Source organism: Oncorhynchus gorbuscha, linkage group LG05 (assembly GCF_021184085.1).
Source record: "Oncorhynchus gorbuscha isolate QuinsamMale2020 ecotype Even-year linkage group LG05, OgorEven_v1.0, whole genome shotgun sequence".
Lineage (NCBI taxonomy): Eukaryota > Metazoa > Chordata > Actinopteri > Salmoniformes > Salmonidae > Oncorhynchus > Oncorhynchus gorbuscha.
Window position 1 is genome coordinate 88,491,824 of NC_060177.1, and position 72,089 is coordinate 88,563,912.

Genomic DNA, 72,089 nt, shown 5'->3' on the forward strand with positions numbered 1-72,089 from the left:
GGAAAGTTTTAAATTCCTCATGTACACATCACCAACAAACTGAAATGGTCCACCCACACACAGTGTGGTGAAGAAGGCGCAACAGCGCCTCTTCAATCTCAGGAGGCTGAAAAAATGTGGTTTGTCACTGAAAACCCTCGCTAACTTTTACAGGTGCACAATTGAGAGCATCCTGTCAGGCTGTTATCACCACCTGGTAGCCAACTACACTGCCCACAACCGCAGGGCTCTCCAGAGGGTGGTGCGGTCTGCACAACGCATCACCTGGGGCAAACTACCTGCCCTCCAGGACACCTACAACACCCGATGTCACAGCAAGGCCATAAAGATCATCAAGGACAACAACCACCCGAGCCACTACTTGTTCACCCCGCTTCCTTCCAGAAGGCGAGGTCAGTACAGGTGCATCAAAGGTGGGACCGAGAGATTGAAAAAAACAGCTTCTATCTCAAGGCCATCAGACTGTTAAACAGCCACCACTAGCACAGAGAGGTGGCTGCCTACCTACAGACTTGATATCATTGGCCACTTTAATAAATGGATCACTAAGTCACTTTAATAATGCCACTTTAATAATGTTTACATATCTCGCATTACTCATCTCCTATGTATATGCTGTATACTGTATCCTTCTATCTATTCTTCACTATCTAATATAATAATAATATATGCCATTTAGCAGACGCTTTTATCCAAAGCAACTTACAGTCATGTGTGCATACATTCCACGTATGGGTGGTCCCGGGAATCGAACCCACTACCCTGGCGTTACAAGCACCATGCTCTACCAACTGAGCTACAGAAGGACCACACTATCTATTGCTTCTCAGCCGCTCTGTCACTGCTCATCCATATATGTTATATTTCTATATTCTCATCCCATTCCTTTAATAGGTTGTGTGTATTAGGTTTTGTTGTGGAATTTGTTAGATATTCGCTTTTTGTTGTGTTAGATACTGCTGCACTGTCGGATCTAGAAGCATAAGCATTTAGCGATAACATCTGCTGACCATGTGTATGTGACCAATACATTTTTGATTTGAGCTATATGCTCTATTGGGTAAATAAATGAAATTTTTGACTGCTCTCCATACTGCGATGGGCTGTCTGTCCCCACCCTGAGCGTTGACGTGTCATCATGCAGAGGCCGTAGAGAAGACAGATTTAGATATTGCATATGATTGAACCGTTCCATTTCACACCATGCGGTTCATATAAATGATTTATTATAATTTACTGGTTTCTCACAGACATTTATAACGGGAAAAGGGAGGGGTTTTGAGCGGTAAATCTCGGTAACCGGGGTTCCCGCATTCAACCCTAATCTTAAACTCCTCTACATTTACTGGATTGTTTGAACAGTGCAGAAAGAGGCCTGTTATTTTTCTTCTCTTCAAGACCAGCAGTCATTTTAGGCACATCTATCTCTCCAGTGTTTAATTGCTAAATTGTAATTACTTCGCCACTTTTTTCAACAAACACATGTATTGCCTTAACTCCCTAAGTCTTGCCTCATTTGCACACACTTTCTATTGTGTTATTGACTGTAATGTTTGTTTATTCCATGTGTAACTCTGTGTTGTTGTTTGTGTCGAACTGCTTTGCTTTATCTTGGCCAGGTCGCAGTTGTAAATGAGAACTTGTTCTCAACTGGCCTACCTGGTTAAATAAATGTGAAATAAAAATATATATATTTAAAAAATGTAGGGGATCTAATTTTAGGCGTTTATTTTACGCCTGCTACGTTAGGTTACACTCGTAACAAGCATAACGAAACTTATATTAGGTTAAACAAGCCATACCAAATACGACACTCTCATGGACCTCCATTCAAGAAACTGCTCACTTGGTGAGCAAAAAAAAAACGTTATCTCTGGAAAAGACAGATTTTGGGCAGTTTGACCTCTTCCTTCTGACTGCAGTCAAAATTGAGTGACATTTGATCACGGTTTTTTCCATTTTTATCTTCATAATAAAACACTTTGGAAGGCGGCCCATTGTATTTTTGGAACTGGTAACACTATTTTAACGCCACTTCGATACCGAAGTGTATTTTGTAGCAGAATAGGAGGATTTACGCAGCAGGTTAGGATAATTAACGTAGCAGGTTATGCGACTGAGGCTAAGGTTAGGAAAGGGGATAGGATTAGCGAAAATGCTCTCCTAACCTGCTTTGAAAATCACGTTGTATCAAAGCGGAGTGAAAGGAGTGGGCGTGTTTGGTAAGGTTGAAGAAACCGACTGCAAACTGGAGGTGCATCTGCTACAGGAAAAAGGCGGATACTGATGTGGTTTTCCAACAGTAAGGCTCGGTGCAACATGGGAGTGTTGCCATTGTTTAGAAACGTAGTTTTTTTGTATTGCCGAAATAAACATGTCTCCAATCCCCAAATCACACATTTAAATATAGGTGTGTATATTGCAATCAATTGGGCAGCAACAGCCTGAAATATCACATTAATTTGTGCATATCCAATTTAATCATGAATATAGTTTCTTCCTGTCTCAGTCATGTATTTGGTCGCGTTTGTCAAACAATAACATTTATATAACGATTGATTGACGAATGCTTCCCACAATGTAGGCGAATTGCTGCAAATTGCAACGGCTGAGGAGCATGTCGACTGCAGTCGAAACTTCATGTCCTTTGATCACGTGGCTGGTGTAAAGTTCATGTAAGAGCAAGTCGGACAGTTTCTATTGGCATAATGCAACAGACTTTGGAATAGGCGGTGACCAACCATGGTCGCCGACTTGATAAAAATGACCCGCTCGAACGCGTCCAGCGTGTCGCTTTTTTTGGAACTGCGAAAGCAATCCGCCCTGTCTCCGCAGTGTATTCTGGGTACCCGCAGTAGATTCAAGATGGCGGCGAGCAGGAGACTGCACAAGGTAAATCTCATGATCGCACTATTTTCATATATCTATCAACATTTAAGCCGAATGGTTTTTATCTAAGTGCTTAGTCATTATTCAACCCAACGCTGCCACGATTTCGTCACGATGCGTATCCGTAACGTTGTGCGTTGAAATTAATGTCCCGCTAAAAGCGAGAAGTCACTCTTGTTTCGTTTACTAAGATAGCTTTCGTTAGCTAGTTAGGTTAGCCAGCTCAAACTATAGGGTGTATTCATTTACCTCTTACATCGGAAACAGTTTGAGAACCAAACATAGCGAACGAAACGGGGAGGGACCTACCTCCGTCTATCCAATAGAAACTCGTTTTTTTCCGTTGCAAAAAACGTTTGGAGCGAATCGTTTCAGTTGCAAAAAAACGTTTGGAGCGAATCGTTTCAGTTGCAAAAAACGTTTTGTAACACACCGTCAGACGGAACGGTTTGCCACAGAATCGGCGTAATTAAAAACACTCCTGATTTAGAAACACCGGTGTATATATATATATATATATATATATAAGCCAAAATTGAGGATCACAGCAGGGAAACGCAGTATGTAATGTTGCTCGCTAATATTTAGAACTGACACCAATCTCCAGGGTACAGAAGGGGAACAATACTTTGGCCACCTAACTAAACCCAATAAAGGCCGTTTCGCTTTACAATGTGACCCGAGTCACAAACACACATCTCATTGTCCCCCCCCAAAAAAATGTTTATAGAGGATTAAGCAAGTCGCACAACTGTTTCACTGTAACGTTTTCAAGTCAGCCCGGTTTATTATCAGTGCGACTTGTGAGCTACAGTCACGTTAACTGCTGTAACCTCAGCTAGTTATCTCGCCAGTCGGATAATGTTAGTACTTTATCCTTTATTAGAAACGAAACCGCGAGTGGTTAGCTAGTAAATAGCATTAACTATCACCGCACGTATGGTTGTGGAAGTACATTTAGTCAAGTGTTGTATTTGATATTTGTTTGTTGTTGTTGTCACTAACAGTAACCATTTTCTGTAGGTCTATAATAGACCTACGCTACTAGATAGATAGTCAGACAGATAGAAAATGTAGAAAATTAACTCATGGTGCAGTTAACTCATGGTGGTCATCGTGAAGGTTTGCTGCAGTAAACGAAACCGAAACGTTTTTCTACACCTAATTAATAATAAACACTCGGTAAACTGAATTGTGTGGGCCAAACAAAACGTGATTTAGTAAAAGCTTTCTGGCTTTCAGGTTTGTTTACGTCAACAAGACATGTCAATGCCATATTTGCTGTCATTCACAGACATTGATGCCTCACAGGCATAATGACTTGAATGACATTTGACTTGTTGTAGTGAATGTGGAGCCACAGTTAATTGGAAGTTCTCCTAACCTCTTCTAAGAGTAGGATTATACATTACACTTTATGTTCCTTCTCCTCATTGGAGGGGGTCACTTTACAGGCCATAATGTTGTATGTCGCTGTCTTTTTAGGAACTTGAAGAGATTCGCAAGTCTGGAATGAAAAACTTCCGAAACATTCAAGTGGATGAATCCAACATACTGACCTGGCAAGGTCTCATTGTCCCTGTAAGTGGTTTTATTCCTTATCATCGTCAATTCATGGCATCACAATTCTCTCGTGAAGGCTTTTAAAGTTCACAGAAGCCCTGTTGTAGTTACGGACCTTATAACATGTATGGAACGTGACACAGTTATACAGGATGCTCCTTGGATATGGTCATGGTCACACTAACTAACCGTGGTTTATTTTCTACACGTTACTCCTCCAGGACAACGCACCTTATGACAAGGGAGCTTTCAGGATCGAATTAATCTTCCCCGCCGAGTACCCCTTCAAGCCCCCCAAGATCACGTTCAAGACGAAGATCTACCACCCCAACATCGACGAGAAGGGACAGGTGTGTCTGCCTGTCATCAGCGCAGAGAACTGGAAGCCGGCCACCAAAACAGACCAAGGTGAGTGAGCCTCAGTCTCCCCATAGTCACTCTGGTGGGAGCGCGCTCAGCCCTCTGGGGGGAGCGCGCTCAGCCCTCTGGGGGGAGCGCGCTCAGCCCTCTGGGGGGAGCGCGCTCAGCCCTCTGGGGGGAGCGCGCTCAGCCCTCTGGGGGGAGCGCGCTCAGCCCTCTGGGGGGAGCGCGCTCAGCCCTCTGGGGGGAGCGCGCTCAGCCCTCTGGGGGGAGCGCGCTCAGCCCTCTGGGGGGAGCGCGCTCAGCCCTCTGGGGGGAGCGCGCTCAGCCCTCTGTTGGGAGAGCTGGAACATTAGCTTAAACTTTTACACAGTATATAACAGTGCTGAATTTTCCTGAAAGTTGACTTGCACATGCATGTCAAGTCAGGACTTAAATACCTCTCATTTGCCTAGAATGTAAATTATGTCTGCAATGCTTATGTTATTATTATTTTATTTTTTTACCTTTATTTAACTTGGCATTTCTTATTTTCAAATTCCCCTTCTAACCACTGGGCTACCTGCCTCCCCTTCTAACCACTGGGCTACCTGCCTCCCCCTTCTAACCACTGGGCTACCTGCCTCCCCCTTCTAACCACTGGGCTACCTGCCTCCCCCTCTAACCACTGGGCTACCTGCCTCCCTCTAACCACTGGGCTACTAACCTCTCCCTTCTAACCACTGGGCTACCTGCCTCCCCTTCTAACCACTGGGCTACCTGCCTCCCCCTTCTAACCACTGGGCTACCTGCCTCCCCCTTCTAACCACTGGGCTACCTGCCTCCCCCTTCTAACCACTGGGCTACCTGCCTCCCCCTTCTAACCACTGGGCTACCTGCCTCCCCCTTCTAACCACTGGGCTACCTAACCACTGGCTGCCTCCCCCCTTCTAACCACTGGCCTCCCCCTCTAACCACTGGCTGCCTCCCCCTCTAACCACTGGGCTACCTGCCCCCCTCTAACCACTGGGCTACCTGCCTCCCCCTCTAACCACTGGGCTACCTGCCTCCCCTTCTAACCACTGGGCTACCTGCCTCCCCCTCTAACCACTGGGCTACCTGCCTCCCCCTCTAACCACTGGGCTACCTGCCTCCCCTTCTAACCACTGGGCTACCTGCCTCCCCCTTCTAACCACTGGGCTACCTGCCTCCCCTTCTAACCACTGGGCTACCTGCCTCCCCTTCTAACCACTGGGCTACCTGCCTACCCCCTTCTAACCACTGGGCTACCTGCCTCCCCTTCTAACCACTGGGCTACCTGCCTCCCCTTCTAACCACTGGGCTACCTGCCTCCCCTTCTAACCACTGGGCTACCTGCCTCCCCCTTCTAACCACTGGGCTACCTGCCTCCCCCTTCTAACCACTGGGCTACCTGCCTCCCCCTTCTAACCACTGGGCTACCTGGGCCTGCCCCCTTCTAACCACTGGGCTACCTGCCTCCCCCTTCTAACCACTGGGCTACCTGCCTCCCCCTTCTAACCACTGGGCTACCTGCCTCCCCTTCTAACCACTGGGCTACCTGCCTCCCCCTTCTAACCACTGGGCTACCTGCCTCCCCCTTCTAACCACTGGGCTACCTGCCTCCCCCTTCTAACCACTGGGCTACCTGCCTCCCCTTCTAACCACTGGGCTACCTGCCTCCCCCTTCTAACCACTGGGCTACCTGCCTCCCCTTCTAACCACTGGGCTACCTGCCTCCCCCTTCTAACCACTGGGCTACCTGCCTGCCCCCCTAACCACCCCTTCTAACCACTGGGCTACCTGCCTCCCCCTTCTAACCACTGGGCTACCTGCCTCCCCTTCTAACCACTGGGCTACCTGCCTCCCCTTCTAACCACTGGGCTACCTGCCTCCCCTCTAACCACTGGGCTACCTGCCTCCCCTTCTAACCACTGGGCTACCTGCCTCCCCTCCCCTTCTAACCACTGGGCTACATGCCTCCCCTTCTAACCACTGGGCTACCTGCCTCCCCCTTCTAACCACTGGGCTACCTGCCTCCCCTTCTAACCACTGGGCTACCTGCCTCCCCCTTCTAACCACTGGGCTACCTGCCTCCCCTTCTATCCACTGGGCTACCTGCCTCCCCCTTCTAACCACTGGGCTACCTGCCTCCCCCTTCTAACCACTGGGCTACCTGCCTCCCCCTTCTAACCACTGGGCTACCTGCCTCCCCCTTCTAACCACTGGGCTACCTGCCTCCCCTTCTAACCACTGGGCTACCTGCCTCCCCTTCTAACCACTGGCTGCCTCCCCTCTAACCACTGGCTGCCTCCCCCTCTAACCACTGGGCTACCTGCCTCCCCCTCTAACCACTGGGCTACCTGCCTCCCCCTCTAACCACTGGGCTACCTGCCTCCCCCTTCTAACCACTGGGCTACCTGCCTCCCCTCTAACCACTGGGCTACCTGCCTCCCCCTCTAACCACTGGGCTACCTGCCTCCCCCTCTAACCACTGGGCTACCTGCCTCCCCTGTAATACCCTGACACTGGAGCAGATGACAGGAAAATAACACTTTCACTAGTCATTTCAGGTTCTCAATGTAACAATTGATTTTGTACTAATGCTTTTGTTTTCCCTGTCTATTCTGCAGTAATTCAGTCCCTGATTGCGTTGGTGAACGACCCCCAGCCAGAGCACCCTCTGAGGGCAGACTTAGCAGAAGAATATTCAAAGGACCGTAAAAAATTCTTTAAGAACGCAGAAGAGTTTACAAAGAAACATGGAGAAAGGAGACCAATGGACTGATTACTTGACCAGTGTGTAGCCCCCTCTCTCTCTCCCTTCCTCACCCCCACAACCAAATGTATGTCTTCTCCTTCCTTCTCTCTGTACCTTCCCCCACTCTCTCCTCCTCATCTCCCCACACATCCTCTCCTCCATTCTTCCCTCACACATACATGTCATCCTAGCAGCCTCACCTCAGCGCATGGCTGCCGACACAGCCTACCCTTTACACAGGACCCTGGATCAGACAGGTTTCTCCTCCTGGTGATAGCTCGAGGCCGTTACTAACTTTCTACTATTTTCTTAAATTAAAATGAAAAAAAAATTTGGTTAGATCACTTCCATGTTAAAGATGGTGAACTAATGAGGTTGGGGAGGGAGTAGAAGGAAATGATTAAAAAAAATCCAATGTTTTAGTTTGGCTGTTTGTTTAAAAAGAGGAAAAACAAGAAATCACAGCTTGAGTATCGTATGCCTCTTGTGGTAGCACTAATTTGTGGAAGGAGATTTTTCTGACAGAGAATGAAAAGTATGTTTCTGCTTTTCTTATTTTCTGTTTCCTGTTCTCTTGTCTCACCTTAGTCTTGTCACACCCCAAAATGAAACGTTATCTAGGTCCTGGAAGTGTGTGCTGAAATGTTATCTAGGTCCTGGAAGTGTGTGCTGAAACGTTATCTAGGTCCTGGAAGTGTGTGCTGAAACGTTATCTAGGCCCTGGAAGTGTGTGCTGAAACGTTATCTAGGCCCTGGAAGTGTGTGCTGAAACGTTATCTAGGTCCTGGAAGTGTGTGCTGAAATGTTATCTAGGTCCTGGAAGTGTGTGCTGAAATGTTATCTAGGTCCTGGAAGTGTGTGCTGAAACGTTATCTAGGCCCTGGAAGTGTGTGCTGAAACGTTATCTAGGCCCTGGAAGTGTGTGCTGAAATGTTTTTCCCTTCTGACTTCCCTGCTTCTGTAGTTGCACTGTTTTCTGTGGAACAAGCCGTTGTCCATCCCCCTCAGTTTGAAGCCAGTCCACTGAACAGACAAAATGCCAACCGATTTAATGAGCCAATATTGTCATCAGTTGTTACAATTACAAGTGTAATTACAAGTGTAATTGACTGGTGATGATTGTCTGTTTTTCTCCCCACTGGTCCAAAATGCCTTTATTTTTAGGTTTGGAAAACGGAAGAATACTCGATGTACTTCAGGTTCCATTATTTTCTGTTTATGAGGATGCCCCTCTTTGCATTGGACATATTTTCTCCATTTGCATTCTGAGACTTCCTTCTGAAATACTTTTGGCTATCTCCCTCTGTGTTTTATAAGGTCAGCTGTGTACTCCATCCACTGCAGTCTGCTCAAGACAAAAGTGTGGAAGTTAAAAACAATAGTTCTGACTCCTCACGTAATTGCTGTAAGTCTGTTATCCAGTCCGCTCATCATCGTCACTCCCACCCGTATTGTCAAACGGCACATACACATTTCAAAATCGGAACCGCCACCTCCTTTCTCTCTACATAAATATAATCTTGTCACCGTGAACCAAATCTTATTTGTCATCACGGAGAGACTAACTCACACCTATATATGTATATCTCAGTGGCTGATATAGCCACTGGAACAGAACACCCCCCCCAGGTCTTAGTGAAGGGTCAGACCTGACTGGGGCAACACCGGGGGACTGAAGTTAAGTCCAAAATGGCACCCTATTCCCTTTATAGGGTTCTGGCCAAATTGTAGGGCACTTATGTGCTGTGTTCATACGCAGTGCGCTATATATAGGGAATAGGGCTCTGGTCTATAGTAGTGTGCTATATAGGGCGCTGGTCTATAGTAGTGCGCTATATAGGGAATAGGGCTCTGGTCTATAGTAGTGCGCTAAATAGGGCGCTGGTCTATAGTAGTGCGCTATATAGGGCGCTGGTCTATAGTAGTGCGCTATATAGGGCGCTGGTCTATAGTAGTGCGCTATATAGGGCTCTGGTCTATAGTAGTGCGCTATATAGGGCGCTGGTCTATAGTAGTGCGCTATATAGGGCGCTGGTCTATAGTAGTGCGCTATATAGGGCGCTGGTCTATAGTAGTGCGCTATATAGGGCGCTGGTCTAAAGTAGTGCGCTATATAGGGAATAGGGCTCTGGTCTAAAGTAGTGCGCTATATAGGGAATAGGGCTCTGGTCTAAAGTAGTGCGCTATATAGGGAATAGGGCTCTGGTCTAAAGTAGTGCGCTATATAGGTAATAGGGCTCTGGTCTAAAGTAGTGCGCTATATAGGGAATAGGGCTCTGGTCTAAAGTAGTGCGCTATATAGGGAATAGGGCTCTGGTCTAAAGTAGTGCGCTATATAGGGAATAGGGCTCTGGTCTAAAGAAGTGCGCTATATAGGGAATAGGGCTCTGGTCTATAGTAGTGCGCTATATAGGGAATAGGGCTCTGGTCTAAAGTAGTGTGCTATATAGGGCTCTGGTCAACAGTAGTGTACTATATAGGGAATAGGGTGCCATTTTTGACACAGACTGATTTACATCAGTGACAGTGGTCCTATGTAACGGGTACCTTACACTGAGCTGTCTGTCTGCCAGTAGGGTGTAACAGGTACCTTACACTGAGCTGTTTGTCTGCCAGTAGGGTGTAACAGGTACCTTACACTGAGCTGTCTGTCTGCCAGTAGGGTGTAACAGCTGTGTGATTCAGTCCAATGTTTCATAATAAAGATGGCTAACCATTTGGTCCCATTGTCTGGCTGCTGTGAACTTGTCCATGTGGTTGGGTGAATGACTGCTGGGAGCTTGTCTGGCTGCTGGGAGCTTGTGGCTGGTTGGCTGGCTGCTGGGAGCTTGTCCATGTGGTTGGGTGAATGACTGCTGGGAGCTTGTCCCCTGTGGCTGGGTGTCTGGCTGCTGGGAGCTTGTCCCCTGTGGCTGGGTGTCTGGCTGCTGGGAGCTTGTCCCCTGTGGCTGGGTGTCTGGCTGCTGGGAGCTTGTCCCCTGTGGCTGGGTGTCTGGCTGCTGGGAGCTTGTCCCCTGTGGCTGGGTGTCTGGCTGCTGGGAGCTTGTCCCCTGTGGCTGGGTGTCTGGCTGCTGGGAGCTTGTCCCCTGTGGCTGGGTGTCTGGCTGCTGGGAGCTTGTCCCCTGTGACTGGGTGAATAAATGTGTTTGGAATGGGATCTTGTCCCTGTGGCTGGGTGTCTAGCTGCTGGGATCTTGTCCCTGTGACTGGGTGAATAAATGTGTTGTGGAATGGGATCTTGTCCCTGTGGCTGGGTGTCTAGCTGCTGGGATCTTGTCCCTGTGGCTGGGTGAATAAATGTGTATTGGAATGGAAACACTTTAACATGTTAGTTTTGGAGGGGCAGTGCAACATTTGTTGTTTAATAAAGTGTGTGTTTTTAAATTAATTTTCAACTGCAGTCCCTGGGCAAGATATACTGTCTGTGAAGGGGAAAGGCTCGATTCAACAATAGGTAAGTGAATGTGTAGGGATTCAGTTCCTTCTAGAAGATGTGAAGGGGAAAGGCTCGATTCAACAATAGGTAAGTGAATGTGTAGGGATTCAGTTCCTTCTAGAAGATGTGAAGGGGAAAGGCTCGATTCAACAATAGGTAAGTGAATGTGTAGGGATTCAGTTCCTTCTAGAAGATGTGAAGGGGAAAGGCTCGATTCAACAATAGGTAAGTGAATGTGTAGGGATTCAGTTCCTTCTAGAAGATGTGAAGGGGAAAGGCTCGATTCAACAATAGGTAAGTGAATGTGTAGGGATTCAGTTCCTTCTAGAAGATGTGAAGGCGGGACAACGTTTGTGGTCAGAGTGACACCACAGAAAGGCACATTTCCATAATAGCCTGGTCTGTATTTCAAATCAGGAAACAATGGACATAGCTGAAAATTATAGCCTACATTCACGTCAGTGGCCTGGCAAGGCGAACTGGGTGGGATAGTGTTCAGGCTTTTTAATTTGGCATCTAGTGAGACAACCTGCCACTAGAGGGCACCATACTCGAGTCACATTTTATTTAATTTTGTGTAAAATAGCAAAAGGAGTAAATACATTTACATTTAAATACACATTGATTAACAATAACTTCGCTATATACACAGGGTACCAGTACTGTGTTGATGTGCCGCTGTACGAGGTAATCGAGGTAGATAACTACAGATAAAATGCCTAGGCAACAAGATAGATAATAAACTGTAACAACAGTGTATGTGATGAGTCATACGTTATTGCAATAAGGGTCAATACCGAATGTTAAATAGTTAACCAATAGCTACTATACTGAACCAAAATATAAATGCAGTTCGTACTGTGTTGGTCCTGTTTCATGAGCTGAAATTAAAGATCCCAGACAATTTTCCATATGCACAAATAGATTATTTCTCTCAACTTTTGTGCACAAATGTCTTAACATTTCTCACTGTTAGTGAGCATTTCTCCTTTTGCCAAGATAATCCATCCACCTGACAGGTGTGGAATATCAAGAAGCTTATTAAACAGCATGATAATTACACAGGTGCACCTTGTGCTGGGGACAAAATGCCACTCTAAAATGTGCCGTTTTTTTCACACACAATGCCACCGATGTCTCAAGTTTTGAGGGAGCGTGCAATTGGCATGCTGACTGCAGAAATATCCACTAGAACTGTTGCCGGAGAATTTCATGTTCATTTCTCTACTATAAGCCGCCTCCAACATTGTTTTAGAGAATTTAGCAGTACGTCCAAACGGCCTCACAACCGCAGACCACGTCTAACCATGCCAGCCCAGGGACCTCTTCACCGGCAGTATCGTCTGAGCCCAGCCACCTTGAACAGCTGGTGAAACAGGAGTATTTATGTCTGTAATAAAGTCCTTTTGTGGGGAAATACTCAGTGGGTGGGGCCTGGCTCCCAAATGGGTGGGCCTATACCCTCCCAGGTCCACCCATGGTTGCGCCCCTGACCAATCATGTGAAAGCCATAGATTAGGACTTAATGAATTTATTTTAAAAATACTGAGTTGTTTATATGAACTGTAATTCAGTCAAATCATTGAAATTGTTGCATGTTGTGTTTATATTTTTGTCCAGTATATTTAGTAGTGTTATGGCTTGGGGGGCAGAAGCTGTTCAGGGTCCTGTTGGTTCCAGATGCTTCGGGACTGCTTGCAGTGCAGTAGCAGAGAGAAAAGGTCTATGAATTGGGTGGCTGGAATATTTGCCCATTTTTAGGGCCTTCCTCTGACACGGCCTGGTATAGAGGTCATAGACTGCAGTGAGCTGGGCCCCAGTGATGTTTTTTAAATTGTATTTTATTTCACCTTTATTTAACCAGGTAGGCCAGTTGAGAACAAGTTCTCATTTGCAACTGCGACCTGGCCAAGATAAAGCAAAGCAGTTGGACAACAAACAACACAAGAGTTACACATGGAAGAAACAAACATACAGTCAATAATACAATTTATAAAAAGAAAAGTCTATATACGGTGAGTGGAAATGAGGAAAGATAAGATGAGTCCATGGTGGCGAAGTAATTAAAATATAGCAATTAAACACTGAAATGGTAGATGTGCAGAAGATGAATGTGCAAGTAGACTGAGGCGTACCCACAATCCTCTAGCGCCTTACGGTCAGATGCCAAGCAGTTGCCATACCAAACAGGTGATGCAGACAGTCGAGATGCTCTCAATGGTTCAGCTGTAGAACTTTGAGGATCTGGAGCCCATGCCGAATCTTTTCAGTCTCCTAAAGGGAGGAGAGGTGTTGTGCCCTCTTCACAATTGTGTTGGTGTGTGTGGACCATGATAATTCCTTAGTGATGTGGACACCGAGGAACTTGAAGTTCTCGACCTGTTCCACTGCAGCCCCGTCGATGTGGATGGGGGACTGCTCAGCCCTCCTTTTCCTGTAGTCCACAATCAGCTCCTTTGTCTTCCTGATGTTGAGGGAGTGGTTGTTGTCCTGGCACCACACTGCCAGGTCTCTCTGTGATGTTACCTACCCTTATCGACTGTGGGCAGCCTGTCAGGAAGTCCAGGATCCAGAGGGAGGTGTTCAGTCCCAGCGTCTTTAGTTTAGTGATGAGCTTTGAGGGCGCTGTCGTCAATGAACAGCATTCTCACATAGGTGTTCATTTTGTCCAGGTGAGAAAGGGCAGCGTGGAGTGGAATAGAGATTACATCATCTGGGGATCTGTTGGGGCGGTATGCAAATTGGATTGGGTCTAGGGTTTCTGGAATAATGGTGTCGATGTGAGCCATGACCAGCCTTTTAAAGGACTTCATGGCTACAGATGTGAGTGCTACAGGGCGGGTAGTCATTTAGACAGGTTACCTTGGTGTTCTTGGACACGGACTGTAAACCTCTCATTGACAACATTTGACTGATGACGTCTCACTAACAACATCTCACTGACAACATCTCACTGAAGATATCTCACTGACAACATCTCACTAACAACATCTCACTAACAACATCTCACTGACAACATCTCACTAACAACATCTCACTAACATCTCACTAACAACATCTCACTGACAACATCTCACTGAAGATATCTCACTAACAACATCTCACAAACAACATCTCACTAACAACATCTCACTAACAACATCTCACTAACAACATCTCACTGAAGACCTCTCAAAACATATTGATACAACAGTACCTAAGACGGGGAGAAGTCTGTCCATAATAAAGTGCTGCTCTGTCTCAACAACACTGTCAACAAGGCAGGTCCTACAGGCCCTAGTTTCTACCTACCTCACAGCCCTATCAACAAGGCAGGTCCTACAGGCCCTAGTTTCTACCTACCTCACAGCCCTATCAACAAGGCAGGTCCTACAGGCCCTAGTTTCTACCTTCCTCACAGCCCTATCAACAAGGCAGGTCCTACAGGCCCTAGTTTCTACCTTCCTAACAGCCCTATCAACAAGGCAGGTCCTACAGGCCCTAGTTTCTACCTACCTCACAGCCCTATCAACAAGGCAGGTCCTACAGGCCCTAGTTTCTACCTACCTCACAGCCCTATCAACAAGGCAGGTCCTACAGGCCCTAGTTTCTACCTTCCTCACAGCCCTATCAACAAGGCAGGTCCTACAGGCCCTAGTTTCTACCTTCCTAACAGCCCTATCAACAAGGCAGGTCCTACAGGCCCTAGTTTCTACCTTCCTCACAGCCCTATCAACAAGGCAGGTCCTACAGGCCCTAGTTTCTACCTACCTCACAGCCCTATCAACAAGGCAGGTCCTACAGGCCCTAGTTTCTACCTACCTCACAGCCCTATCAACAAGGCAGGTCTTACAGGCCCTAGTTTCTACCTTCCTCACAGCCCTATCAACAAGGCAGGTCCTACAGGCCCTAGTTTCTACCTTCCTCACAGCCCTATCAACAAGGCAGGTCCTACAGGCCCTAGTTTCTACCTTCTTAACAACACTATCAACAAGGCAGGTCCTACAGGCCCTAGTTTCTACCTTCTTAACAACACTATCAACAAGGCAGGTCCTACAGGCCCTAGTTTCTACCTTCCTCACAGCCCTATCAACAAGGCAGGTCCTACAGGCCCTAGTTTCTACCTTCTTAACAGCCCTATCAACAAGGCAGGTCCTACAGTCCCTAGTTTCTACCTTCCTCACAGCCCTATCAACAAGGCAGGTCCTACAGGCCCTAGTTTCTACCTTCTTAACAACACTATCAACAAGGCAGGTCCTAGTTTCTAAATTTCTTAACAACACTATCAACAAGGCAGGTCCTACAGGCCCTAGTTTCTACCTTCTTAACAACACTATCAACAAGGCAGGTCCTACAGGCCCTAGTTTCTACCTTCTTAACAACACTATCAACAAGGCAGGTCCTACAGGCCTTAGTTTCTACCTTCTTAACAACACTATCAACAAGGCAGGTCCTACAGTCCCTAGTTTCTACCTTCCTCACAGCCCTATCAACAAGGCAGGTCCTACAGGCCCTAGTTTCTACCTTCCTCACAGCCCTATCAACAAGGCAGGTCCTACAGGCCCTAGTTTCTACCTTCTTAACAACACTATCAACAAGGCAGGTCCTACAGGCTCTAGTTTCTACCTTCTTAACAACACTATCAACAAGGCAGGTCCTACAGGCCCTAGTTTCTACCTTCTTAACAACACTATCAACAAGGCAGGTCCTACAGGCCCTAGTTTCTACCTTCCTCACAGCCCTATCAACAAGGCAGGTCCTACAGGCCCTAGTTTCTACCTTCTTAACAGCCCTATCAACAAGGCAGGTCCTACAGTCCCTAGTTTCTACCTTCCTCACAGCCCTATCAACAAGGCAGGTCCTACAGGCCCTAGTTTCTACCTTCTTAACAACACTATCAACAAGGCAGGTCCTAGTTTCTAAATTTCTTAACAACACTATCAACAAGGCAGGTCCTACAGGCCCTAGTTTCTACCTTCTTAACAACACTATCAACAAGGCAGGTCCTACAGGCCCAGTTTCTACCTTCTTAACAACACTATCAACAAGGCAGGTCCTACAGGCCTTAGTTTCTACCTTCTTAACAACACTATCAACAAGGCAGGTCCTACAGTCCCTAGTTTCTACCTTCCTCACAGCCCTATCAACAAGGCAGGTCCTACAGGCCCTAGTTTCTACCTTCCTCACAGCCCTATCAACAAGGCAGGTCCTACAGGCCCTAGTTTCTACCTTCTTAACAACACTATCAACAAGGCAGGTCCTACAGGCTCTAGTTTCTACCTTCTTAACAACACTATCAACAAGGCAGGTCCTACAGGCCCTAGTTTCTACCTTCCTCACAGCCCTATCAACAAGGCAGGTCCTACAGGCCCTAGTTTCTACCTTCTTAACAGCCCTATCAACAAGGCAGGTCCTACAGTCCCTAGTTTCTACCTTCCTCACAGCCCTATCAACAAGGCAGGTCCTACAGGCCCTAGTTTCTACCTTCTTAACAACACTATCAACAAGGCAGGTCCTAGTTTCTAAATTTCTTAACAACACTATCAACAAGGCAGGTCCTACAGGCCCTAGTTTCTACCTTCTTAACAACACTATCAACAAGGCAGGTCCTACAGGCCCTAGTTTCTACCTTCTTAACAACACTATCAACAAGGCAGGTCCTACAGGCCTTAGTTTCTACCTTCTTAACAACACTATCAACAAGGCAGGTCCTACAGGCCCTAGTTTCTACCTTCCTAACAGCCCTATCAACAAGGCAGGTCCTACAGGTCCTAGTTTCTACCTTCTTAACAACACTATCAACAAGGCAGGTCCTACAGGCCCTAGTTTCTACCTTCTTAACAACACTATCAACAAGGCAGGTCCTACAGGCTCTAGTTTTGTCACACCTGGACTACTGTTCAGTCGTGTGGTCAGGTGCCACAAAGAGGGACTTAGGAAAATTGCAATTGGCTCAGAACAGGGCATCACGGCTGGCCCTTGGATGTACACAGAGAGCTAATATTAATAATATGCATATCAGTCTCTCCTGGCTCAAAGTGGAGGAGAGATTGACTTCATCACTACTGTATGTGAGAGGTATCAACATGTTGAATGCACTGAGCTGTCTGTTTGAACTACTGGCACACAGCTCAGACACCCATACATACCCCACAAAGACATGTCACCAGGGGTCTAATTAAACTACTAGTAAACAGCTCAGACACCCATACATACCCCACAAAGACATGTCACCAGGGGTCTAATTAAACTACTAGTAAACAGCTCAGACACCCATACATACCCCACAAAGACATGTCACCAGGGGTCTAATTAAACTACTAGTAAACAGCTCAGACACCCATACATACCCCACAAAGACATGTCACCAGGGGTCTAATTAAACTACTAGTAAACAGCTCAGACACCCATACATACCCCACAAAGACATGTCACCAGGGGTCTAATTAAACTACTAGTAAACAGCTCAGACACCCATACATACCCCACAAAGACATGTCACCAGGGGTCTAATTAAACTACTAGTAAACAGCTCAGACACCCATACATACCCCACAAAGACATGTCACCAGGGGTCTAATTAAACTACTAGTAAACAGCTCAGACACCCATACATACCCCACAAAGACATGTCACCAGGGGTCTAATTAAACTACTAGTAAACAGCTCAGACACCCATACATACTGTTATGCAGGTGAATGAGGACCCAAAAGCGACTTGGCGAAAACAGAGTCTTTATTCCAGTAAAGGAAATATGCAATACTCCTAGACAAATCGGAGCGGTAAACAAAGCATAAAAAACTAATTCCACTCGTGGTGACGAGGACAGACTGGAGACTCGACCATAAACTGTAGGTTGCCTCGGGAAGGCACCGACCGTAGCAGACTCAGACACCTGCTCACACGCAGCATCTGAGGGAAACACGACACGACAGGGCGAGACAAAGACACAGCACGGTGAACAATATACAAGGATCCGACAGGACAGAAACGGAAGACAAGGGGAGAAATAGGGACTCTAATCAGAGGGCAAGATACGGAACAGGTGTGAAAAGATTAGATGATTGATTAGGGGAATAGGAACAGCTGGGAGCAGGAACGGAACGATAGAGAGAAGAGAGAGGGAGGGAGAGAGAAAAAAGGGAACGAACCTAAAAAGACCAGCAGGGGGAAAACGAACAGAAGGGAAAGCAAAAATGACAAGACAATATAAGACAAAACATGACACATACCCCACAAAGACATGTCACCAGGGGTCTAATTAAACTACTAGTAAACAGCTCAGACACCCATACATACCCCACAAAGACATGTCACCAGGGGTCTAATTAAACTACTAGTAAACAGCTCAGACACCCATACATACCCCACAAAGACATGTCACCAGGGGTCTAATTAAACTACTAGTAAACAGCTCAGACACCCATACATACCCCACAAAGACATGTCACCAGGGGTCTAATTAAACTACTAGTAAACAGCTCAGACACCCATACATACCCCACAAAGACATGTCACCAGGGTCTAATTAAACTACTAGTAAACAGCTCAGACACCCATACATACCCCACAAAGACATGTCACCAGGGGTCTAATTAAACTACTAGTAAACAGCTCAGACACCCATACATACCCCACAAAGACATGTCACCAGGGGTCTAATTAAACTACTAGTAAACAGCTCAGACACCCATACATACCCCACAAAGACATGTCACCAGGGGTCTAATTAAACTACTAGTAAACAGCTCAGACACCCATACATACTGTTATGCAGGTGAATGAGGACCCAAAAGCGACTTGGCGAAAACAGAGTCTTTATTCCAGTAAAGGAAATATGCAATACTCCTAGACAAATCGGGGTAAACAAAGCATAAAAACTAATTCCACTCGTGGTGACGAGGACAGACTGGAGAGACCATAAACTGTAGGTTGCCTCGGGAAGGCACCGACCGACAGACTCAGACACCTGCTCACACGCAGCATCTGAGGGAAACACGACACGACAGGGCGAGACAAAGACACAGCACGGTGAACAATATACAAGGATCCGACAGGACAGAAACGGAAGACAAGGGGAGAAATAGGGACTCTAATCAGAGGGCAAGATACGGAACAGGTGTGAAAAGATTAGATGATTGATTAGGGGAATAGGAACAGCTGGGAGCAGGAACGGAACGATAGAGAGAAGAGAGAGGGAGGGAGAGAGAAAAAAGGGAACGAACCTAAAAAGACCAGCAGGGGGAAAACGAACAGAAGGGAAAGCAAAAATGACAAGACAATATAAGACAAAACATGACACATACCCCACAAAGACATGTCACCAGGGGTCTAATTAAACTACTAGTAAACAGCTCAGACACCCATACATACCCCACAAAGACATGTCACCAGGGGTCTAATTAAACTACTAGTAAACAGCTCAGACACCCATACATACCCCACAAAGACATGTCACCAGGGGTCTAATTAAACTACTAGTAAACAGCTCAGACACCCATACATACCCCACAAAGACATGTCACCAGGGGTCTAATTAAACTACTAGTAAACAGCTCAGACACCCATGCAGACCCCACAAGACATGTCACCAGGGGTCTAATTAAACTACTAGTAAACAGCTCAGACACCCATACATACCCCACAAAGACATGTCACCAGGGGTCTAATTAAACTACTAGTAAACAGCTCAGACACCCATACATACCCCACAAAGACATGTCACCAGGGGTCTAATTAAACTACTAGTAAACAGCTCAGACACCCATACATACCCCACAAGACATGTCACCAGGGGTCTAATTAAACTACTAGTAAACAGCTCAGACACCCATGCAGACCCCACAAGACATGTCACCAGGGGTCTAATTAAACTACTAGTAAACAGCTCAGACACCCATACATACCCCACAAGACATGTCACCAGGGGTCTAATTAAACTACTAGTAAACAGCTCAGACACCCATACATACCCCACAAGACATGTCACCAGGGGTCTAATTAAACTACTAGTAAACAGCTCAGACACCCATACATACCCCACAAGACATGTCACCAGGGGTCTAATTAAACTACTAGTAAACAGCTCAGACACCCATACATACCCCACAAGACATGTCACCAGGGGTCTAATTAAACTACTAGTAAACAGCTCAGACACCCATACATACCCCACAAGACATGTCACCAGGGGTCTAATTAAACTACTAGTAAACAGCTCAGACACCCATACATACCCCACAAGACATGTCACCAGGGGTCTAATTAAACTACTAGTAAACAGCTCAGACACCCATACATACCCCACAAGACATGTCACCAGGGGTCTAATTAAACTACTAGTAAACAGCTCAGACACCCATACATACCCCACAAAGACATGTCACCAGGGGTCTAATTAAACTACTAGTAAACAGCTCAGACACCCATACATACCCCACAAAGACATGTCACCAGGGGTCTAATTAAACTACTAGTAAACAGCTCAGACACCCATACATACCCCACAAAGACATGTCACCAGGGTCTAATTAAACTACTAGTAAACAGCTCAGACACCCATACATACCCCACAAAGACATGTCACCAGGGGTCTAATTAAACTACTAGTAAACAGCTCAGACACCCATACATACCCCACAAGACATGTCACCAGGGGTCTAATTAAACTACTAGTAAACAGCTCAGACACCCATACATACCCCACAAGACATGTCACCAGGGGTCTAATTAAACTACTGGCACACAGCTCAGACACCCATACATACCCCACAAAGACATGTCACCAGGGGTCTAATTAAACTACTAGTAAACAGCTCAGACACCCATACATACCCCACAAGACATGTCACCAGGGGTCTAATTAAACTACTAGTAAACAGCTCAGACACCCATACATACCCCACAAGACATGTCACCAGGGGTCTAATTAAACTACTAGTAAACAGCTCAGACACCCATACATACCCCACAAGACATGTCACCAGGGGTCTAATTAAACTATTAGTAAACAGCTCAGACACCCATACATACCCCACAAGACATGTCACCAGGGGTCTAATTAAACTACTAGTAAACAGCTCAGACACCCATACATACCCCACAAGACATGTCACCAGGGGTCTAATTAAACTACTAGTAAACAGCTCAGACACCCATACATACCCCACAAAGACATGTCACCAGGGGTCTAATTAAACTACTAGTAAACAGCTCAGACACCCATACATACCCCACAAAGACATGTCACCAGGGGTCTAATTAAACTACTAGTAAACAGCTCAGACACCCATACATACCCCACAAAGACATGTCACCAGGGGTCTAATTAAACTACTGGCACACAGCTCAGACACCCATACATACCCCACAAAGACAAAAAAAATACACCTTATGGAACAGCGGGGACTGTGAAGCAACACAAACATAGGAATAGACACGTATACACACACATGATAACATACACACTATACACACGTACACATGGATGTTGTATTGTAGATATGTGGTAGTAGAGTAGTGGCCTGCGGGCTAACACTTAATATGTTGTGAATGTATTGTTTTAAAAATTGTATTCAGTAGACATTTAGTATACTAACGCTCAACACCCCTTGACTGTGGCAGGTGTCAGTAAACAGTCACCAAAACTCTGGATTATAAAACACCTTAACCAGCTCTGGTGAGTAAAATGGTCAGAGTGAGGGGTTCTCTCATTGGTGTCTGGAAGTAGCCAACATTGGCCAGTTAGTTTGGGTGCTTGACTGCCGTTGTGATGTCAGAACACGGATCAACCCTCCTCCTCGGCCAGAGCGTCCAGTGTAGCTCTGAACGCTCAGAGCGAAACTCTCTGAATTTTATGAATGGACAATCTGACAACACTGATTATACGAACGCCCATAGCGCACTGTGACATTCCAGATTTAATTTATGAACACACCCTTAATGTAATTTATCTGTAGTCTATTAAACGTCACAAATGCGCTATGAAAGTAAACCATGTAGCCTACTTTACTACATCTAATTTTGACCAGCTCGGTGGCTTATTTCGCTAATGAGGCGTTAACCAAAAGGGACACATTAGATATGCCCCCGGCTTGGGAAACAATCCACTATCCCCCTGATTCCTCTTCGGACAGTACCCAAAATCATCTCCTGTCACCACCAACTTGACTTTGGGTTGAGGCATTATCGCTGGACGCTGGTGGAAAAGGGGACACAGACAGACAGACAGACAGACAGACAGACAGACAGACAGACAGACAGACAGACAGACAGACAGACAGACAGACAGACAGACAGACAGACAGACAGAGCGATTCAAATTACAGAGCTATTTTGTTCCCTCCGCGCTACAATGTATCGATGTTCAATTCGCCGGTTTTGCGACAATTCAACAGTGGACTCGGTAAACAATGGACCTGATCGGACAGCTCATAGCTTCTGCTCTTTTCCGTCCATAAGAAACAAATGGATTGGTGGAAGACGCAAGGCAGTCCAGGAACAAGGAAGGAGGGTGTGATCGAGCAACGCATCCCCCGAGGCTAGATGCCCTAAGGTTTTTATCAGAAACGGGCGTAGATTAGTTTCACCTTTTTCTTTTCCCGACATGAGTTTGTGGTCTTTACTTTAAAAAATAAAATTAAAAAATCTACGTACATAATTTATATAAATATTGTAGCCGCGAAACGTGATCATCTCCTGAACGTTGTAGATAATAACTCATTTAAAACACTCACAAGAATACAATCTACTTGTTCTTGTTGTCCCCAATTGCCTTACTTCGTGGTAATTCCACCTATATGATTTGAGTCAGCGAATCAGGTCATTTGCATATCCGGATTAGAAAAAACATATTTTGCTTAGCCCCATTGAGCATCTTCTTATTGATCCATAAAAGCATGTCCCGATGTTAGCCGGCTGCCTGCCGATTGGACAGCGAGCTGTCAAACTAACGCACTGGAAGGCAACTGAACTCATTCCGCTCAGACTGGGAAAAAAAACGTCACTATGGTCACTTTCTCAGCCTAATCATATAGAGGCAGTGGCCCTAGCTAATGGCCCTAGCTAATGGCCCTAGCATACCTACAAATGGATGAACATATAAGAAACAGGCCTACAATTGTTCAATTATTGTATCAAATAGGAAAGACTATTGCAAGCGAGCACACTATATTTAAAAACGCGTTGAGTTAAAAAACAACAATCCGCCTCTCTAGCATACATACACATCATACACAATAATAATAAATCATGGAATTCGATCGAAAAAAGTACACAGCTCGTCCGACTGACTCACCGCTGCATAGAAATCCGTAATCTAATTTTATGGATTCACGTGACCTCTATTGGATCAAAATGGTACTTCTATGTGACGTGTTTTAGGATTTATTTCTCTCTTTTTTTCCCCCTTTAGTCAAAGGAAAAACAAAGACTGATCATCACAGAAATAAAACATTCAGAAATTTTAATAATATTTATTTGTTTCTATGTTCTGTGAATGACTTATTTTCTTCTCAATGACATAATGGATGATGCACAATTGGCCAACATTCTAATTCTTTAATTCTATTGTTCCCATTATGCATTTGTCCAATCGCTGAAACAAGTGATTGGACAGGTAGTAAGCCAAGCCTTTTTTGTTTGCAAAAAAAAAAATGACTCGGCCTACATATTCTACATTGAAAGAACATTAGGCCCTTTACAGGCCGTTATAACGTCTGGATTCTGAAGAGGATGGATGAGGTGGGCAGCTCAGACCCTGACAACAGTTTGAAGAGGATGGATGAGGTGGGCAGCTCAGACCCTGACAACAGTCTGATGAGGATGGATGTGGTGGGAAGCTCAGACCCTGACAACAGTCTGATGAGGATGGATGAGCCAGATAGCTCAGACCCTGACAACAGTCTGAAGAGGATGGATGAGCCAGATAGCTCAGACCCTGACAACAGTCTGATGAGGATGGATGATGGGGGAAGCTCAGACCCCGACCACAGTCTGAAGAGGATGGATGAGCCAGATAGCTCAGACCCCGACAACAGTCTGAAGAGGATGGATGAGCCGGGAAGCTCCGACCCCGACAACAGTCTGATGAGGATGGATGAGCCGGGAAGCTCAGACCCCGACCACAATTTGAAGAGGATGGATGATCCGGGAAGCTCAGACCCCGACAACAGTCTGAAGAGGATGGATGAGCCGGGAAGCACAGACCTCGACCACAGTTTGAAGAGGATGGATGAGCCGGGAAGCTCAGACCCCGACCACAGTTTGAAGAGGATGGATGAGCCAGATAGCTCAGACCCCGACAACAGTTTGAAGAGGATGGATGAGCCAGATAGCTCAGACCCCGACAACAGTCTGAAGAGGATGGATGAGCCGGGAAGCTCCGACCCCGACAACAGTCAAGGTTATTCTCTCATATCAGAATGTGACCTCTTCAGAAATCTAAAACTGTTGGACCAGGACCAGGAATGGATGCCGGATGAAGACACAGTTCTGTTCAGCAGAACCTCAGGCCCCTCTTCCCAAGCCCCGTCATCCATTGTCAGTCTCTGCGACCCCATGGCCCAGTACCTGAATGAGGAATTCAAAGCTTTCCTTGAGAGAAGAGGGACCTACAAGGAGCTAGAGATGGTAGTTTCCAAAGTCCTGCTGAAACTTCTCCAGGCCAGAAAAGCAGACGGGGCCCCGCTGTTTATCAGCCCTAAACCTGATCACTCTGCCCTCCATGATCAGAAGAAGACATCAACGTTAGACAAGGAGATGAATGGATCTCCATTGAATGTAACTGCTGCTGGTCCATTGGCGGTTGACGCCTTTCCATCACCCACACCTAAATATGTTGTGATCTCTTCAGTCGAAGGACTTGACCTGGACCCCTCGACCAATCAGTGCACAGGAAACACGAAAGAGGTACCAGAGGAGCAGTCGTCAACCATTCTGAGGATGGAGCAACAGGACTGGCTGAATAAGACTGCCTTTGACACCCATGCCGATGCAAAGGAAAAATACATTAACCCTGAGCTTTTCAACAAAAAGGTAAGTGCGCCCGTGTGTGTGTAGGGATTGACATTTAAACTAGAATCGACAATTGAAACAATATCCCCCCGCGTGTGTCTGTTTTTTTTTTTTTTTTTTAAAGCTGAGGGACGGGCCTGGAGAAATGTAACCACTCTAATTCATAGATAGAGCTATGGATGCAAGGACTGACCATCTATGATATCAACATTATACCATTTCTGGAGGTAATATAGTGTTTGTTTAGATTTACATCGTTTACAAACATTGGAGTAATACAAGCTTATATGTTGGGTTCTGATGGGGACTGTTGAATTAAACTCCCGAAGTATTTAGAAGTTCTATTCATCAAGAGTATATGGGTCATTCCATATCCGCGAATTGAATGCCTTCGCGTCCCTTTGTTAGTGTTATGAGAAATTTTGCACAAATATTGCATTTTTAAACACCTGCTATATTAAATGAAGTACCATTTAATTTAGACCAGATGGAAAATTCAATAAATCAGATTTTGTTTTATATATGAATAAAGACTTGCTAGAGCCAAAATTCATCATTTTAAAATGTCCATCCTCTGTGACTTTTACTATTTAACCTACTTAACCCCAACGTTTATTGAAGCCATAGCTTTTTTGTTGCTTTGACAAAGTCATTTGTGAAAATGATAATTTATTGCATGTGATTTCTGTTTAATGTTAATTTTAAAAACACAATATGTCCCTAATATTTAGGTCAACCTTGTTAATGAAACTGAACTCTCGTTTTAATAGGGTGAAACTATTCCTTTTTTTTTAATCTAAAGAAACAATGAACATCTAATAGTGAAATCATAGTGTAAAATCCGGTGTGCTGAATTTCCTGTGCTTGCAGAAAGTAAAAATTTGGTGAAATAAAACGTTTTTTTCACAAATTACACTACTCAAAATGCACCTAATTTGGTTGAATGACCCATAATTAATGTAAATGTCCAGAGTGAAAGACAGATTAATGTGTAGTAGTTATGGCAGTTGGGCAAGTTGAGCCTTCTTTGAACTATGTTGAAACTGATAACAACCAAAATACAAATAATTCCTTCCTTTTCTTGCAAATGATCATTAAAAAAAATATTTTTAAAATAATGTACTTTTCAGACCTTCATGTCAATCCCAATCAGGTGTGTGTGTGTGTGTGTATGTGGTGCATTCCAGCCCTAATCTAACACACCTGATTCTAACTAATCATTTGCGCCTTAGAACCGGGATTGGCTGAATCAGGTGCTTGTATAGGGCTGGATCAGAAGCTGGCACATCCAGTAGCTCTCCAGGAGGACGGTTGCTGACTCCTGATTTAAACTGGACTGTGTAGTTAGGATACATAATAGATCATGGATTTCTCCTCCTATTTTCACAGAAGCTTGGCCAGACCCCTCATCACAGGTACACAGGCCGTCTCCCTACAGTGAGCAGCGGCTCCCGGGGTTCGGACTCTACCACTACGACTCTGAGGGGAATCCTCCAGGCCGCCCTGTCCAGCCTTAACAGACAGACCAGGAGGGAGATATACCTCTCCCAGAAACTGGGAAGGATCGTCATCCCTTTCTCTGGGACACGATAGGTCGGCCCAAGAAATGAAATGTCCCATGAAGTCATTCTACTTAAGGACAGATTCTGGGACATGTAATAAATAGTAACCTGACTCCAAATAGTGCCTTTTAATTCATAGGTTTACAGAAAGGACTGTGTGTGTGTGTGTGTATATACTGTATAAGGGCCATATGTTGATCAATTTGAGATCACAATCGTCTGAAGTAGGGTTTCTCTCCGTACCTTCTTTTCTTGTCTCCTCCTCTCCTTAATATCATTGACCTAAAAGCACAGAGCAGGTGAAAGTATAATTTATTTTTACATGTCCAGCTTTATATAGTGCATATGGAGGAAAGAGAAGTCATTGAATGATATGGTTGGCCAATGGGGTCTGTGTACAATGGCCACATAAAAATACTCTTTTTTTAAAAACATATAAACCCAAGTAATATCAAGGGGTCTTTGATTACCTACTAAATAAAACATTTTATTTTTATGTAAACATTTGATTTGTCACATGCTTGTGTAACGGATGTGAAACGGCTAGCTTAGTTAGCGGTGTGCGCTAAATAGCGTTTCAATCGGTTACGTCACTTGCTCTGAGACCTTGAAGTAGTAGTTCCCCTTGCTCTGCAAGGGCCGCGGCTTTTGTGGAGCGATGGGTAACGACGCTTCTTGGGTGACTGTTGTTGATGTGTGCAGAAGGTCCCTGGTTCGCGCCCGGGTATGGGCGAGGGGACGGTTTAAAATTATACTGTTACACTTGGTAAACAACAGACGTAGACTAAATGCTTACTTCTGGGTCAGTTTCCAACAAGGCAGACTTAGATAAAAACATAGAAATAGTGACATGAGGAATAAACACACACTGAATAACAAATAACAATAACATGGCTATATACAGGGACTACCAGTACCGAGTCGATGCGCAGGGGTACGAGATAATAACATGGCTATATACAGAGAGTACCAGTACCTAGTTAATGTGCAGGGGTACGAGGTAATAACATGGCTATATACAGGGAGTACCAGTACCTAGTTAATGTGCAGGGGTACGAGGTAATAACATGGCTATATACAGGGAGTACCAGTACCTAGTTAATGTGCAGGGGTACGAGGTAATAACATGGCTATATACAGGGAGTACCAGTACCTAGTTAATGTGCAGGGGTACGAGGTAATAACATGGCTATATACAGAGAGTACCAGTACCTAGTTAATGTGCAGGGGTACGAGGTAATAACATGGCTATATACAGAGAGTACCAGTACCTAGTTAATGTGCAGGGGTACGAGGTAATAACATGGCTATATACAGGGAGTACCAGTACCTAGTTAATGTGCAGGGGTACGAGGTAATAACATGGCTATATACAGGGAGTACCAGTACCTAGTTAATGTGCAGGGGTACGAGGTAATAACATGGCTATATACAGGGAGTACCAGTACCTAGTTAATGTGCAGGGGTACGAGATAATAACATGGCTATATACAGGGAGTACCAGTACCTAGTTAATGTGCAGGGGTACGAGGTAATAACATGGCTATATACAGAGAGTACCAGTACCGAGTCGATGCGCAGGGGTACGAGATAATAACATGGCTATATACAGGGAGTACCAGTACCTAGTTAATGTGCAGGGGTACGAGGTAATAACATGGCTATATACAGGGAGTACCAGTACCTAGTTAATGTGCAGGGGTACGAGGTAATAACATGGCTATATACAGGGAGTACCAGTACCTAGTTAATGTGCAGGGGTACGAGGTAATAACATGGCTATATACAGGGAGTACCAGTACCAAGTTAATGTGCAGGGGTACGAGGTAATTGAGGTAACTATGTACAGTACATATAGGTAGCAGTCTAGTGTGGGTGCACAGAGTCAGTGAAAGCAGCCTTGTTTAGCAGTCCCATGGCTTGGGGGTAAGAAGCTGTTGAGGGTCCTGTTGGTTCCAAACCTGGTGCACCGGTACCGCTTGCCGTTCGGTAGCAGAGAGAACCATCTATGGCTTGAGCGCTAGAGTCTTTAACAACATGACAATCGTGTGTTGTTTTTCTCTGACAAAAGGCAATATTGTGTTGTATCCTCAGTAGTTTTCTAACAATCTTTTCATTTCCGCCTTCCAAACGTATTATCAATATACGTGACGTCACAAGTACTTCAACCAATCACAGAACAGCGTGTGTTATCCTTTACTTCCGTGTTCAAGGACTTGTCAAGCTCTGATTGGTTTACATCAGCATTAATGTTTGAAAGTGCCTGTCCTCTAGCTTCACATCCTCTCGCTCTCGGTTATGTCCGCATAGACACAAACATGGGATTAATTCACGCTCTCCGCGGCTTCATCAAATCGTTGTTGGTCGTTCTTTTGTGGTCCAAATGCCAGGGACGGGAGTCCGAGTTCAACTATGTCACCTGCGGTTCACTTGTGAAATTGCTGAACACGAGACACAACGTTCGGCTGCACTCCCATGATGTCAAATACGGCTCGGGTAAGCCATCATCATAAACCTTCATCCCAAAGTTCAGTTAGGCGATTGACCAAGAATCAATGTCGTTAAATCAGGATATTGGTGTGTTTCAGTCAATGAACACCTACATCAAGCCCAACCTATAGCAAGCAATAAACTGGTTGGTCCACATATCATAACTACGGGTCAAAAGGAGAGATTTAAGCCGAATGTATAAAGCGTTTAAATGATTATATAATAACCATACACTCTCTGTTAGTCTCTATGACTGCTATTTATGTGCAGTCGACCTAGATTAGTCGAGAATCGAGCTCGCTACGGTGTCTCAATCAAGTGGAACACAATCGAGTGGGAACACTGTTGCTACAATGGATCCTATCAATCCAACGTATAATATTTTTATAGCAACACAATTAAGCAGGTGCTTATGTTCAAGTGTGGCTATTGGATACATTTCTTCTTTCTTTTTTTAATCACTGATCGAGACATAGATGGTAGTAGGAGGTCGAGCCTAGTGTAGTTTACAGCTAAATGTAAGCTTCGCTGTTCATGCAAATCTTGCCATCCCCAGAGAGGTGTCAGTTGCACCGGACACGGGTGTACTGTAGTCTAATACACAACAGAACCCAAAGGAGGAGGGATTTAACTGTAACACTGTACACTATTACAGGTGTAGCCAGCCATTTCGTGTCATTGAGTGGAATTAAAACTGACTTCAATTATTCAAACCAAGTGCTGCTTTTGTGTTCTTGAGGCGACACATTTAAGGCTTTGAAGCTCTACTTGACTGTTCCCTGGACAGGTAGGCTAGATGGAAGCTTTATACTATACAAGACACACCACTACCCTGTAGTCTTCTATATGAACTGATACCTCTCTGGGGGGGGGGTATAATTTGTGGAACTTGTATAGCGGCAGAATAAGATACTGGGAAGGGCATGGGCTATTTCATTACGTTTTTCACTCCCAACGTTTATTCTGAAAAATGTCCTAACTCTGGTAGCCTATAGACAAACATTATGAGTAAGCTACGCGGTGAGTTGATGCCTTTTCGTCAGCTAGGTGAATTGGTCGTGCTACTTTTGTATGCTGTTGTTTTGTTGGCAACCTTGTACTTTACAAAGTTTTTGTAACAGATTTCTGTTGGAATGTTCCACAAATGATTACCCACCACCTCTCTGGCTAGGAAGAGGGGAATGAAGACCAGATGGCGGTTGAGGTAAAGCTGTTGACTCCTTGTTAAACTGTAGGAAGTGGGCAGCAGTCTGTGACGGGTGTGGAGAGTGCAGATGACGCCAACAGTTACTGGAGGATTCGGGGGAAGCCCAACGGGACCTGCCAACGCGGCGTGCCCATCCAGTGTGGGCAGGCCATCCGCATCACGCACATGACCACGGGACGTAACCTCCACACACACCACTTCAGCTCGCCGCTGTCCAACAACCAGGTAAGAGCGGAAGTGCACACACACACACACACACACACACACACCTAGGTGGCTGCTGTCAATAGTCAGGTAATACAACACACACGCTATTTTAGCTAGTCACCGTCCTGTAACCAGGTCTCACACACACACGTAAGAGACCACGTAGGCATAAACACACAGACACGCCACTAACCCTCAATGCTGTCCGTCAACCTTTTAGGAGGTGAGTGCGTTCGGCGAGAACGGCGAGGGGGATGACCTGGACGTGTGGAAGGTGCAGTGTGACGGCTCCATCTGGGAGCGGGACGAGGCGGTGCGCTTCAAACACGTCGGCACCGCCGCCTTCCTGACCGTGACGGGTGAGCAGTACGGCAACCCCATCCGCGGGCAGAGGGAGGTGCACGGCATGGGCACTGCCAACCAGAACAACTACTGGAAGGCTATGGAGGGTGTCTTTATTCAGCCCAGCCAGGAGCCGCTGAGACACAATCACGAAGAGTTCTGATGACGTCATCAACACTGCACCACGGCGAGCTCTGATGACATCATCAGACATCACACAATATCACACCTAGGTTACATCTGAAATTAACCCTATTCCCTATTCCAAAATATACACTGAGTGTACAAAACATTATTAATAACTTCCTAATATTGACTTGCAACCCCACCTACTATCATACCCTGTTCAAAGCCACTGAAATATTTTGTCTTGTCCGTTCACCCTCTGAATGGCACACTTAGGGGGTGTGGTTGTGAGATGTACATGTCTATGGCTGCGATGAAAACATGTGGGTCGCAGCAGGTGTGATGTCATTGATGTTTGTTGAAATGTGTTTACTTTGTTTATGTATGGCTGTTATTGTAAATAAATAAAAAAGACTTGTACACACAGATACACAATCCATGTCTCATGGCTTAAAAATCATTTTTTTAAAAATCTGTCTCCTCCCCTTCATCTACACTGATTGGTGCCGCGGTCTAAGGCACTGTATCGTAGTGCTCGAGTCGTCACTACAGACCCTGGTTTAGATTCCAGGCTGTATCACATCCGGCCGTGATTGGAGATTTTCATAGGGAGGCGCACCATTGGCTCAGCGTTGTTAGGCTTTGACCCGGGGTAGGCCCGTCATTGTAAATAAGAATTTGTTCTTAACTGACTTGCCTAGTTAAATAAAGTGGATTTAACAGGTGACATCAATAAGGGATCATATCTTTCACCTGGTCAGTCTGTCATGGAAAGAGCAGGTGTTCCTAATGCTTTGTACACTGTGTTTACCCACAAGCCTCTGATCAAAAGTAGGGCACTAAATAGGGAATAGGGGGCCATTTCAGACACGTTGCAGGAGGACACTGACACATTCTCATTACCCAACCAGGATCAATGGGGATGATTACTGGCTCACATTAGGAGCATTAGATGAATGAGAATCAGTTGGAGGTTACATTAGGACTCTAGAAATGATGCAGACAGACAAGACATATACTCTATTCAGGTTATTTATCATGTTTAATAACAGGGCAGAGGCTATAAAGAAATACAATTAAAAAACACCTAACTAACCCTACAATTTAAAAAACACTACCCCATTCCATTACTTTGACCCTATCTGTTCCTGCACCATGCCAATGCCCTGGGAGGATAGGGCACCACACACCCTGTAACTCTTCTGAAGTCAAGTCTCGTATACCCAAATACTTCTCTGCAGCTGCCAACGACATCTTTTCTCTGTGATTTACATTCCATTTCTGCGGTACAGTTGATAACCATTGCTTTGAACACTAAGAAGCCAATCTTGCTGAAGCATATACACACACATGAGCAAAAGTAAGTCAAGCAGCTGTCCACAAACATCTTATACCAAAATCAAGGCCATGAATATGGAGTTGCTGCAAAACAGCCTCCATTCTTCTGGGAAGGTTTTCCACTAGATGTTGGAACATTGCTGCGGGGACTTGCTTCCATTCAGCCACAAGAGCATTAGGGAGGTCGGGCACTGATGTTGAGCGACTAGGCCTGGCTCGCAGTCGGCGTTCAGATTCATCCCTAAGGTGTTTGGTAGGGTCAAGGTCAGGGCTCTGCAGGCCAGTCAAGTTCTTCCACACCGATCTCGACAAACCATTTCTGTATGGACCTCACTTTGTGAACAGGGGCATTGTTATGCTGAAACAGGAAAAGGCCTTCCCCCCACAAAGTTGGAAGCACAGAATCGTCTAGAATGTCATTGTATGCTGTAACATTAATATATGTCCCTTCACTGGAACTAAGGGGCTTAGCCCGAACCATGAAAAACAGCCCCAGACCATCCTTCCTCCTCCACCAAACTTTACAGTTGGCACTATGCATTGGGACAAATAGAGTTCTCCTGGCATCTGCCAAACCCAGATTCCTCCGTCGGACTGCCAGATGGTGGAGCGTGATTCATCACTCCAGAGAACGTGTTTCCACTGCTCCAGAGTCCAATGGCAGCGAGCTTTACATCACTCCAGAGAACGTGTTTCCACTGCTCCAGAGTCCAATGGCAGCGAGCTTTACATCACTCCAGAGAACGTGTTTCCACTGCTCCAGAGTCCAATGGCAGCGAGCTTTACATCACTCCAGAGAACGTGTTTCCACTGCTCCAGAGTCCAATGGCAGCGAGCTTTACATCACTCCAGAGAACGTGTTTCCACTGCTCCAGAGTCCAATGGCAGCGAGCTTTACATCACTCCAGAGAACGTGTTTCCACTGCTCCAGAGTCCAATGGCAGCGAGCTTTACATCACTCCAGCCGACTCTCGGCATTGCGCAGTGGTGATCTAGGCTTGTATGTGGCTGCTCGGCCATGTAAACCCATTTCAAGAAGCTCCAGACGAACAGTTATTGTGCTGACGTTGCCCCCAGAGGTAGTTTGAAACTCGGGTGAGTGTTGCAACTGAGGACAGATGATTTTTACGCGCAGCGCTCTTCAGCAGTCGCCGATCCTGTTCTGTGATCTTGTGTGGCCTACCACTTCGCGGCTGGGCCGTTGTTGCTCCAAGACGTTTCCAGTTCACAATAACATCACTTACAGTTGACCGGGGTATCTCTAGCAGGGCAGAAATTTGATGAACTTACTTGTTGGAAAGGTGGCATCCTATGACGGCGCCACATTGAAAGTCAATGCTCTTCAGTAAGGTCATTCTACTGCCAATGTTTGTATATGGAGATTGATTGGCTGTGTGCTTGATTTTATACACCTTTCAGCAATAGGTGTGGCTGAAATAGCCGAATCCACTAATTTGAAGGTGTGTCCACATACTTTTATATATATAGTGTATCACTCATTGGCCTATCCCTCTGTGCTGGCACAGATCTACTATTCACAGGCGTCCTCTCAGGATCCCTCACCCAGGAACCCATCCTCCTCTACCTTCTTCAGTCCCTCAGCATACGACACCTTCTGCACTACTCTGACTCTAGCCACCTCAACCTGCGTCTCTCTCTCTCTCACCGGACACTTCCGATCCCCAGCAACATGGACACCCCTGCTGTTGACATGACACACACAAACTTTATCCACTGAAACGACACAATTCTCTATCCCAATGCCCTCCTGCACACCGCTCCTCCACATCTTGGACACTCCGTCCTACACACCGCTGTGACACGACTATAAACGTGGCACCTGAAACACTGCAGTGGATTCGGAACAGAAGCTCTAGCAGGATAACTGCTTCTACACCTGCATTGCTTGCTGTTTGGGGTTTTAGGCTGGGTTTCTGTACAGCATTTTGAGATATCAGCTGATGTACGAAGGGCTATATAAATACATTTGATTTGATTTGATGATAACTGATTTATCCTAACATGACTTTGTCTGGTAGCGACACTGACTCAAAAGGCCTGATAGTGACTCCTCTGTTTCACCACGCTCATCACAGGGGCACCAAACGACAGGCATCACAAACACCAGCAATCGTCAACTTCAATGGCTCCACCTCCACACTTCACACTACCCCAGAAAACTCCTTTCAATGGAGAGCAAAGTAGGAAACAGATCTTGACCCAAATTGCTTGACAAGCGCCCGCTCCCTCTGGTCAGAAGAAACATAAACAAATATCACAAGTCCACTACAGGTTACCTAGGTTACCTTCACTGATTCAACTGCACCCAACTCCTTTCCCACCCACCCTGAAACCACAAATGGATCCGCCAAAAGGCAAAGATCCACTTTCTCCGAAAATGTCTGGACCAGATTCTTCTCATGTCCATTGAGGCTCAGGTGCCGAGTTCTTCACCACACCTTCTACCTCACTTAACTCGTCCTCATTCACTTCCACGTCCAGAACTCAGTCTGGCTCACGGCTCATTCTGTTTGCACTTGACACCAATCTCCTCCAACAACTCCATCTCCATTTTTATCGCCCTATTCCACCAATTCAAATCCAACTTGTGCCTTTCTCATTCTCTTCAACCTCATCTTCCTCTTCCCCCTCCATTTCTCCTCAGAAATCCCCTTTCTGTGCCCCTTTCCCAACATTCCTCTTCTCCTGACTTTGCTTGCGGCCTCGGCGTAACTTCCTCTCATAATCGTCCTGCTCACGTCGGAAACGCGTGTTCTCCAGGCGCCAACATTTTGAGAGAATGAGCAGTGGCCGACACACAGGGAGAAAAAAACAACCCCCAAACTCAACTATGTTCTACTCCCGTCGTGGCAGAAAAACCCTTCTGCTCTCTCTTGGTACACAGCTCAACCAAAGCTGCTATGCTCTCGCCGGCTGCCGGAACTGCAGCACCATTGAGGCTATCTATGTTTTAAAGTAGTCAACGTTCTTCTTCTTTTGTGTTTGAAAAAGTGTAAAGCTAGTATTGGTGTTTTACCATCTCCAACAGTGCTGGAGTCCTGAACCAAATCTTGTGTGTCATTAATTTATTGTGGCCACTAGATGGTAGTGATATAGCATAAAGCCAATTACTAACCACTGGCTGGCTACCCGATTTGATGAGACGATGCTCAGATCATTGGGCTAATTGCTCCCATCTCATAAGAATCCCAGTGGACTAATTTAAAATAGTGGAAACCCTCAATGGAGTCCTCTATCTATCTCTATGGGTTGTCTCTGCTGGCGGCAAGGTAGCCTAGTGGTTAGAGCGTTGGACTAGTAACCGAAAGGTTGCAAGTTCAAATCCCGAGCTGACAAGGTACAAATCTGTCATTCTACCCCTGGACGAGGCAGTTAACCCACTGTTCCTAGGCCGTCATTGAAAATAAGAGTTTGTTCTTAACTGACTTGCCTAGTAAAATAAATAAAAAATATTTGGTCCTCTGTAGCTCAGTTGGTAGAGCATGGCGCTTGTAACGCCAGGGTAGTGGGTTCGATTCCCAGGACCACCCATACGTAGAATGTATGCACACATGACTGTAAGTCGCTTTGGATAAAAGCGTCTGCTAAATGGCATATATTATTATTATTATTTAAAAAATAACACAGGGCTGATTCTGGATCGGTGTGGTGGGCGGAAGGCTGTGAAGCTAAAGATTCATACAAAATATTTGCTCCTGGGTTTAAAAAAAAAAAATTAAATTTATTTTACCTTTATTTAACCAGGCAAGTCAGTTAAGATCAAATTCTTATTTTCAATGATGGCCTAGGAACAGTGGGTTAACTGCCTGTTCAGGGGCAGAACGACAGATTTGTAGCTTGTCAGCTCAGGGGGTTTGATCTTGCAACCTTGCGGTTACTAGTCCAACGCTCTAACCACTAGGCTGCTGCACTGAGAGACCGATATGTGGCGCTAACGAGCTTTCTCCGGGGTTCTCTCTGGTAGCTGTTGTGCCTGGGTCAGCTGTAACATTACCATAGGTATCAGCAGCGTCTGGCGGAAGAGTGCTGTAAATGGGATTCCCCGGAGGTTGGGATGAGGGCTGAGGAAAACCTCTTCCTGAAGTAGAGAGAGAATAAGAGTAGAGGAGCAGACCTCCAATCAGGCTGAAGCAGATGATTGGTTCCAACGCTGGAGTAGTGGTGTCACACAAACACACAAACAGCTCAGTGCAACAAAAATGCCCCCAGGTGGTAAGGGTAGGCCACAACATATCTGCCACGCTGATCCTCAACACTGGGGGCCATTAGTCCCCTCCTGTACTCCTTGTTCACCCAAAACTGTGTGGCCAATCACGACTCCAACACCATCAACACCATCAAGTTTGCTGAAGGCACAACAGTGGTGGGCCTGATCACCGATAACGATGAGACAGCCTATAGGGAGGAGGTCAACCTCTCCCTCAATGTGAGCAAGACAAAAGGAGCTGATCGTGAACTATAGGAAAGGGAGGGCCGAACAGGCCTCCATTAACATCGACAGGGCTGTAATGGAGCGGGTCGAGAGTTTCAACTTCCTTGGTGTCCACATAACCAACAAACTATCAACGTCCAAACACACCAAGACAATTATGAAGAGGGCACAACAAAGCCTATTCCCCCTCAGGAGACTGAAAAGATTTTCCTGGGTCCTCAGATCCTCAAAAAGGTCAACAGCTGCACCATCGAGAGCATCCTGACCGTTTGCGTCACCGTCTGCTGTGGCAACCGCTTGGCATCCGACCGTAAGTCGCTACAGAGGGTAGTGCAAACAGCCTAGGACATCACTGGGGCCAAGGTTCATATCATCCAGGATATATATACCAGGTGGTGTCAGGGGGAGGCCCAATAAATTGTCAGAGACTCCAGACTGTCCTCTCTGCTATCGCACAGCAAGCGGTACCGGAGCGCCAAGTCTAGGTCCAAAAGGTTCCTTAACAGCTTTTAACCCCAAAGCCTTAAGAATGCTGAACAATTAATAAAATGGCCACCCACACTATTTACATCGACCCCCCCCTCCCCATTTGTTTTTACACTGCTGCTACTCTCTGTTTATTATCTATGTATAGTCACTTTACCCCTACCTACATGTACAAATGACCTCGACTAACCTGTACCCCCACACATTGACTCAGTACTGGTACCCCCTGTATATAGCCTCGTTATTTTATTGTGTTACTTTTTATTACAGTTTTTTACAATCACTTTGGCACTAATTTTGGAACGTTGATGTCATTTTTCAAAACTCTAGACACAAAACTCACAACCAATGATCAAAATGCACATTTTTTCAAAACTCGATAACCCTTTTTCCAATTGCTTGGATACAATACACATAAAGCTAAGATCATTTGTTCATTGAACTAAAATCACCTGTTCAAAATGACACAACTTAACATCAAAGTATTACCATTTCAAAATGCAATTCACACATTACATATGAAATGACTGTCTATTCATTTCATTACTTTATTAGGTACACCTATCTAGTACTGGGTAGGAGCCCCTTTTGCCTCCACAACAGCCTGAATTATTCACGGTGTTGTACGTTAAGAGATGCCCTTCTGCACACCTCTGTGTCATGTTTGTCATTTATTGTCATGTCTTGTCCCTGTGCTCCCCATGCTATTCGTTTCCCTCTGCTGGTCTTGTTTGGTTCTTTCCCTCCTTCTATCCCTCTCTCTCCCCCTCCCTCTCTCACTCTCTCGCTCTCTCTTCTCTCTGTCGTTCCGTTCCTGCTCCCAGCTGTTCCTATTCCCCTAATCATCATTTAGTCTTCCCACACCTGTTCCCGATCCTTTCCCCTGATTAGAGTCCCTATTTATTCCTTTGTGATCCGTTCCTGTTCCGTCGGTTCCTTGTATTGTATTCACCATGCTGTGATTGCGTTTCGCCCTGTCCTGTCGTGTTTTTGCCGTGATTGTGTATCACCCTGTCCTGTCGTGTTTTGTGCCTTCATCAGATGCTGCGTGTGAGCAGGTGTCTCAGTCGACTACGGCCTGCGCCTACCCCGAAGCGACCTGCAGTCTGTGGCCGCTTCTCCAGTTGTTTCCCTCTACGAGTCTAGAGGGTTTCTGTTATTCCGTTTTGGACTTTAATAAACTCTGTTTCTGTTAAGTCGCGTTTGGGTCCTCTTTCACCTGCATGACAGAAGGAACCGACCAAGGAATGGACCCAGCGACTTCAGACGCTCGTTACACTGCCGTCGAGATCCAAGGAGCCATGCTCGGCAGACACGAGCAGGAATTGTCTGCTGCTCGCCATGCCGTGGAAAACCTGGCTGCTCAGGTTTCCGACCTCTCTGGACAGTTCCAGAGTCTACGTCTCGTGCCACCTGTTACTTCCTGGCCTGCTGAGCCTCCAGAACCTAGGGTTAATAACCCACCTTGCTACTCCGGGCAGCCCACTGAGTGCCGCTCCTTTCTCACGCAGTGTGAGATTGTGTTCTCTCTCCAACCCAACACATACTCTAGAGAGAGAGCTCGGGTTGCTTACGTCATTTCACTCCTTACTGGCCGGGCTCGAGAATGGGGCACAGCTATCTGGGAGGCAAGGGCTGTTTGCTCTAACGATTTCCAGAACTTTAAAGAGGAGATGATTCGGGTTTTTGACCGTTCAGTTTTTGGTGGGGAGGCTTCTAGGGCCCTGGCTTCCTTATGCCAAGGTGAACGGTCCATAACGGATTATTCCATTGAGTTTTCACACTCTTGCTGCCTCTAGTGAGTGGAACGAGCCGGCGCTGCTCGCTCGTTTTCTGGAGGGACTCCACGCAGTGGTTAAGGATGAGATTCTCTCCCGGGAGGTTCCTTCAGATGTGGACTCTTTGATTGCTCTCGCCATCCGCATAGATAGAACGACGGGTAGATCTTCGTCACCGGGCTCGTGGAAGAGAGCTCGCATCAACGGTGTTTCCCTGCTCCGCATCGCAACCATCTCCCCCTCTGGCTTTGAGACTGAGCCCATGCAGCTGGGAGGGATTCGCATCTCGAATAAGGAGAGGGAACGGAGGATTACCAACCGCCTGTGCCTCTATTGTGGAGTTGCTGGACATTTTGTTAATTCATGTCCAGTAAAAGCCAGAGCTCATCTGTAAGCGGAGGGCTACAGGTGAGCGCAACTACTCAAGTCTCTCCATCAAAGTCCTGTACTACTTTGTCGGTCCACCTACGCTGGACCGGTTCGGGTGCTACATGTAGTGCCTTGATAGACTCTGGGGCTGAGGGTTGTTTCATGGACGAAGCATGGGTTCGGAAACATGACATTCCTTTCAGAGAGTTAGATAAGCCTACGCCCATGTTCGCCTTAGATGGTAGTCATCTTCCCAGTATCAGATTTGAGACACTACCTTTAACCCTCACAGTATCTGGTAACCACAGTGAGACTATTTCTTTTTTGATTTTCCGTTCACCGTTTACACCTGTTGTTTTGGGTCATCCCTGGCTAGTATGTCATAATCCTTCTATTAATTGGTCTAGTAATTCTATCCTATCCTGGAACGTTTCTTGTCATGTGAAGTGTTTAATGTCTGCCATCCCTCCCGTTTCTTCTGTCCCTACTTCTCAGGAGGAACCTGGCGATTTGACAGGAGTGCCGGAGGAATATCATGATCTGCGCACGGTCTTCAGTCGGTCCCGAGCCAACTCCCTTCCTCCTCACCGGTCGTATGATTGTAGTATTGATCTCCTTCCGGGGACCACTCCTCCTCGAGGTAGACTATACTCTCTGTCGGCTCCCGAACGTAAGGCTCTCGAGGATTATTTGTCTGTGTCTCTTGACGCCGGTACCATAGTGCCTTCTTCCTCTCCGGCCGGGGCGGGGTTCTTTTTGTTAAGAAGAAGGACGGTACTCTGCGCCCTGCGTGATTATCGAGGGCTGAATGACATAACGGTTAAGAATCGTTATCCGCTTCCCCTTATGTCATCAGCCTTCGAGATTCTGCAGGGAGCCAGGTGCTTTACTAAGTTGGACCTTCGTAACGCTTACCATCTCGTGCGCATCAGAGAGGGGGACGAGTGGAAAACGGCGTTTAATACTCCGTTAGGGCATTTTGAGTACCGGGTTCTGCCGTTCGGTCTCGCCAATGCGCCAGCTGTTTTTCAGGCATTAGTTAATGATGTTCTGAGAGACATGCTGAACATTTTTGTTTTTGTCTATCTTGACGATATCCTGATTTTTTCTCCGTCACTCGAGATTCATGTTCAGCACGTTCGACGTGTTCTACAGCGCCTTTTAGAGAATTGTCTCTACGTAAAGGCTGAGAAGTGCTCTTTTCATGTCTCCTCCGTTGTTTTTCTCGGTTCCGTTATTTCCGCTGAAGGCATTCAGATGGATTCCGCTAAGGTCCAAGCTGTCAGTGATTGGCCCGTTCCAAGGTCACGTGTCGAGTTGCAGCGCTTTTTAGGTTTCGCTAATTTCTATCGGCGTTTCATTCGTAATTTGGTCAAGTTGCTGCCCCTCTCACAGCTCTTACTTCTGTCAAGACGTGTTTTAAGTGGTCCGGTTCCGCCCAGGGAGCTTTTGATCTTCTAAAAGAACGTTTTACGTCCGCTCCTATCCTCGTTACTCCTGACGTCACTAGACAATTCATTGTCGAGGTTGACGCTTCAGAGGTAGGCGTGGGAGCCATTCTATCCCAGCGCTTCCAGTCTGACGATAAGGTTCATCCTTGCGCTTATTTTTCTCATCGCCTGTCGCCATCTGAGCGCAACTATGATGTGGGTAACCGTGAACTGCTCGCCATCCGCTTAGCCCTAGGCGAATGGCGACAGTGGTTGGAGGGGGCGACCGTTCCTTTTGTCGTTTGGACAGACCATAAGAACCTTGAGTACATCCGTTCTGCCAAACGACTTAATGCCCGTCAAGCTCGTTGGGCGTTGTTTTTCGCTCGTTTCGAGTTTGTGATTTCTTACCGTCCGGGTAGCAAGAACACCAAGCCTGATGCCTTATCCCGTCTGTTTAGTTCTTCTGTGGCTTCTACTGATCCCGAGGGATTCTTCCTTATGGGCGTGTTGTCGGGTTAACAGTCTGGGGAATTGAAAGACAGGTTAAGCAAGCACTCACGCACACTGCTGCACGCTTGTCCTAGTAACCTCCTTTTCGTTCCTGTTTCCATCGTCTGGCTGTTCTTCAGTGGGCTCACTCTGCCAAGTTAGCGGGTCATCCCGGTGTTCGAGGCACTCTTGCGTCTATTCGCCAGCGCTTTTGGTGGCCGACTCAGGAGCGTGACACGCGCCGTTTCGTGGCTGCTTGTTCGGACTGCGCGCAGACTAAGTCGGGTAACTCTCCTCCTGCCGGTCGTCTCAGACCGCTCCCCATTCCTTCTCGACCATGGTCTCACATTGCCTTAGACTTCATTACCGGTCTGCCTTTGTCTGCGGGGAAGACTGTGATTCTGACGGTTGTCGATAGGTTCTCTAAGGCGGCACATTTCATTCCCTCGCTAAACTTCCTTCCGCTAAGGAGACGGCACAAATCATTATTGAGAATGTATTCAGAATTCATGGCCTCCCGTTAGACGCCGTTTCAGACAGAGGCCCTTCACGTCACAGTTTTGGAGGGAGTTCTGTCGTTTGATTGTGCGTCCGTCAGTCTCTCTTCCGGGTTTCATGTCTAACGGTCAAGCAGAGAGGGCCAATCAGAATTGGTCGCATACCACGCAGCCTTTCTTTCAGAAACCCTGCGTCTTGGGCAGAACAACTCCCCTGGGCAGAATTTGTTTTCACACGTCTGCTACCGGGTTATCTCCGTTTCAGAGTAGTCTGGGTTACCAGCCTCCTCTGTTCTCATCCCAGCTTGCCGAGTCCAGCGTTCCCTCCGCTCAAGCGTTTGTCCAACGTTGTGAGCGCACCTGGAGGAGGGTGAGGTCTGCACTTTGCCGTTACAGGGCACAGACGGTGAGAGCCGCCAATAAACGCAGGATTAAGAGTCCAAGGTATTGTTGCGGCCAGAGAGTGTGGCTTTCCACTCGCAACCTTCCTCTTACGACAGCTTCCGTAAGTTGACCCGCGGTTCATTGGTCCGACTCCGTGTCTCCCAGGTCGTCAATCCTGTCGCTGTGCGACTGCTTCTTCCGCGACATCTTCGTCGCGTCCATCCTGTCTTCCATGTCTCCTGTGTTAAGCCCTTTTCTTACAGTTTCTTCCCTCCCCCTCCCGTCCTTGTCGAGAGCGCACCTATTTACAAGGTACATAAGATTATGGACATGCGTTCTCGGGGACGGGGTCACCAATACCTAGTGGATTGGGAGGGTTACGGTCCTGAGGAGAGGAGTTGGGTTCCGTCTCGGGACGTGCTGGACCGTTCGCTCATCGATGATTTCCTCCGTTGCCGCCAGGATTCCTCCTCGAGTGCGCCAGGAGGCGCTCGGTGAGTGGGGGGTACTGTCATGTTTGTCATTTATTGTCATGTCTTGTCCCTGTGCTCCCCATGCTATTTTTTCCCTCTGCTGGTCTTGTTTGGTTCTTTCCCTCCTTCTATCCCTCTCTCTCCCCCTCCCTCTCTCACTCTCTCGCTCTCTCTTCTCTCTGTCGTACGTTCCTGCTCCCAGCTGTTCCTATTCCCCTAATCATCATTTAGTCTTCCCACACCTGTTCCCGATCCTTTCCCCTGATTAGAGTCCCTATTTATTCCTTTGTGATCCGTTCCTGTTCCGTCGGTTCCTTGTATTGTATTCACCATGCTGTGATTGCGTTTCGCCCTGTCCTGTCGTGTTTTTGCCGTGATTGTGTATCACCCTGTCCTGTCGTGTTTTGTGCCTTCATCAGATGCTGCGTGTGAGCAGGTGTCTCAGTCGACTACGGCCTGCGCCTACCCGAAGCGACCTGCAGTCTGTGGCCGCTTCTCCAGTTGTTTCCCCTCTACGAGTCTAGAGGGTTTCTGTTATTCCGTTTTGGACTTTAATAAACTCTGTTTCTGTTAAGTCGCGTTTGGGTCCTCTTTCACCTGCATGACACTCTGTTTTAAACAGCTGTTATTTGAGTGTTTGAGGCCTTTCTGTTAGCTTGAATGAGTCTGGACATTCTCCTCTGACCTCTGACCTCTCTCATTAACAAGGTGTTTTTACCACAGAACTGCCGCTCACTGAATGTGTTTTGTTTATCTCACCATTCTCTGTAAACTCTAGAGAATTTAGTGGGTAAAAATCCCAGGAGGGCAGCTGTTTCTGAGATGCTGGAATCACCATGTGTGGCATCAACAATCACAACCACAGTCAAAGTTGCTTAGATTACTCATCTTGCCAGTTCTAATGTTTGGTCGAACAATATCTAAAGCTCTCTAAACTATATACTCTATATATTGAGTTGCAGGCAGCCACATGATTCACTGTTCAAATGTAGCCGTCTTTGATGGGCTAAATCAGGTTGGTAGAGCTGAAAGTATGACCTACGTCATTGTGTGGGATAATATCAGGTTGGTAGAGAAGCTGAACGTCATTGTGTGGGATAATATCAGGTTGGTAGACTGAAAGTATGACCTACGTCATTGTGTGGGATAATATCAGGTTGGTAGAGCTGAAAGTATGACCTACGTCATTGTGTGGGATAATATCAGGTTGGTAGAGCTGAAAGTATGACCTACGTCATTGTGTGGGATAATATCAGGTTGGTAGAGCTGAAAGTATGACCTACGTCATTGTGTGGGATAATATCAGGTTGGTAGAGCTGAAGGAATATGACCTACGTCATTGTGTGGGATAATATCAGGTTCCACCATGCTCAAATGGTGCAAGCATGGTTTCAGGCCCATCCACAATTTACCACCCTGTACTTACCCCCATACTCTCCTTTCCTTAACCCGATTGAGGAATTTTTCTCCACATGGGGGTGGAAGGTATATGATAGGCGCCCTCACGAACAAGCCGCCCTTCTCCAGGCCATGGATGGCGTATGACATCACAGCAGACCAGTGTCAGGCCTGGATTCGCCCGAACATTCTTCCCAAGATGTTTGTCTAATGAAAACATCCATTGTGATGTGGATGAGAACATTTGGCCAAATCCACAAGACAGGGTTGATGGAAATACAGAAGTACAGTAATCAATCTTTTGTTTCTATTTTTACAGTAAGCCAGGTGAGGAACACTGCAGTGATGTTTTACAGTAAGCCAGGTGAGGAACACTGCAGTTGACCTTTAACTGTTTTTTTGTTTTGTTTTTGTAGCTAATTATTTTTGCTTTGATTCATGTTATGATTTTATTGTATTTCATCAATAAATGTCAGATTTTGTTCAATGCTTCCACTCTGTCTGTAGTATTCTCTCTACTAGTCATTTTACAGTGATGTATTTACATGTAGTAGCATAATGAAAGATGTATCACATATTTTGTACTACAATATTTAATGATTGTACGAACAACAACACAGTGAAACTATCGGTATCTTGTGTGTAGGTGATCTAAATTAATGTTCCTATGGTATTTCATGATAAATTAGTTATTTGAACCAATGATTCTGCAAGTGTGATGTATTTTTGTTTATCTTCATGTTTGGGTCAGGCCAGGGGTGGCATGGGGAATTGTGGTGTGTTTTGTCTTGGGGTTTTGGTGTTGGTATTGGGGTTGTAGCTAGTGGGGTGTAGCAAAGTCTATGGCTGTGAGTGGTTCTCAATCAGAGGCAGGTGTTTATCGTTGTCTCTGATTGGGAACCATATTTAGGCAGCCATATTTTTTTTTTGTTTGGGTGATTGTTTAGTGTCCTTGTAACTGGCTAGTGTCAGTTTGCACCAGTTTAGGCTGTTTTGTTTTCAATAAATGTTTTGTAGTGTTTTGTTTTTTTTCATTAAACATGAATCTTAATCTACACGTTTTGGTCTGACTCTCCTTCACCACACCTAGAAAATTTTACAAGTGCAAGGTTTATTTAACAATATGAATGGACAATGCAATGTTTTGAACATTGGACAGCCTGTGTTACAGGTGATGACCGTTTTCAGTTTTGTTCTAGAGTTTTGAAAAATGACCAAGGTTCTGAAATTTAGTGCCAAAGTGATTGTTAAAAACTGTAAATGTTTAACTTTAGTTTATTTAGTAAATATTTTATTAACTCTGCTTCTTGAACTGCACTGTTGGTTAAGGACTAAATAAGCATTTAATGTTCTACTACACCTGTTGTATTCAGCATTTCACTGAGGTCTACTACACCTGTTGTATTCAGCATTTCATTTGAACTACACCTGTTGTATTCAGCATTTCACTGTGAGGTCTACTACACCTGTTGTATTCAGCATTTCACTGTGAGGTCTTTGTGTTTTTCTTCATTTCACTGTGAGGTCTAGGCCACCTGTTGTATTCAGCATTTCACTGTGAGGTTTTGTTGTATTCAGCATTTTGTCTCTACACCTGTTGTATTCAGCATTTTGAGGTCTACTACACCTGTTGTATTCAGCATTTTGTGAGGTCTACTACACCTGTTGTATTCAGCATTTCACTGTGAGGTCTATGGTTGTATTCAGCATTTCACTGTGAGGTTCTACACCTGTTGTATTCAGCATTTCACTGTGAGGTCTTACACCTGTTGTATTCAGCATTTCATTGAGGAACCTGTTGTATTCAGCATTTCACTGTGAGGTCTACTACACCTGTTGTATTCAGCATTTCACTTGAGGTCTTACACCTGTTGTATTCAGCATTTCACTGTGAGGTCTACTACACCTGTTGTATTGGCATTTCACTGTGAGTCTACTACACCTGTTGTAGGCATTTCACTGTGAGGTCTACTACACCTGTTTTGTAGTGTTTCACGGTGAGGTCTTTTTGTATTCAGCATTGAATCTTAAGGTCTACTACACCTGTTGTATTCAGCATTTCTGTGAGGTCTCTACACCTGTTGTATTCAGCATTTCACTGAGGTCTAACACCTGTTGTATTCAGCATTTCACTGTGAGGTTTACATTTAATATGAATGGACAAATGATTGTGACAAATTTGAATGCAAGTCCCTCTGTGACAGGACAGGTTATAGACAGGTGGTGGTTGATATCTTTTGTCAGATTGTTGATGAAGCCGTTTTGTGTGTTTGTGTGTGTGTGTTTGAAAAATAGCACTATTTATTCTGAGTTTTCTATGACAGTTCTAAATTAAAAAGTGAACTAAGATATATCGTGGTATAACTTTGATGCCAAATTTTTAACAATACTTTTTTTCACAAATTTATAGGGGCAATATGGGATTTAAACAACAACAAAACGCTTGGGCTGAAGAAATGTAACCACTCTCAAATTCATGTATTCTTCAAGAACCAATGGCTACATATCACTAATTAAATGTGTTTGCATGATTGTGCAACATGAGAAACTTATCATTTATGCTTGATTGATTGGACATTGCACAGAGCAGAGGATTACACATAGAACATAATAGCAAAGCTGGGTCATCACTTACCTGCAGTAAAAACAAGAATCAAGATGACCACCACTACAAACCCTGTCCTCTGTAAAGGTATCACCATGCTTCCTCTCTCTGGACACAGGTGATGATCCCTCCTAGGCTCCACAGCAGACCACGCCTCCTAGGCTCCACAGTAGACCCCGCCTCCTAGGCTCCACAGTAGACCCTGCCTCCTAGGCTCCACAGTAGACCCCGCCTCCTAGGCTCCACAGTAGACCCCGCGTCTTAGGCTCCACAGTAGACCCCGTCCTAGGCTCCACATAGACCCAGCATTAGGCTCACTGTAGACCCCGCCTCCTAGGCTCCACAGTAGACCCCGTTGTACACATAGACCCCGCTCTTTCACTGTGACCCCGGTCTAGGCTCCACAGTAGACCCCGCCTTAGGCTCCACATAGACCCCGCCTCCTAGGCTCCACAGTAGACCCCGCCTCCTAGGCTCCACAGTAGACCCCGCCTCCTAGGCTCCACAGTAGACCCCGCCTCCTAGGACAGTAGACCCCGGCTCCACAGCAGACCACGCCTCCTAGGCTTAGACCCTGCCTCCTAGGCTCCACAGTGCAGACCCCGCCTCCTAGGCTCCACAGACCCCGCCTCCTATAGACCCCGCCTCCTAGGCTCCACAGCAGACCACGCCTCCTAGGCTCCACAGTAGACCCCGCCTCCTAGGCTCCACAGTAGACCCCGCCTCCTAGGCTCCACAGTAGACCCCGCCTCCTAGGCTCCACATAGACCCCGCCTCCAGGCTCCACATAGACCCCGCCTTAGGTTCCACAGTAGACCCCGCCTCCTAGGCTCCACAGTAGACCCCGCCTTAGGCTCCACAAGGCCCCGCCTCCTAAACAGTAGACCCCGCTTCCTAGGCTACACAGTAGACCCCGCCTCCTAGGCTCCACAGTAGACCCCGCCTCCTAGGCTGCCAAGACCCCGCCTCCTAGGCTTTTAACCAATACCCCGCCTTAGGTTCCACAGACCCCACCTCCTAGGGGCACAGTAGACCCTGCCTCCTAGACTCCACAGTAGACCCCACAACCAACACAGTAGACCCCGCCTCCTAGGCTACACAGTAGACCCCGCCTCCTAGGTTCCACAGTAGACCCCACCTCCTAGGCTACACAGTAGACCCTGCCTCCTAGACTCCACAGTAGACCCCGCCTCCTAGGCTACACAGTAGACCCCGCCTCCTAGGTTCCACAATAGACCCTGCCTTTCCACATAGACCCCGCCTCCTAGGCAACACTGAGAAACATAGATCCAGGTTTAGACCCTGCCTTGATTAGATTAGGTTCCACATAGACCCTGCCTCCAGACTCCACAGTAGACTCCACCTTAGGCACATAGAACCTCCTAGGTTCCACAAGCTGGGTCCAGGTTCCACAGTAGACCCTGCCTCCAGACTAAAAACAAGAGATCCAGGTTCCACATAGACCCCGCCTCCAGGCTCCACAAGACCCCGCCTCCTAGGCTCCACAAGGCCCCGCCTCCTATCACACAGTAGACCCCGCTCTCTGGACACAGGTGATGACCCCGCCTCCTAGGCTCCACAGTAGACCCCGCCTCCTAGGCTACACAGTAGACCCCGCCTCCTAGGCTACACAGTAGACCCCGCCTCCTAGGCTACACAGTAGACCCCGCCTCCTAGGTTCCACAGTAGACCCCACCTCCTAGGCTACACAGTAGACCCTGCCTCCTAGACTCCCTCCTAGGCTACACAGTAGACCCCGCCTCCTAGGCTACACAGTAGACCCCGCCTCCTAGGCTACACAGTAGACCCCGCCTCCTAGGTTCCACAGTAGACCCCACCTCCTAGGCTACACAGTAGACCCTGCCTCCTAGACTCCACAGTAGACCCCGCCTCCTAGGCTACACAGTAGACCCCGCCTCCTAGGTTCCACAGTAGACCCTGCCTCCTAGACTCCACAGTAGACCCCGCCTCCTAGGCTACACTGTAGACCCCGCCTCCTAGGTTCCACAGTAGACCCCGCCTCCTAGGTTCCACAGTAGACCCCGCCTCCTAGGTTCCACAGTAGACCCTGCCTCCTAGACTCCACAGTAGACCCCGCCTCCTAGGTTCCACAGTAGACCCTGCCTCCTAGACTCCACAGTAGACCCCGCCTCCTAGGTTCCACAGTAGACCCTGCCTCCTAGACTCCACAGTAGACCCCGCCTCCTAGGCTCCACAGTAGACCCCGCCTCCTAGGTTCCACAGTAGACCCCGCCTCCTAGGCTCCACAGTAGACCCCGCCTCCTAGGCTCCACAGTAGGCCCCGCCTCCTAGGACCCGCCTCCTAGGCTCCACAGTAGACCCCGCCTCCTAGGCTCCACAGTAGACCCCGCCTCCTAGGCTCCACAGTAGACCCCGCCTCCTAGGCTCCACAGTAGACCCCGCCTCCTAGGCTCCACAGTAGACCCCGCCTCCTAGGTTCCACAGTAGACCCCGCCTCCTAGGCTACACAGTAGACCCCGCCTCCTAGGCTCCACAGTAGACCCCGCCTCCTAGGCTACACAGGACCCCGCCTCCTAGGTTCCACAGTAGACCCCGCCTCCTAGGCTACACAGTAGACCCCGCCTCCTAGGCTCCACAGTAGACCCCGCCTCCTAGGCTCCACCCAGTAGACCCCGCCTCCTAGGCTCCACAGTAGACCCCGCCTCCTAGGCTCCACAGTAGACCCCCTCCTAGACTCCCAGTAGGCTCCACAGTAGACCCAGTAGACCCCCCCCTAGGTTCCACAGTAGACCCCGCCTCCTAGGTTCCACAGTAGACCCTGCCTCCTAGACTCCCAGTAGACCCCGCCTCCTAGGTTCCACAGTAGACCCTGCCTCCTAGACTCCACAGTAGACCCCACCTCCTTGGCATACTTGAGTTCCACAGATATAACACACAACAAAACAGAACACAGGAGGACATTATTGTCATATTATAGCCATGAGTAGACCACATTGGTATAGCCTAGTCTTAAAGATTTTCATCAATATTTTAAATAGCTTTTTGATTAACTATAGCCAGGATACGGATTTGGCAAAAAAATAGTCTATCTACATTTTTAAGTTACATGATCTCACTCAAATAGGTTTTAATGTTTGAGAGAAATGATCTATTAGCCTATTGTATTACATCATTCTAACCCTCAGAAGTGTGACAACTTAAATTATTTTATTAAAGCAATTATACATTAATCCATTCAGCAGACTGGAAAACTGGACAAAGACATTAATTGACAATGAGCCAAAGTGTTATGCAAATTAAAGTGAATGGGTTTCGTTTACAACAATTGTTATTGGGATATTACATTACATTACAATACAAACATTCCCATTTAAACGCATCAGTGTTTTTAAGATGATTCAGAATAAACTGTTTTTTGTTCATAATTCTCTCGTGCGTTTTATAGCTTTATAGCTTCAAATATTAGTATTAGCACGACTAGATTAATTAAATATTTTTTTGTTAGTTTTTTGTTGAATAGTTTAACATTTTGATTGCAAACCAATTTACAGGCCTAGAAATCCTGTCTCACCCAATAGTGTCATTAAAGAGGGTACATCAGACGAGTTATTATTATCGAAACGAAAAAGATTCTACATTTCCCTCAAACCACATGACTTTCTTTATATCACATATGCAGCTGAATGGAGAAGTTTAAGAGAAAGACAACCATCTGCATTTCCAATCCTCCTAAACTGCAATGCTCCAATCCTCCAAAATCTCATTTGAAAGATGTCTTATCCTACATGATAAAATACATTTCAACCGTTTAAAAAAAATGTTTCTGTGTGTTCTGGATGGGGCTGTAAAACTACTATTTGAGTCAAAAAAAGAACCTTGATTTTACTCACCGTGAGTCTCTCCAAATGTGTGCGCTTTCAGAACGCCAGGTGGCGACAAATCACAGGGAAAATAACCGTGGTCTCCACATCATGGACCAGTGAGGATGTACCGTTCCATCATTCGATCGGCTATGGTCTGCATTACTGGTGTCACTGCCTGTCGGGGCTACGGGCTACACACACAAGCCTCTCTGAACCGTGAACAGCTCGTCGACCTCAGGCAATATGAATAATTCATACAGCACCTTAAACGTTGGCAACTGTTTATTGTTTTGGACGATACCACGGGATCTCACCAGGAAAGGCTATTGGATTATGTTAATTGCACTTTTAAAATGGTCTCGAACCGCTCAATAGGCAAACCTCGTGTGTAGGTTGACTCCTAATATAATCTCCTAGCCTTCTGGCATCGCAGTGAAGAACTAGATATATGTGTGGACATATATACATCTGTAACAAATATGAACAGGGTTTTTTTGCAATAAAAACACTTATTTCAATGTTAGAACATGTGTGGCTGTAGGTTTACTGTAGGTTTACTGTAGCCTAATTATTTGCATCGGCTATTTTCAAAGCTCATATAGTTACCCTTTACCTGAAAATTTAGGCAAATTGCATTTTGCATCTGAAAAAGCATTTTATTTCGACTTCATGAACGTGATTAGTGTAATTGGAAACACTGTGAAAGGTAGCACATTGTTTTTGTAACGTGCACAATGCGGTAGTCTCCAGTGTCGATCCAAAGGCTATAGAATGAAGCCGGAGACATATAACGTGTAGGCAAGCCACTGCGCACAGACGTCATTTCAACGTCTAGTTTTGGATTTACATTTGTTTTGAGTTGTCAACTACCGAATTCAACGTGAAATCAACAAAACATTTCACCATGTCATTGGATTTAGGTAATAAATTGAGTGAAAAAAAAGTCAAAAATTTCGTCATGTTGATTACTTTTTTTCAAATCCAATCAATTTTCCATGTGGATTCAATGCCATCACATTGCATTTTTACTTGTTAAAATTATGTGGAAACAACGTTGATTCGACCCCCCTCCTAAATGCGCGCCTCCTAAATGTCAATGACCGGTAGCCTATGGTCTTTCTGCTGATAATGAGAGGCCATTGAGTTCACTATACCTCCATGACGTGCGGAGGCTGCGTCTAATTCACACATAGGACTTTGTTTACTACTTGTGAAAAAAAGTTTCTGAAAACGATATTCTTAACCAGAGTTTTGTTGCGCTCACTCTTCCCGGAATTAGGTGGCGGGACCACTACATTTCAACTCTTCAAAGGCGAAGTGTAGGAGTACAAGGTACCTCAATTACCGCAACTACCTCGTACCCCTGCACACTGATTCGGTACCAGTACTCCTTGTATATAGCCTCCTTATTGTTATTGTATTGTGTTACTGTTTCCTTCTTTTCTTCTCATCTTTTCTTACATTTCACGGTAAAGTCTACACCTTCATTGGTTTTGATCAACTGACCACTCTTTATAGGTCAAGAAAAGGTAACACTGACTCTCCTTTCGGCCTCATATGCTTGCAATAATGGCTGTTCACTTGAGTGTGTGTATGTGTGTGTGTGTGTGTGTGGTGTGGAAAGGGGCCACCACTGTCGCCGCCGCACCTTCAGTTCAGAAGCCCTACGCACCACAGCTGCCAGACGAGTGACTTGGGGGAGGAGAGGAACGAAGGGGGAGGGTCTCTTGTATAAAAGAGCTATGGGCAGGCAGGCAGGCAGGGTCTGATTGGAACGCACATTACCCAGCGCCGCGGCACGGAGAGACTGGGGGAAAGGAAATGTAAAGGGCGCTAGTGTGACCACCCAAGGACTAGCCTACCATGCCTAGCCTACCACCAACCACCGTTTGAGTAGAAAGTCGACGAGTGGAAGTGTTTTTTTTATATATTAACCTGTGCTGCGTTTGAATGGAAACACTTACTGGGAGGGCTACTTTAGAAGCGTTCTCCATGTAGGCAGGGTTACTAGTTATTATCTTAAGGCATCCTTTCCCTATACAGTATCCTTAGCTTCAGTGTTGGAACAAATAAAGGTAGACACTTCTCTTTAACACTACAGTTTATCTTTAAACTATTTTATAGTATTGACTTAAATGCCAGGGTGTAATACAGTATAAATTAAATAGGTTTTGTTCGGAAACATGATATAAAGAAGAAAAACTCCAGCACGGGGTAAGGCTTAATGTGGATGCTTTCAACAATGCTTAATAATCTGAGTATGCTTCCGACATAGATTATTAAACTGAGTATGCTTCCGACATAGCTTGATGCTTCTTCAGAGTGTTTTAACATGAAAAAGCAATTTACTTGTTGGTGACGCCGCAACAACAACAAAATGCCCATCTAACCAAACACCACCTCCATGTTTCTTGAGAACGTTAATAAAGTACTCACAAATTGCATTTATTTTCTGACTTGTTTTAATCATAAACAGGGGGCACTAATCTTTGTCAAGAAGGTTGTTTGGTTTGCTATATTTTATTAGTAATAATTGTGTGTTCAAATAATGATTCATGCAATGCCATCTTTCTTGACAGACACATGAACTCGGCAAATTTTATTCAAACATTTGTTTCAAAATTCAAAGAAAACACCAAAAACAAGACATTACTCATTGACATTTATGAATAAATACATACCAGTGACATATCACCTTTCAACACACATTAATATACAATTATTACAAATATTTGGGGTATCATTATAGGAGTGTTTTCTAGGCCACTTGTTTTCCCATCCCCTTCCTACAGGATACGTGCTAATGCACCTCAGCTTGAGGTTGTGCACTTCTTTAGGGTTTAAGATATGCACTTCTTATGGTAGAAGTTTCTTCCTGAGTTGTGTACTTCATAGGGTTAAAGTTGCATACTTCCTATAAGGTTGAAGTGGCCCAGCTGACCGATGCCCTTTCATTGTTGCACTGCTAGCTACAGCTCCCACAGTAGTGCAACAGGGAGAGAGTGTCAGGCACAGAGCAGAGCTTCCTGTCTGTTCATCCCCTGGCTGAGGTACGTAAGAGCCCCCATGTGACGTAACCAGCCTGTCCCATCCACCCAGTAACCGCCCTGTCCCATCCACCCAGTAACCGCCCTGTCCCATCCACCCAGTAACCGCCCTGTCCCATCCACCCAGTAACCGCCCTGTCCCATCCACCCAGTAACCGCCCTGTCCCATCCACCCAGTAACCACCCTGTCCCATCCACCCAGTAACCGCCCTGTCCCATCCACCCAGTAACCGCCCTGTCCCATCCACCCAGTAACCACCCTGTCCCATCCACCCAGTAACCACCCTGTCCCATCCACCCAGGCCCCTGGGTTCTCTGTTGATGCTTCAGAGAACAGCCCTGAAGGGACATGCAGACACTATACAGGTTCAAATACCTGTTGTCAACCACCACCCCCCCCACACACACACACACACACACACACACACACACACTTAACTTGACCTACTGCTCGACGAATCAAATTGCATTCGAAACTGGACATCATGATTAGGTGATTATGGGAGTCAGGTGTGTTAACTGGGGCTGGGGCAAAACTGTAGCACCAATCAGGCCCTGGAGGACTGGAATTACCCACCCCTGCTTTAAACTTGACCTACTGCTAGAAGTTAGAACAAACACATACCGTTACCAACCCTTAAGTTCCAGTGTTGGGATATAAATGGATAGAAATATATTCATGCAACTGATAAGATGTGTTTTAAGTGTGTTTAGGAAATAAATTCAACATTACGTCTGGACGAAAACATTGTACATTTTCCAATTCATAGATCGGTGGAGGACATTGAATTTGATATTAACGTCCTCCAACGATAATAAAACTTAAACCAGTTCTATCCTAAATACATTCTACCTGGGTGGTTATTAATTCATGTTGTTTACAAAGCCACATTATGATACGAGAAGATACACAATGAATAGACAGTCAATTATCATCAAACACGACTCACAAAGGCAACAGACGGACCGGAAGGACTATATTGGTCTGTATGATGGTATGTCATTGCATATCCATACAATCATAGAATATAATCATTTTTATGTTTACACTGTTTCTATGCATATTCACACTCTCACTCAGTGCCCTACACATTCACACACACACTCACAGTGCCCTACACACTCCCACACACACTCACAGTGCCCTACACACTCCCACACACACTCACAGTGCCCTACACACTCCCCACACACTCACAGTGCCCTACACACTCACAGTGCCCTACACACTCCCACACACACTCACAGTGCCCTACACACTCAGTGCCCTACACACACTCACAGTGCCCTACACATTCACACACAAACACTCAGTGTCCTACACACTCACAGTGCCCTACACATTCCCAAACCCACTCACAGTGCCCTACACACTCCCAAACCCACTCACAGTGCCCTACACACTCACAGTGCCCTACAGACTCACTCCATCATCTGCTCACTCACACATAATATGCACATAGATTTATACTGACTCTACACACGCCCACACATGCAAGCTGCTGCTACTCTGTTTATCTTATATCCTGATGCCTCGTCACCTTACCCCTATACATATCTACCTCCATCACTCCAGTATCCCTGTCTCCTTCCCCCTATACATATCTACCTCCATCACTCCAGTATCCCTGTCTCCTTCCCCCTATACATATCTACCTCCATCACTCCAGTATCCCTGTCTCCTTCCCCCTATACATATCTACCTCCATCACTCCAGTATCCCTGTCTCCTTCCCCCTATACATATCTACCTCCATCACTCCAGTATCCCTGTCTCCTTCCCCCTATACATATCTACCTCCATCACTCCAGTATCCCTGTCTCCTTCCCCCTATACATATCTACCTCCATCACTCCAGTATCCCTGTCTCCTTCCCCCTATACATATCTACCTCCATCACTCCAGTATCCCTGTCTCCTTCCCCCTATACATATCTACCTCCATCACTCCAGTATCTCTGCACATTGTAAATATGGTACTATAACTGATCTTGTATATAGTATAGTATTGAACTGACCCTGTATATAGTATAGTATTGAACTGACCCTGTATATAGTATGGTATTAACTGACCCTGTATATAGTATGGTATTAACTGACCCTGTATATAGTATGGTATTAACTGACCCTGTATGTAGTATGTTATTAACTGACCCTGTATATAGTATGGTATTAACTGACCCTGTATATAGTATGGTATTAACTGACCCTGTATATAGTATGGTATTAACTGACCCTGTATATAGTATGGTATTAACTGACCCTGTATATAGTATGGTATTAACTGACCCTGTATATAGTATGGTATTAACTGACCCTGTATATAGTATGGTATTAACTGACCCTGTATATAGTATGGTATTAACTGACCCTGTATATAGTATGGTATTAACTGACCCTGTATATAGTATGGTATTAACTGACCCTGTATATAGTATGGTATTAACTGACCCTGTATATAGTATGGTATTAACTGACCCTGTATATAGTATGGTATTAACTGACCCTGTATATAGTATGGTACTAACTGACCCTGTATATAGTATGGTATTAACTGACCCTGTATATAGTATGGTATTAACTGACCCTGTATATAGTATGGTATTAACTGACCCTGTATATAGTATGGTATTAACTGACCCTGTATATAGTATGGTACTAACTGACCCTGTATATAGTATGGTATTAACTGACCCTGTATATAGTATGGTATTAACTGACCCTGTATATAGTATGGTATTAACTGACCCTGTATATAGTATGGTATTAACTGACCCTGTATATAGTATGGTATTAACTGACCCTGTATATAGTATGGTATTAACTGACCCTGTATATAGTATGGTATTAACTGACCCTGTATATAGTATGGTATTAACTGACCCTGTATATAGTATGGTATTAACTGACCCTGTATATAGTATGGTATTAACTGACCCTGTATATAGTATGGTATTAACTGACCCTGTATATAGTATGGTATTAACTGACCCTGTATATAGTATGGTATTAACTGACCCTGTATATAGTATGGTACTAACTGACCCTGTATATAGTATGGTATTAACTGACCCTGTATATAGTATGGTATTAACTGACCCTGTATATAGTATGGTACTAACTGACCCTGTATATAGTATACTTACTTACTTATTGTGTTCTTCATATTTCTTCTTATTTCTCATATGTTTTTTCTAATATTATGTTGTTATTGATTATTGCATTGTTGGGTTTTGAGTTTGTAAGGAAGGCATTTCACTGTTCTTGTGCGTGTGACATTAAAACGTGAAATGTGTAACTCCAGAGGTAAGTTCAGTCCTCCATCCATTTGACTGGTCTCTATGTCAATATCAGGCATGTCTCAAACCTTAGGCTGGCTACTCCTCGATCACCACATGTAGGTTCATAAGAACATCTCACATTGTAGTCTCCAAACTAAAGTTAGGCTAAATCAACTCACAGTGTAATAGACTGTGACAAAAACCTAATAAACATGTAATACATCAAAAATCTTTCATGGAAATCGTTTTTTGTTGGTGTTGTTGTTGTGTGTAAATCATTTAGTTTCATTATAAGATGCCTGAGAATGACTTTCCGCTGGGCGCACACTGGTTGAATCAACGAACCCAAGTGGAATAGACGTTGAATTGACATTTGTGCCCAGTGGGTAAGTTCCCCACTAGCTCGGAACACTTCAACCTGTTCTATTATTTTTTAGCATATATAGCAACTCGTGTTTGTTACAAAGCAACAACACTATCCAATAACTATGGGACTTAATTCCTAAAAAATACGTAATGACTGTAAAGGGGCTTGTAAATACATGGAAAAGTTGGCTTGTAGTGTAGAATTTGTTTGATGCTTTACCTAATTTTTCAACCTATTCAAAAGAACGTTTTTAATAGCTATCCTATTATCACGTATAACACACACATTATGATTTTCACAAATCAAAAATGGTCATCAGAATACCACAGTAAACATGCAGTTAATATCGAACAGTAACTTTTCAATGGTGACAACTGGACGTATAATGATACAGATTCTTCTTCCTTTTCTACCCAGCCATATACAATATGTAAACAACAACGGGTGAATGGGCATTTAGAGGACATCCCTCGGAGTCAAGACCCTATAAGCAATATTGCACTACTCCGTTATCAGTCAGAAAAGCAGAGGCAATATTGATAGGGTCTCGGCTGCTAGGCAACCCAACGTATAAGACATCGTGGTACACATTTATCTTATTAACAACGAAAATCAAAATCAAATCAAATGTATTTATATAGCCCTTCGTACATCAGCTGATATCTCAAAGTGCTGTACAGAAACCCAGCCTAAAACCCCAAACAACAAGCAATGCAGGTGTAGAAGCACGAGGTTGGAGATGGAGAAGAAGAGACAGACAACACTGCATATAAAACAGATCGAGGGGGAGAGGACATATCCTACCTGCGGACTTCCAAGTAAAGAAGAACGTCCCATTTTGACTGCACGTCTCCCAGAGGCTGTCTCGTCACGTGGCGAGTGCTGGCGTCGTGTGAATTCCAAACTCTGCTCAGCAGTCCTGGGGAGGAGGAGGAGGGGGGGGGGTATGGTACGTGCCTTACTGAGAATTTCCAATTTACTCATTTGTTGGGTTCATTTCTTATCATTTAGTATCTCGGATTTTGGATCCTCACTCATCGCTCTCTGTCTCCTCTCTCCTTAACGCACAACGCACTTGAGCAACACCACAATTACAATACTCTACCAAATCATGCACTCTTCCCATTCTCCCTTCCAGCACCTTCCAGATTGAGAGAAGACCAAACTACCGCTGACAACGTACATGATTGTCTTCAATCTGTAAGAGAATAACTCATTGCCGAAATCAATCACTGAACCGATAGCCAATCATTACGTTACGCAGATCTTTAGTTCCCTTAGATCCGTTCTCTCCTGCAAATTATCTGAGTGAAGGGGAAGAAATACTCCACCCAAAACACGAACCCATCTTCCGTCCCCCACTATGTTGAAAGTATTGTCCAGTAGCCCATTTCTCGCTACAAGCCTTGGAGACATCGAATCCACTGTGAAAATCATTTCTGTATTTTCATTTGAACCTTCACCTACAATTTCCCAGTCCTACGTGGCCTCCTCGTACAAGAACGCTCGTGGCACATGTTATGGGGGAGAGAGAAGAGAGCACGCGAAAGCGGAGGGGGAGGGGGTGCCTAAACATACTGTAGATTGGACTCTATAGTCGAATTATGTCTGCACGCAAAGGATGTGAAAATATTAATTGGAATTTCGTTCTTGGATATAACCACTTTACCAATTAGGCTTAACCCAGTCTAAAATATGAACTGTCTGCAGATGAGTCATACATTGAGCTTTGCAGCTTTGGCGTTTTAACTAAGAGATCCCACACAGAGTTCCACACAGAGATCCCACACAGAGTTCCACACAGAGATCCCACACAGAGATCCCACACAGAGATCCACACAGAGATGCACACAGAGATCCACACAGAGATCCACACAGAGATCCACAGAGATCCACAGTCATGTTGGACTTCATGCTATCACGTCAAAAAAAGTGTAGCAACTCATTCAAAAAATTAAACATCTAAATATTTTCGATAGACTATGAATAGACACCACAAGGAAGGCCTACACCCCCCCCCCCCCAAAAAAAAGAATGTTAAAATATGGTTTGATACGTTGTGAAATGTAGCCTACACATTGAACCATATGATAGCCTAACGAAATTACCAAGCTACATTGAAACCCATCAAGCAAGCTTGCCTAATATTCAATGGGACATCTGAGCTAAAAATCTATAGGCCTCACGTTGTTTCCATTTATCAAGTATGAGGAAACGTTTGGGTAATTTTAAGCAGAACCAGCTTCCAAGGAGCAACTATTATTTTCAGTGGCTGAAACGGCGAACTCTGACCCCCATTAATGCAGAGACTTTGGAGACAGATGTGAGAAATTCCGCCGTTTTTTTTCTTGGAAATTCTGAGGGGCCTCTGCTTGCAATGTTCCCAAAACATCCCCTCTCTCAGTTACTATGTATGTTGTATGATCAGATCATCTACTGTTAAAACAACTTGTACAGGCCGATTCAAAACGCGTTTGGAGAAACTTCATCGAATGTTGTAATTGGCTATATATTTCGTAGGCCTACGGTAGCACTACCGCTGTTATTTTCCATCTTACAATGATCATTTAGAAACATTCAAATAAATTAAACAATTGCACATTCAAACGACCAAAAGTCATTACAAAACATTACAAATCCAAGAACAAGATGTAGCCTCGTTCTATTGCCAATAAAGCAGAATCTTAAAGATAACATGATCAATCACAACAATAACTACACAATAACATATCGTCTGCCACTCCTAGGCTATATGCAATTATTACTAGTGGAGGCCACAACTCTATACGTTTTGTTTCGTCCTCCATGCAAACCTGCTACTAAGCTATGCATTCTGGTATTTTCCTGCCAGCAGAGGCATTTGACAAGCTTACACATGCTGCCCCCCCCACCCCACCCCCAAAGGGCTGCCTTGTAGAAATGTTTATCCACCCCATACTCCCATTCACGTTTGACCGGTAACCGGTATATGACGTTCTCCTAAAACGCCTGCGTGCATTTAGGCTCCCCGAGTGGCGCAGTGGTCTAAGGCACTGCAAGAGGCATCACTATTGTCCCTGGTGCGAATCCAGGGCTATATCACATCCGGCACGGCCTCATAGGGTGAGGCACAATTGGCCCAGCGTCATCCAGGTTTTTACCTGTGGCAGGCGTCATTGTAAATAAGAGTTTTATTTTATTTTAAATAGAGGCTGAAATGGATGGGTTATTTTGGAGAAGCACTGATCAACACGCATATTTCAGCTGTTTTTCTACTATGAACACAAGTTACAATAGTTTATACACCCATATGTTACACTAGTATGTTATACTATGGACATTGTGTTTCCATAGCTGACAGTGAGAACTTGTGAAGAGCAGGAAAAGCAACCTCTGCATAATCAAAACAGTTGCTTTGTGAGAAGGTGTTAAAGTTCACAGTTTGCCATTGTTATGTAAATGCCGCTGAAAAGTGACCTGGCATTGGCCTCAAGTGAGTGCAGGTCTGCAGGAGCCATGGCCCAGGGAGACATGGGTTCTGGTCTGCGTAGATGGAAACAGAAAAGTCTAAGCCTTCTGGGTAAAACACTGAGGTAAATAACGTCTGGAAATGCGCCAGAAGAGAGGTAGGCTGACAATAAGGTATCGGTCTAAATAGGTGCTTGTATTGCACCCAAATTCGGAACAACATGAAGTAGCCTATGTACACACGGTCTCTGAATCAAGTCCCATACAACCAGTCCAATTGTCGCAATGGATCCCAATGGGCCTTCTTGGTTCTCGCCCACACACCCACAGTTGAAACACCGTAACCTATCAGGCATTTCATGTCTTTACTCGATCTGCCATGTTGTAAACAAAAGCCATATAAGCGAGGTTGCACGCTAAACAGACACGGGGAGGGAACATGTGCTGTACAATATTTTAATCTCTCTATAAAAAAGGACTTTGCAGGCATAGCACATTTAAGCTATAGAACACACGCACCCATGCAATAAGCAAGGATGACATTTATCTCAAAGCGTCACCCCTTCCATCCCCGGCTTTAGAATGGGACCTGACCTCCCTCCCCCCTCTGCATTCCTTAAAAAGACCCCCCCCCCCTAGACCTGCCACAAATAGGACATTTACCCCCGTTCCCACCCACACCGTAACGTCTTTCAGTATAGAATCTTCCGAGGAGTGAAATTATGCTTTCAAATGAAGAAGACATGTTCACACACAAAAATCCTCGCAGTTATAATTGGATTATAACCCAACACATCACATGCTTACCACCCAAACAAATACATAAATGCTATGGCTTGTGTTTATTTCTAGAAGATTGGTCTATGGTAGAAATGGGCGAGAATAATCGTTTGTAATAATCAACACTTTTACAAATCTGGTTAATCCTTGAAATTGAGAGGGGATTTCAGGGTTTGTTAGTGAGAACAACAGTCACTGTGTTTTTAACAATGATAAATTGCACAGATTTTTTATTATCTTATTTTAGTTGCATCGCTAAGTGATAAAATATTACAAATACAAACAATTTTTTTTTTAAATATACAAAAAAAACACTATTTAATAAAATGTGTGGTCCTTCTGTAGCTCAATTGGTAGAGCATGGCGCTTGTAACGCCAGGGTAGTGGGTTCGATCCCCGGGACCACCCATACGTAGAATGTATGCACACATGACTGTAAGTCGCTTTGGATAAAAGCGTCTGCTAAATGGCATATATTATATATTAAAATAGACTTCTCAATTGTTATTGTGATTTGACGAATAGGCTACATACATCAAGACGTGGGCCCTACGACACGCTATCTTGTCATTTATAAGTTTGCACAGTGTGACTCCACAAAAAAAATAAATGATATGAACTTAGCCTAAAATATATTAATTTAGCCTAACCACAATATTTTTGATCAATATAGGCCTGCCTACAAGCGACAGTCCTGCTACTCTGGCATAAACATTCCCAATTGACAATTAATTTAAACTAAACCTAAATACAATTTTTAACAACGTATTAATTACAGTTAGACGAGAATGTGACACCGTGGCGCAGAGGGTTGGGTAGCAGTAAACCAATGTGTACATTATACCGTTTCACAAAAATGTGAAAAGTTGGGAAACAGACTTCAAAGCATTGTTCCGATGTTACTTAATCTGAACACGTGGTTTCCAAATGCAAACGAAGACGACCTGAAGTTCTGACTTTTGAACAAAATGTTCTTTTTTCGGAGGCGTGGTCAATAGAGGTCCTTTCTACCAGGGTTTTAAAAAACAAGCAGTTTGGTTGAATGAAAGTGCATCGCATGAGTCTTCTCCTATTTGATCTATGCCATTATGGAGTGCAGCCTTATGACTTCCTATACAATATTCATTTATATGTCATATGGTTGGTTTGTGGAATGGTTGTTCCATACACGGACTCAGAGCAGAGCAGGGGCCAGAAGGCCTGCAACATTAGCTTTAGGCCAGGGAAGGAGGAATCACACTCGTGCTTATATATATATATATACTCCTTAGTCCATAGCATCCGATTGCATGGGAAGCAGTGGCGGAGGCCGGATGCCATGACAATACTATTGCACTGCTTCAGCCGATGGAACAGTAGTGCAACGTCATCAAAGCAGCTGACCTCTGCGCGCTCGGGGGATGATGAACACACGCACACGCACGACTGTAAAAGCCAAAAAGAACTATAAAGAAGTGTATTCGTATATCGAGGTTGGAAAGCTGTTTTGCATGAAATGAAGAAGAAAAGGCCATAATGCAAATCACTACATGCCTATGTGAGACCATCTCTTAAGGATTTGTTTTATTGTTATAATGTTGTGAAAATACAATTTGAGTTTCTAAACAAACCACTGCTTTCTATCGTGATCTCCATCGGTGTATAAGAGGCTAAATCATTTCAAAAAGCTAATTGTGATAAAACATACCATTATATAAGCGTTTAGGCCTACATGTTTCAACCTAAACACAAAAACAAATAGCTAAACAAATAGTTCATCATAACCACAAACATGACTAAGATGAGCTTTTCCTCTGTGACATTCCTGAGACATTTATACATTTTCTATAGGCTTTATAATAACGTACAATAAAAAAAACCGTTGTATCTTCAAAGACAATTACTGAATAAAATAAATCAATCAATAGCTAGGCTAATTCTTCAATGTGATAAACCTACAGAGGAATCGAGGAAAAAGCATTGTGGAGATAACTTCCTGATACCCAACAGGAGCTGTGAAGCTAGGGGTGGGGTCAGCCAATGCCCTTTTAATATTGCACTGCTCATCTGATTTCACAGTAGTACACCAGTAAAAGGGCTCCGGACAACAACATTTAAATCCATCGCATTTTTTTTTAGTAATTCCCCGAACAGTGGACGAATAGTGGTTAGGCGTACGCACCGTAGTCAAGTTTGACAGTGTTTCTTAGGCTTACACTAGAAGTCTACTATAACAGTGTCAATGTACGCTTTCTTTCAGACCTGGTAAGGCTATAATGTCGCCCAACCAATATTGGCCTAAAGGTCTTTGTTTAATTCGATAAACAGACCAACAATCACATCACAAATCGGTGGAATAGTACTTGCATACAGGGTAGCCTAGTGTTTAGAGCGTTGGACTAGTAACCGAAAGGTTGCAAGTTCAAACCCCCGAGCTGACAAGGTACACAATCTGTCGTTCTGCCCCTGAACAGGCAGTTAACCCACTATTCCTGGGCCGTCATTGAAATTAAGAATTTGTTCTTTAACTGACTTGCCTAGTAAAATAAAGGTAAAAATTAAATACCTTGTAGCAAAACACAACTATGTAAACAATAAGCAACTAAAACGAAATAGTGAAAATAAATGTACATAGAGAGATTCATATGGAGCAGCATACAATTACAACATACAACAACGAAAGACAGTGAGATAAGCAATAGCTATTCAAACATTCAGTCTTCAGTCAAACTATCTTCAATTGCATTCATTAACGTGTGTGTTGCAAGTTAGTTAAGTCCCATTTTTCAATGAATATATATTATCCACTTAATTATATAACGATGGGTCTCGACATACATGCGATTCTATTTCAATGTAATACCATTCAGAGACGTGTAGTAAATCGTACATTAAACCATAATGTCTATATGCATGCGAAAGAAACAGAGGAATATAAACTATGTTTCTCTACAGGCTCGTTAAAGGTAGGCCTATACGCGATAAAGATTAGTAGGACACGGAGGGTGGAGAAAACATATATAGGGCAGAGACCACATTCCGCGATACAATGCCAGAAAACCTTCTTTTAATACGTACTATTCTCGTCCCTTTGGCCAAAGTGGCAATTTGAATCCCTCCTCGTTCGGGATCCGGAGGGCGGGGCCGGTGGAGGGGTTGTTATTTCCAACGTTCAACGGGCCTTTGAGTTTGAATCACTTGCTAGTCCCAAAATACCAAAGTGGACATTTTGAGAAGCAAAACGTTGTCTACACTGCAGTCTGAGTGACACACACACACGCATACGCACGCGCACGCACACACACACACACGCTGACGTGTTTACATCTCAGATCTTTAAAAATCGCAAACATATGCAGCAATATCCTTTACATAGCAGGACTTTTCGTTTCCTTTTAAACAAAAAAGTTGGGAACGGTAACTTCAGTACGTTGCAAGGGCAATTATCTGTAGGAAACATCAACAACACGCTGTTGTGCTGTTAAACTGAGTTTTCAGGCAAATGTTTTCTGGGAATTTGGCAAAGCATTGAAAGACCTGACAAAGTGGCAGGCCTCTCCTGTAAAGACAGGCCTCTCCTGTAAAGACAGGCCTCTCCTGTAAAGACAGGCCTCTCCTGTAAAGACAGGCCTCTCCTGTAAAGACAGGCCTCTCCTGTAAAGACAGGCCTCATGCTACTATCCCAAGCAAACACCTACATTTGTAACAACTATTATCGGGCCCACTTGGGACGTTTAAACCCGTGTATTTCATAATTCCATTTCATCTGATGCTGTTACGAGTTTCTGTCCACTCGTAACTGTCCATGAGTGGAACGTATCCGGCTATAGCCCACGCTAGAAAGTTTATGTACAACGCTGTCAACTAAATTTCAGGGCGTCAGGATAATTCCAAAGGCTTGTCAAATCCATTCCCAAAGTTATCGATACATAATACATACATGCACATTCACTTGTCAATCACACACCAAACCCCCATCGCTCTCTACACACACACACACACACACACACACACACACACACACACACACACACACACACACACACACACACACACACACACACACACACACACACACACTTTAAACTACTTCAGCCGAGTATTACCCCTCCCCCTACCCCACCCAACATCCCTGTATAGCCGCTAGCTCGCGCCATTTCCGCGCCACCACTACTCACAGACTGAGAGAAGGGCCCCAAATGTCATGAATGGTACCTGGCCAAGGGAGGGACAATGATTTGAAGGCAGAAAGAGAGAACGGCAAAATCAAGTTAAGTTGCCCGCAGCATTTGACTGAGCGCAAATGCCCAATATGTCTCCGACGTATTTCCCCAAGCGTGCATCCGTTTCAGCGTCTGCGAAGCATGCGTGGTGTCTCCTGGCATTGTCTTCCAAATATAAAATGCTATTTCGTCCATGGCCAGCCTCACGGCCTCCTAGCTCCCGACTCCATCTTTGACTAGTTGAGATTCAGCTCTTGCTGAAGCAAATTCCTTATTTGCATGCCTATTTCCGATTGGCCTGTTTCTGCGCTAGTCTTTGCCGCGTGAAGCGCCATTGGTGGAATTGTGAGGTATTTAACTATCTGATCACCTTCAGGATTGGTCATATACTAGGAAACGTCACTGTATAGTTTTATTTTAACAATGAACACAAATTCTGCCTTCCATTCAGAAAATTTTCATTATCCACCTCGGGAGCGAGATATCATCTTATTTCGTTTATGTTGTGATTATATTGAAAAATTATTTATAGACTACTTTTAGGCTAAACGGGTGCCACGTTCGCTTGCATTTGTACACAATTTATTCTAAGATTAAATACTTCATTGTGGAGTTTTTGCACTTTACCAAGCAGGCTTACGCCTGTCATGAACTTGCGTTGAGTTAGTCTCATCTGCCTAAGCTATATGTTACAAAGGTGTGTACCAAATCGTCCAAAAGACAACGCAAAACTACAATAAAGTGGGTCTTGACAGAACAGTCACATTATGCAATCCTTCTGTAGCTGTATGGCGTATGCGTAATTACGCACAATAGCCTATCGAAGTCAATTGCGTTACGCACGATATAACTCTGAAAACACACTTTAGAATTTAGTAATTACTACCTTTATTCCCAAAATTCAATAATGCAATATTTGTGATTAAAAACAATCTACCCATTGTATTATTATATGTTATTTTTAAGCAACAACCCTTAAGTTGTTTTAATTAAATGGAATTGACTTGAACTTCTTTATTTGACTTGAAATGAACACACTGCCAGTAACAGTGCTTCATACAGACTATAATAAAGGCTATAGGTCGCAATAACAGCTTTGGGGTCGGTTGGTACCAGAGCAGGGAGCTGAGGGCGGACGGAGAGCTGACTGTGCTGGGCAGGCTGGCTGGGTTGGAGAGGCTCGGAGAGAAGGTAGGCTGCTCTACCGCTCACTGGAGAAGCTTTGCTCGACGCTCGGAGGAGGGCAGCGGTCTGTGAAATCTGGCATTCCTGACCAATGGAACAGAAATAATGGCATTGTCCAGCGGAAAAAGAACACGCCTTTCGCTACCACACGACCCCGCCTTCTCCCCTCTTCTGTAGGGACCTGATTGTGCAGCTAATCGTCCGAGAGCGTTTGATGTCAGTCACGGAGTGAATAACAAATGTGACGAGAAAGGCGAGAGAGAGAGAGATAGAGAGGAGCGAGAGAGGAGGGGGAGAGGAGAGAGAGAGAGAGAGAGAGAGAGAGAGAGAGAGAGAGAGAGAGAGAGAGAGAGAGAGATAGAGAGAGAGGAGAGAGAGAGAGAGAGGAGGGAGAGAGGCGGGAGAGAGAGGAGAGAGAGAGAGAGAGAGAGAGAGAGAGAGAGAGAGAGAGAGAGAGAGAGAGAGAGAGAGAGAGAGAGAGAGAGAGAGAGAGAGAGAGAGGAGCGAGAGAGAGAGATAGAGAGGAGCGAGAGAGGAGGGAGAGGCGGGAGAGAGAGAGGCCATGCACACATCTATTTGGGCGTCCTATCTCTGTCTCTTACTTCTCTCCCTCCCCTCGCTTTCGTTCGCTCGCGCTCTCAATCTGCCTTTTATTATAAACCTCCTCTGGTCGGTCTTTTTCTTTTGCACGTGCAAACGCATGAACCTTTTCTTTTCTCTTTTCCACCCCGCTCTTTCAGCACAGAGACTACAGATGAAACTCGTTTGCTATGATGTGTTTGATGTGCCTTGTAAGGAATGTGTGTGCGCGCGTGTGTGTGTGTGTGCGTGTAGAGTGGGGGCGGGGCTAAACGAATAAATCACAGTCGGAGGTATGTGAGCCTGTCGGAGGAAGTTGGTGGAATATGCCCATATTTAGTTACGACGCTTCCCGGTTTCCTCTGTCTAGTTCATTCACTTGACAGTTGACTTGCCACATATCGTCACCATTTCAACTCGACCAAAAATGTAATGATATGTTTTCTCTTTTCTCAGGACTCAACAGGAATGGGCAACTATCCTAGTACAACACATGACAAGAGAATCCTATAGGCCTACAGGCGTATCCGTCAGTGCAGAGCCATGTTCAGTGCCAAACGTTCTTGAACGTTGCAGAGTGAAATGCCATAAATATATCCGATGTGATTCCTATTCTACATGTCAGAAAGGCATGTTTGTTGTACATAGCCTATTTACATCTGAAACTTTACAAAACGTTGTGTCCTGCTGAACGCGACTCTGCTTGCGTTCCATTAGTTAATATATACTGTGAGTTATTGTGTAATTTTATAGCCACATACACTTGGAACTCAATTTTTTCCCCCTTTATTTTAGCAAGCAAAGTTCAATGTTATAAGTAAAATAATTGTTAATAGATATTTAAATGAATTCAGATGGTTATTGGCCAATGGGGCAAGAGTATAGCTAGGCCTACAGTAGCAACTGTGCTGCGAAGGGGAGGTCAAATGGGAGTGGTCATGTCTAGACGGGATAGAGCTCATGTCTAGACGGGATAGAGGTCATGTCTAGACGGGATAGAGGTCATGTCTAGACGGGATAGAGCTCATGTCTAGACGGGATAGAGCTCATGTCTAGACGGGATAGAGGTCATGTCTAGACGGGATAGAGCTCATGTCTAGACGGGATAGAGGTCATGTCTAGACGGGATAGAGGTCATGTCTAGACGGGATAGAGGTCATGTCTAGACGGGATAGAGCTCATGTCTAGACGGGATAGAGCTCATGTCTAGACGGGATAGAGGTCATGTCTAGACGGGATAGAGGTCATGTCTAGACGGGATAGAGGTCATGTCTAGACGGGATAGAGGTCATGTCTAGACGGGATAGAGGTCATGTCTAGATGGGATAGAGATCATGTCTAGACGGGATAGAGGTCATGTCTAGACGGGATAGAGGTCATGTCTAGACGGGATAGAGGTCATGTCTAGATGGGATAGAGCTCATGTCTAGACGGGATAGAGGTCATGTCTAGATGGGATAGAGCTCATGTCTAGACGGGATAGAGCTCATGTCTAGACGGGATAGAGCTCATGTCTAGACGGGATAGAGGTCATGTCAAAACATTTGTCTTTTTGCATTTGAGCTAACCCTGACCCCTGACCCCTTTTCCCAACCTTAAGCTAATTGTCATAACTTGCTATTAATTCTCCCAACATGCTGTGTAAATTATCTGAACTTGCTACGAAAAAGTCAATTCTTACACAAGCTTTACCCAATCTAGACAAAACCGGCAGGAAAAGGGGGCTGACTGGGGTGGGACTGTATGGGCAAATGTACAGTATATTGAGACTGTATGGGCAAATGTACAGTATATTGAGACTGTATGGGCAAATGTACAGTATATTGAGACTGTATGGGCAAATGTACAGTATATTGAGACTGTATGGGCAAATGTACAGTATATTGAGACTGTATGGGCAAATGTACAGTATATTGAGACTGTATGGGCAAATGTACAGTATATTGAGACTGTATGGGCAAATGTACAGTATATTGAGACTGTATGGGCAAATGTACAGTATATTGAGACTGTATGGGCAAATGTACAGTATATTGAGACTGTATGGGCAAATGTACAGTATATTGAGACTGTATGGGCAAATGTACAGTATATTGAGACTGTATGGGCAAATGTACAGTATATTGAGACTGTATGGGCAAATGTACAGTATATTGTATGGGCAAATGTACAGTATATTGAGACTGTATGGGCAAATGTACAGTATATTGAGACTGTATGGGCAAATGTACAGTATATTGAGACTGTATGGGCAAATGTACAGTATATTGAGACTGTATGGGCAAATGTACAGTATATTGAGACTGTATGGGCAAATGTACAGTATATTGAGACTGTATGGGCAAATGTACAGTATATTGAGACTGTATGGGCAAATGTACAGTATATTGAGACTGTATGGGCAAATGTACAGTATATTGAGACTGTATGGGCAAATGTACAGTATATTGAGACTGTATGGGCAAATGTACAGTATATTGAGACTGTATGGGCAAATGTACAGTATATTGAGACTGTATGGGCAAATGTACAGTATATTGAGACTGTACAGTATATTGAGACTGTATGGGCAAATGTACAGTATATTGAGACTGTATGGGCAAATGTACAGTATATTGAGACTGTATGGGCAAATGTACAGTATATTGAGACTGTATGGGCAAATGTACAGTATATTGAGACTGTATGGGCAAATGTACAGTATATTGATTGACACTTTCCCGTTGAGTTGCTCTGCCTCTACATCAGTGAATGTCATGTAGGCTAGAGTTTTCACCGAGATGCTTCCTATAGCTTTCCTTATTTTAATAGAATAAATAGAAATATAATGAATATATAAATATACATCTGGAACAGCTTTTTTTTCCTGCAATCAAGAGCCATTTTCATTATGCTTAATTCTATATATATATATATATTAAAAAGGTTATCTAAGAATACTTCTTAACCTGTTCAATTGTCATTTTAATTAATGATGCACATTGATTCTTTAAGAACTTTTATGCCTTAGGAGTTTAGTACAACTGTCCCACTGGTATGGAGTATCATCACCCAAGAATTAAAGCAATATTTATATTTTCTAAAGTCTAGCATCCTTACCAGCTAAGATAGTTAGAACAAGCTACTCTAACTTGATGAATAGCCTGAAATGGCTTAGTAGCTAGTTATGACGTTGGGTTATTGGGAACCTATCGAGCTGGCTAGCTAAAGCCAAATTAATAAATTGCTAGGTGGCTAGTTTTACAGAGAAACAACAAAACATGTTATTTTTTATTTATTCATAAACAAGGAATCAATAAGCTACATAGCTTGATCAAGTGTATTTACCTCCTGCAAGTCTTGCCGGTCACATGCTGCTAAAATCAAACGCTATGTGTGCCACTCAACACTCATCTTCCCCTGACTACATCAAAGACATTACATTATGAAGATAAGCATGAACTGCTTCTCCAATAGCAATCTCCGATCATGCTAGTCATGGCGAAGTTGGCTAGCTAAGCTCATGCGTAGGAACAGGTCATTGGGTTAACTACCCTCGATGGATACACACCACATAGGGTATCAGACACGGTTCACTGTGTCTCACTCAGGCCTAGTTTAATGGTGACCTATTCAATTTATAGGCCTATATGTCAACAGTCAAGATAACTGGACGTTTAAAAAAAAAAAATACCCTACCTGAGAGTACTCCAGGTCCAGGGCAGGGGTGGACTGGCCATCTGGCATTTTGGGCAAATGCCAGATGGGCCGGTCCAGTTTCAGCCCAAGGTGTCTAACTCATATTTTTTGTTGTTGTTGTTTTGCAAAATGAGATTTATCTGGCTAATAATGGGGATCTTGAGGATAAAAATGGGTCGGTGTGTTAGAATTTCTGACCCAGTCTGTTCCTGGTCAAGGGTAAGGCAGAATGGCAGCAGAACTATCCTAAAGACAATGCCTTCATTCCACTCACATCTTGGATGGTAACCATCCTATGGTTGTACTGACCATGAGTGGTGTATGTCTCATACAAATCCACAAACATTCTTCCACCTGAGACGACCTCGACGTTTCACTGGAGCACGCGGGCGTGAGGATGCTGATGCTCGTCTTCCATATTAACATTCACCAACTACATGTTCATCATCTGTCTAATCATTTCAAGATATTGGATTACACTTTAACACATTCTAGATTTAAAAAAAAATACATTTGAATTTAAAAAAAAACTTGGTTGGTAGCGTAGCCTAGTGGATAGAGTGTTGGACTTGTAACTGAAAGGTTGCAAGTTCAAATCCCCGAGCTGACAAGGTAACAATCTGTCGTGCTGCACCTGAACAAGACAGTTAACCCACTGTTCCTAGACCAGTTAACCCACTGTTCCTAGACCAGTTAACCCACTGTTCCTAGACCGTCATTGGAAATAAGAGTTTGTTCTTAACTGACTTGCCTAGTTAAATAAAGGTAAAATGAAAATGAATAAGAAGGAGAAGGAACTCCATGCTTTGAGTTCATTGTTCAGATTGAGATGGTGGATAGGTGACATTATGTTCTTGTGAGTCATCCATGTTGGATCTGTTGCATAGTGATCCACTGCCAAAGCTGTGTCTCTGAAGAAACAAGCTCCATTCTGGCTGCTGGCAAATCAATTACAGCCAAACAGGTGAGAAAGATTTGCCTATTTCTCAAAGAGCGATGTTGTAAAAATTATATTCTCGGAACGGATGGCTTCTATGTAGCAG

The 72,089-nt window shown here is 44.9% G+C and overlaps 2 protein-coding genes across 2 annotated transcripts; both read left to right on the forward strand.

Annotated features, from left to right (window-relative positions):
* The first annotated feature begins 2,742 nt into the window (after positions 1-2,742).
* On the forward strand, positions 2,743-8,684 carry LOC124035310 (ubiquitin-conjugating enzyme E2 L3-like). Its single transcript, XM_046348774.1, has 4 exons — positions 2,743-2,892; positions 4,375-4,470; positions 4,674-4,860; positions 7,443-8,684. The coding sequence occupies exons 1-4, from the start codon at positions 2,743-2,745 to the stop codon at positions 7,595-7,597; spliced, it is 588 nt and encodes a 195-aa protein (XP_046204730.1). The 3' UTR covers positions 7,598-8,684.
* A 20,122-nt stretch (positions 8,685-28,806) lies between these two features.
* On the forward strand, positions 28,807-31,368 carry LOC124035311 (stromal cell-derived factor 2-like). The gene is made up of 3 exons (XM_046348775.1): positions 28,807-29,057; positions 30,287-30,483; positions 30,686-31,368. Exons 1-3 carry the CDS (start codon positions 28,811-28,813, stop codon positions 30,968-30,970), a joined length of 729 nt encoding a protein of 242 aa, XP_046204731.1. The 5' UTR covers positions 28,807-28,810; the 3' UTR covers positions 30,971-31,368.
* The last annotated feature ends 40,721 nt before the right edge of the window (positions 31,369-72,089 follow it).

What these genes read in the sequence shown, in the direction of transcription:
- LOC124035310 (XM_046348774.1), top strand. Translation starts at nt 2,743, where the DNA reads ATGGTCGCCGACTTGATAAAAATGACCCGCTCGAACGCGTCCAGCGTG. An exon ending in CGAGCAGGAGACTGCACAAG is followed by an intron (nt 2,893 to 4,374) that starts GTAAATCTCATG and finishes CTGTCTTTTTAG; the next exon opens with GAACTTGAAGAGATTCGCAA. An exon ending in GGCCACCAAAACAGACCAAG is followed by an intron (nt 4,861 to 7,442) that starts GTGAGTGAGCCT and finishes TCTATTCTGCAG; the next exon opens with TAATTCAGTCCCTGATTGCG.
- LOC124035311 (XM_046348775.1), top strand. Translation starts at nt 28,811, where the DNA reads ATGTTTGAAAGTGCCTGTCCTCTAGCTTCACATCCTCTCGCTCTCGGT. An exon ending in TGATGTCAAATACGGCTCGG is followed by an intron (nt 29,058 to 30,286) that starts GTAAGCCATCAT and finishes GTTAAACTGTAG; the next exon opens with GAAGTGGGCAGCAGTCTGTG. An exon ending in CGCCGCTGTCCAACAACCAG is followed by an intron (nt 30,484 to 30,685) that starts GTAAGAGCGGAA and finishes TCAACCTTTTAG; the next exon opens with GAGGTGAGTGCGTTCGGCGA.